At 38.7% G+C, this 72089-nt stretch overlaps 1 protein-coding gene and 1 long non-coding RNA gene across 11 annotated transcripts; one reads left to right on the forward strand and one right to left on the reverse strand.

Moving 5' to 3' along the window:
* Positions 1–35923: 35923 nt before the first annotated feature.
* Positions 35924–54845, forward strand: LOC104112628 (uncharacterized). 10 transcript variants are annotated; one of them, XM_070187561.1, is made up of 16 exons: positions 35924–36165; positions 36254–36282; positions 36353–36455; positions 36884–37055; positions 37628–37807; positions 38233–38390; positions 38536–38812; positions 38952–39166; positions 39282–39380; positions 39486–40006; positions 40295–41058; positions 41387–41585; positions 42314–42575; positions 44611–44725; positions 49528–49662; positions 54433–54845. In XM_070187561.1, exons 1-13 carry the CDS (start codon positions 35994–35996, stop codon positions 42482–42484), a joined length of 3060 nt encoding a protein of 1019 aa, XP_070043662.1. In that variant the 5' UTR covers positions 35924–35993; the 3' UTR covers positions 42485–42575; positions 44611–44725; positions 49528–49662; positions 54433–54845. The 10 variants fall into 10 exon arrangements, with proteins under 10 accessions (XP_070043662.1, XP_070043666.1, XP_070043664.1 ...); XM_070187565.1 differs by lacking the exon at positions 49528–49662 and adding an exon at positions 53792–53992; XM_070187563.1 differs by lacking the exon at positions 49528–49662.
* On the reverse strand, positions 49545–52378 carry LOC138900547 (uncharacterized). Its single transcript, XR_011411627.1, has 2 exons — positions 52305–52378; positions 49545–49702 (listed from the first exon to the last, which is right to left on the reverse strand). It is a non-coding gene; the product is annotated as an uncharacterized lncRNA (long non-coding RNA).
* Positions 54846–72089: the final 17244 nt, after the last annotated feature.

Genomic DNA, 72089 nt, shown 5'->3' on the forward strand with positions numbered 1-72089 from the left:
CAAAGGTCATGGAAGCCAATTTCTATTGGCCAACTTTTTACAAAGATGAATGGGTGTATGTAGCTGCATATGACATGTGTCAAAGGGTAGGTAACATTATCAAGAGGGATGAGAAGCCATTAAACTACATTCTGGTATATGAAATTTTTTATGTTTGGGCCATTGACATCATGGAGTTGTAATCAATGATGCTCGAGTGGTGTGTGAGTTCTTACGGAAGAACATCCTTACCTGCTTTGGGACACCTCGAGTGATTTTCAGTGAAAATAGGTCGCACTTTGTAAACAAGCAGTTTGTTGCATTGTTGTCCAAGTATGGGGTCACACATAAACCTGAAACCCCGTACCATGTCCAAACTAGTAGGCAAGTTGAAGTGGTTAACCATAAGCTTAAATGAATTCTTGAAATGACGGTTAGTGCTTCTCGTAAGGATTGGTCTGTGAAGTTAGATGAAGCACTATAGGCATACAGAACTGCGTTCAAAACAACAATAGGGACTTCACCTTTCAAATTAGTGTATGGAAAATCGTTTCACCTACCTGTTGAGATTTAACATAAAGCTTATTGGAAAATTAAGTTGTTTAATCTTGATCTTAGTCTTGTAGGTGAATATAGGTTATCGCAGATGAATGAGTTGGAAGAGTTTAGACTAGACGCGTATAAAAATGCACGAAATTGTAAGAAAAAGACAAAGAGGTGGCGTGATCATCTGATTAAGCCAAAATATTTTCATGAAGTGGACAAAGTCTTGCTATACAATAGTAGATTTAGGTTGTTCCCCAAAAAATTCAAGTCAAGATGGACGGGTTAGTATGTGGTGAAACATGTGTCGCGGTATGGCGCCATTGAAATTCAATATGAGGAAGGGACGAAGAGCTTCAAAGTGAATGGGCACAGATTGAAATCATACTTTATTGAAGGATTTTACAGGCAATCCTCTAGCATAATGATCAAATGAGCCTAAGCAACGGAGTCAAGCTAACGACTATAACTCAGAATTAGTTCTAACCTTTTTTCTTGATTTTGTAGTGTATTTTAATTGGTTGTAGATTAGAACTAATGGTGTTTAGGAGTTTGTTTATTGGTAGGTATAGGTTTTGGCATAAATTGGATGAGCAAAAAAGTGCAAAATGGAGCCGGGGAGCAATCTAGTGGCAAAAAAGCAAAAAAAAAAAAAAGAGACTCTGAGAAAATTACACCAGCGTGCCGCATGGAGCACCGCATGGCGTGGTGCACTAGGTATAACATAGATGTCTGACCAAAAAGAAAGGTATCTGAAAAAGTCCAGTATAACAGCGCGCGGGACGCCGCACTCCGCGGCACGATAGTGCAAAATTCGGCAAGTTTGAGAACAAAAAAAAAAGGAAAGTTTTTTTTGTATAAAGTAAACGCCCCAAATGCCAGACCTCTTTTCTATATCACTCGACCCCTTATCCCCTATTTTTCCTCGTTCTCTTATTCTCTCCTCTCTAACTTACCCCAAAATTCCCAATTCTTCTTCAAAGTCTTTCACCTTCAAATCCTCCCATCTCTTTCCCACTTTAAGATAAGTTTTATTCTCTCATATTTCTATTTATTTTAGTAATTATTTACAGTACCTAGTTACTGTAGTACATCTTCTCTCAACCCTAGGTAGTTATAGTTTGTAGTTTTAGCTTTTAATTTTAGCTGAATTTATGATGGATTAATATGGGATTTGCTTTGCTTGTATGCTTGTGGTGAATATGTTTTTGTGTATTTGTGATATTGAAATTTGTTTTGATGAATTTTGGGTTGGTGTGCCTTTATGGCCAAATATTTAGTGGGTGTTTGGTGTCAATTTGGAACACTTTTGTTCTATTGCTAAGAAGTGGTGGTGTTGTGATTGTTGTGGGTGGTGTTATTGGTTTATATGTGTGGTGGTTCTAGCCTACTTAAGTTGAAATTATACGTTGAAACTAGTGCCTATTATGTGCTTGATAAAATATTCCAATGACATTAAGTGTGTAATTTGTTTCTAATTTGAATGGTAATTAATTTGTAATAAAGTTGAGTGTGGAGTGGGCGGTCATGTTCTAATTTTGTGAAATTGTGAAGTGTTGGCCCCGGGTGCTAATCGATTGGTCCACCTCATGCTATTATGTTACTAGATGCAATTTAAGTTGTCCAATTCATACCAGTTACTTATTTAGTTTTGTAGTATAACTTCTTCTTTTTAGTAGTAGTCCATTAGTATAACTTCGTGATTTTTCCTTTCTTAGTTACTAGTTTAGCTTCGTAGTTATGTACTTTAGCATAGTGTAGTGTAGTCATTTTTTTGTCATTATTGTAATGTTATTTAGGTGGTTGGGCGGTGATGGTATGTTAGGAACTCACTTTTTGTTATATTTCACACTCTAATTTCTGCATTTTCATCATGTTTGAGCATAATTGTTAGTACTTTGTACTTACTACGTGTGTTATGCTGTGTAAGATGTTATTTCGAGTTGAGAAATAAGTTTAGAGCTAAAATAAATGAATTGAATATTTGAAGTCTGAGTAGAAGCCTAAGGGATTAAACCGGGATTGCTTTCGGGGGTCGAGTACCAAGTCTGGATGTCAAAAATTGAGAAATATTCCAACTCTGAGAAAAATGCACTACCGCGCCGCGGGGCGTGGAAAACCCCATGTGTGCGGCGCATGGGGCAGCGTGCTAGTACAAAATAAGTGCCCAACTTTTTCCACTTCGGCTCAGAGAGGGTAGTTTCGTCCGAGCGCGTTGCTACTTGGTATAATTATGCTAGAAACACATTTTTGAAGGGACTTATGACCTACAAAGGATTTGAGAAGTAACTAAGGCAAGAAGATACAAGATTTCATCAAGATTTCAACCAACAATCGGTGCAATATGGGAGTTTGTATCGAATCATTAACGTTGATATTTTCTATGTCTTTAAATATTTTTTAGATGACTTTTTCCATTGCTATTGTGATGACCCAAAAGGGTAATCTTATGTTTTAGAACTCGAATCTGCGCTCTTAAGCCTTAAAAATCTCTTAGACCTTGAAGTCTCCGTCTATCTTTTATGTCCTACTGTTTTCTTTCATTCAGACAGTTGTATTTTTTTCAGGCTATTACTTGTAGTAAATTCTAGAATGCTCATGAATTGTGACTCCAGATCCGGGCGGTAGTAGTTAATACAGTTTTATAATATTCCGCACTTATTATATTTCATCTTAGTTAATTATTGTTATTTACTGAATGGAAATAAGGAATTGGTTTAATGATTTTCTAACATTGGCTTGCCTAGCAAGCGAAATGTTAGGCACCATCATGGTCCCGTCGGTGGGAAATTTTGGGTCGTGACAGTTGGTATCAGAGCACTAGGTTGCCTAGGTCTTACGATTCACGAGCAAGCATAGTAGAGTCTGTAGGATCGGCACGGAGACGTTTGTGCTTATCTTCCAGAGGCTATGAAGTTTAGGAACAAGTTTCACTTTTATTCTTCTCTGTCGTGCGATTTTGCTTTCTCAATACTGATTGAACTCGTCTACTCTTATTCTCTCGCAGATGATGAGAACACGTACCGCTTCCTCAGCTGAGCAACAGCCAGAGCCTCCAGTGACAGCTCCTACGCGGGGAAGAGGTGGAGACCGAGGCCGTGCCAGAGGCCGAGGCAGAGGCAGGGCTCAGCCTAGGGCCCGAGCAGCAGCCCCAGCAGTGGAGCCTCAGATAGAGCGTGATGAGGAGGTTCCAGCCCAGACTGTTCCTGCCGGACCAGCTCAGGTTCTGGAGGGGTTCATTGCTACCCCAGTGCTTCAGGACGCTTTGGTCCGTTTGGTGGAACTTATGGAGAGAGTGGCCTAGACTGGCACATTTCCCATGGCACCAGCAGTCTCTCAGGCTGGAGGAGGAGCCCAGACTCCTACCACTCCCGCTCTAGAGCAGATAGCTCCCCAGTATCAGGCTCCAACATCTCAGCCAGTCAGATTAGTTCAGCCGGTTATTGCAGCACAGGTCGAAGATGGGCTAGCTATGTCTTCTGAGGCTTTATGGAGATTGGACAGGTTTATCAAGCTCTTTCATGTTCACTTCAGTGGTGCTCCTTCAGAGAATCCCCAGGAGTATCTTGACAGTTGTCACGAAGTTTTACGGAACATGGGTATAGTGGAGACCAATAGGGTCGATTTTGCTGCATTTCAGATGACTGGTTCCGCCAAGAAATAGTGGAGAGATTACTTGTTGACCAGACCAGCTGGGTCGCCTGCTCTTACTTGGGACTAGTTCTCTCATCTCTTCATAGAGAAGTTTCTTCCTATCATATTGAGAGAGGAGCGTCACCATCAGTTTGAGCGTCTCCAGTAAGGCAGTATGACTGTTAGTCAGTATGAGACTCGTTTTGTGGATTTAGCCCGTCATGCTATTCTTCTGCTTCCTACCGAGAGAGAGAGGGTGAGGAGGTTTATTGATGGACTTGCTCAGCCTATAAGATTGCAGATGGCTAAGGAGACTGGGAGTGAGATTTCTTTTTAGGCGGCTACTAATGTCGCCAGATAAGTCAAAATGGTTCTTACTCAGGGAGGTCAGGGGTTTGACAAGAGACCTCGTCATACCGGTGAGTTCAGCGGTGCCTCACCTAGAGGCAGGAGTACTTTTGGTAGAGGCTATCCTCCCACGCCATTTCATTCAGCGCTCCAGGCATCCCACGGTGCCTCAGGTGGTCGTGGCTCTCAGATGCATTATTCCGACCAGCTAGCCTACAATGCACCACCAGCTCCTATTAGTGCACCTCTATTCTAGAGTTATCAGGGTAGTTATTCAGGTCGACAGGGTCAGTTTCAGGGTCAGCAGGCACATCAGCTGAGGTTATGTTATACTTGTGGTGATCCGCGGCACATTGCTAGATTTTGCCCTCAAGCAACGGGCAGCTCACAGCATCAGAGTTCCCGTGCCATAGTCCCGGCACCAGTTGCTGCACCACCTGCTCAGCCAGCCAGAGGTAGGGGTCAGGCAGCCAGAGGTAGAGGCCAGACTGTTAGAGGTGGAGGTCAGGCTGTTAGAGGTGGAGACCAGCCAGTTAGAGGTTGTCCCAGGGACGTAGCTCAGGATGGTGGGGCCCATCCCCGGTGTTATGCTTTCCCAGCCAGGCCTGAGGCTGAGTCATCTGACGCTGTTATCACAGGTACTATTTCAATTCGCAATAGAGATGCTTCAGTTCTATTTGATCCGGGATCTACTTACTCCTATGTGTCATCCTATTTTGCTTCCTATTTGGTTGTGCCCCGTGATTCTTTAAGTGCTCATGTGTATGTGTCCACACTAGTGGGAGACGCTATTGTTGTAGATCGTGTTTATCATTCGTGTGTGGTCACCATTGGGAGTCTTGAGACTCGTGTAGATCTTCTACTTCTCGACATGGTTGATTTTGATGTTATACTGGGTATGGATTGGCTGTCACCTTATCATGCTATATTATATTGTCACGCAAATATGGTGATCTTAGCCTTGAAGGGGTTGCCTCGATTAGAGTAGAGAGGGAATCTTGGCCATTCTGCCAGCAGGGTTATCTCTTATGTGAAAGCTCGGCTTATGGTCGAGAAGGGGTGTCTAGCTTATTTGGCTTATGTCCGCGATTTTAGTGGGGAGGTTCCTTCCATAGATTCAGTGCCAGTTGTTCGTGAGTTCCAGAGGTGTTTCCTGCAGACCTATCGGGGATGCCACCCGACAGGGATATTGATTTCTGCATAGATTTGGCTCCGGGCACTCAGCCTATTTCCATTCTGCCATATTGCATGGCCCCGCCAGAGTTGAAAGAGTTGAAGGAGTAGTTGCAAGATTTTCTTGATAAGGGCTTCATTAGACCTAGTGTCTCGCCCTGGGGTGCACCTGTGTTGTTTGTGAAGAAGAAAGATGGATCGATGAGGATGTGTATAGATTATCGGCAGTTGAACAAAGTCACCATCAAGAACAAGTATCCATTATCGAGGATTGACGATTTATTTGATCAGCTTCAGGGTGCCAAGGTGTTTTCAAAGATTAATTTGAGATCTGGCTACCATCAGTTGAGTCTTAGGGCATCCGATTTTCCTAAGATAGCTTTTCGGACTTGGTATGGGCATTATGAGTTTCTAGTGATGTCATTTGGGCTGACAAATGCCCCAACAACATTCATGGATTTGATGAACCGGGTGTTCAAACCCTACTTGGATTCCTTTGTGGTTGTGTTTATTGATGATATCTTGATCTACTCCCACAGTCGAGAGGAGCATGAGCAGCACCTTCAGATCGTTCTTCAGACTCTGAAAGACAGCCAGTTATATGCTAAGGTCTCAAAATGCGAGTTTTGGTGGAGTTCAGTTGCTTTCTTAGGTCATGTTGTATCAGCAGAGGGTATTCAGGTGGATCCTAAGAAGGTTGAGGCAGTTCAGAACTGGCCCAGACCCACATCAGCTACAGAGATCCGTAGTTTCCTGGGTTTGAGGGGCTATTACCGTCGATTTATGGAGGGGTTTTCATCCATAGCAGCCCCGTTGACCAGATTGACCCAGAAGGGTGCCCCGTTCAGGCGGTCAGACGAGTGTGAAGCGAGCTTTCAGAAGCTCAAGACTGTTTTGACCATGGCACCGGTATTGGTGTTACCCACAGGTTCAGGATCTTATACAGTATATTGTGACGCATCTCGTATTGGTCTGGGTGCGGTATTGATACAGGGAAGAAAGGTTATTGTATATGCTTCGCGGCAGCTGAAGGTTCACGAGAAGAATTACCATGTTCATGATCTAGAGCTGGCAGCCATTGTTCACGCGCTGAAAATTTGGAGGCACTATCTTTACGGCATGCCATGTGAGGTATTCACTGATCATCGGAGCTTGCAGTATTTGTTCAAGCAGAAGGAACTCAATTTGAGGCGGAGGAGGTGGCTGGATCTATTGAAACACTATGATGTCACCATATTGTATCATCCCGGGAAGGCCAATGTGGTGGCCGATGCTTTGAGTAGAAAGTCAATCAGTATGAGTAGCCTTGCAAATATTCTAGTTGGTGAGAGACCGCTTGCGTTGGATGTTCAGGCCTTAGCCAACCAGTTCGTGAGGTTGGATGTTTCTGAGCCCAGCCGTATCCTAGCTTGTACAGTTGCTCGGTCTTCTTTGTTTGAGTGCATCAGAGATCGGCATGATGACGATCCTCATTTACTTGTCCTTAGAGACACAGTGCAGCACGGTGGTGCCAAGTAGGTTACTATTGGAGATGACGGATTTTTGAGGACACGGGTTCGTATTTGTATGCCTAATGTGGATGGGCTTCGTGAGTTGATCCTTGAGGAGGCTCACAGTTTTTGGTATTCTATTCACCCGGGCGCTGCCAAGATGTACTAGGACCTGCGGCAGCATTATTGGTGGAGGAGGATGAAGAAAGACATGGTTGCCTATGTAGCTCGGTGCCTAAATTGCCAGCAAGTAAAGTGTGAGCATCAGAGACCTGGTGGTTTACTTCAGAGGTTAGAGATTCCTGAGTGGAAGTGGGAGCGTATCACTATGGATTTTGTTGTTGGACTCCCACGGTCTCAGAGGAAGTTCGATGCAGTTTGGGTCATTGTAGACAGGCTGACTAAGTCAGCGCATTTCATTCCTGTGGCAGTTACCAATTCCTCGGAGCTGTTGGCAGAAATTTACATCCGGGAGATCGTCCGTCTTCACGGTGTGCCCGTGTCCATTATATCTTACCGAGGTAGACAGTTCACCTCGCACTTCTGTAGGGCAGTACAGCGTGAGTTGGGTACGCGGATTGAGTTGAGCACCGTATTCCATCCTCAGACAGATGGGCAGTCAGAGCGCACTATTTAGATATTGGAGGATATGCTTCGCGCTTGTGTTATAGACTTTGGAGGTTCTTAGGATCATTTCTTGCCATATGAGGAGTTTGCTTATAATAATAGTTACCAGTCGAGCATTCAGATGGCTCCATATGAGGCATTATATGGAAGGCGATGCCGTTCGCCAATTAGGTGGTTCGAGCCGGGAGAGGCTCGGTTGTTGGGCACATACTTAGTACAAGATGTCTTGGATAAGGTCAAGATTATTCAGGATCGACTTCGCACAGCTCAGTCCAGGTTATGCCGACTGTAGAGTTCATGATGTTGCATTCATGGTCGGAGAGAGAGTGTTACTTTGGGTATCACCCATGAAGGGTGTGATGAGGTTCGGAAAGAAGGGCAAGTTGAGCCCTAGGTATATTGGACCTTTTGAGATTCTGGAGAGAGTAGGAGAGGTGGCTTATAGGCTTACGTTGCCACCTAGTTAAGCAATTGTTTATCCGGTATTCCATGTGTCCATGCTTCGAAAGTATCACGGCGATCCGTCCCATATGTTAGATTTCAGCTATGTCCAGTTGGACAAGGATATGACTTACGAGGAGGAGCCGGTGGCAATTCTAGCCCGGCAAGTTTGCTAGTTGAGATCAAAGAGTTACCCTTCAGTTCGAGTGCAATGGAGAAGTCAGCCTATTGAGGCAGCTACTTGGGAGTCCGAGTCCGATATGCAGAGTAGATATCCCCACCTTTTCACCAGCCCAGGTACTTTTCTATGTCCGTTCGAGGACGAATGGTTGTTTTAGAGGTGAAGAATGTGATGACCCAAAAGGGTCATCTTATGTTTTAGAACTCGAATATGCGCTCTTAAGCTTTAAAAATCTCATTTTAACCCTCTTCAATTTGCATGCGCAGTCCGGACAGATTTTCGAAAAGCTTTTATGTTAAAAACTAATGAAAATAAGAATTTTTACCTTAAAAGTTGATTTTAGTTGACTTCGGTCAATATTTTTGGTAAACAGGCCCGGATCCATGCTTTGACGGTCCTGGTAGGTCCGTATCAAATTATGGGACCTGGGCGTATGCCCGGAATCGAATTCGGAGGTCCCTAGCTTGAGTTATGATTTTTTGATGAAAATTAAAAGTTTGGAAATTATTTATTTTTAAGAATTGATTGATATTTGGCATTGTTAGTATCGGATCCGTATTTGGTTCCGTAGCCCGTTACAGGTTCATTATGATATTTAAGACTTATCTATGAAATTTGGTGAGAAACGGAGTTGATTTGACGTGATTCGGACGTCCAGTTGAGAAAATAGAAATTTTAAAGTGTTCTTGAGAATTTCATTTGATTTGGTGCTAAATTCATAGTTCTAGGTGTTATTTTGGCGATTTGATTGCGCGGGCAAGTCTGTATGATATTTTTACACTTACGTGCATGCTTAGTTTGGAGCCCCGAGGGCTCGGGTGGCATTCGGGCGATGTGTGAGTTGAGTTCAAACGTCAACAAGGCTGCTGGTGCACCAAATCTGGTGTGTCTGCACCTGCGAGCCTTTGGTCGCAGGTGCGAGCGATAGCCCCGCAGGTGCGACCCAGGCCTGGAATTCATTTTTCCGCAGGAGCGGGACCGCAGAAGCAGAACCCTGTCCGCAGGTGCGCCCCCAGTTGGACTATTCCTTTTCCGTAGAAGCGCACGTCCTGTCCGCACGTACGGATGCGCAGGTGCGACCAAAGCACCGCAGGTGCGAAGGTAGCTAGGTAGTGAGTTCATTTAATTCGGACTCCAACCATTTTTTTCTTCTCGTTTCAAAATGATAGGAAGCCTAGGGCGGGCGATTTTTCAAAGACATTTGCTTCCCCAAATCATAGGTAAGTATTCCTTAACTCGTGTCTTTCAATCTTTTACTTCATTTTACAAGAATTCAACCTAAAATCTAGAGTTTTCATGATAGAATTAGGGGTTAGGGTAGAAACTAGGGATTTCGGGAATTTGGGGATTTAGACCTCGATTTGAGATCGGATTCCAAAACCAATTACATATTCGGGCTCGGGGGTGAATAGGTAAATGAATTTTGGTCCGAACCTCGGGTTTTGACCAAGCGGGCCCGGGGTCGATTTTTGACTTTTTGGAGGAAAATTTGGAAAATCTGTAATTATTAATTAAAGCTGATTCTTTAGCAATGTTTGATATTATTGAGTCATTTTGAATAGATACGAGTGGTTTGGAGGTGAATCCCAAAGGAAAAGTTGTGATTGAGAATTTAGTGGCCTTCGGAGCGAGGTAAGTGTCGTGTCTAACTTTGGCTTGAGGGAATAGGTATTATGTGTTCATTTGCTACGTGTTTGGTTGTTAAATATGATGTATAGGTGAGGTGACGAGCATCTATGCGTCGTTGTCGAGTCATAGGATGCGAGTGAAATTCTATTCTTGTCTATTTTGTAGCCTTAAATTCTACTATCCATGCTTAGCGGGTTATTTGAAATGTTAGGTGACTCATATCTGGTTTCACTAAGATTTGGTAACTTTCGAATATTGATTCAAGGTTGAGATTACATTGTGCTATTAATTATGGGTAAAGTACTGGTTTCTTTGTGATACTCTTATCTATCCGTTGTTATTAATTCTGTGATTAGTGAGGAGGAGTGTAAAGCACGAAGGGTGATATCATGCATGCATAATTTATATTGTGAGGAAGAGCGTAAAGCACGAAGGGTGATGTCGTGTATACTATGAGAGGTTTAAAGCACGAAGGGTGATGCCGTGTATATTATGAGAGGTTTAATGCACGAAGGGTGATGCCGTGCCGTTTTATTTATTTATTTGGTGAGGTTGAGAGTAAAAGTACGAAGGGTGATGCCGTGCAGTTTTCCTTGTTGTTTTAATTTCTCAATTCATTTAAGAATTTTCGGTTTAATTCTCTCTTTTCATTATTTTCACTCTTTATGTTGTATTCCCCCACTGTATGTTTCCTTCCCATTATTTCTATGTTATTTCTTTATTTACTGTTGTTGCCACTAGCATGATTATATTGTTTAGGTTATATGTGGGTGTCTTGTCCTAGCCTCGTCACTACTTCACCAAGGTTAGGTTCCAGTACATGGGGTCGGTTGTACTGATACTGCACTCTGCACTTTCTGTGCAAATTTTGATACCGACTCAGGTTGATCGAGATTTGCTACTGGTCCGCTGTCCGGAGACTCAAGGTAGATTTGTCGACATTCACAGACCTTGAAGTCCCCATCTATCTTTTATGTCCTATTGTTTTCTTTCATTCAGGCAGTTTTATTTCTTTCACGCTATTACTTGTAGTAAATTCTAGAATGCTCGAGAATTGTGACTCCAGATCCGGGTGATAGTAGTTAATACGATTTTTTGATATTCTGCACTTATTATATTTCATCTTAGTTAATTATTGTTATTTACTGAATAGAAATAAGGAATTGGTTTAACGATTTTCTAATGTTGGCTTGCCTAGCAAGCGAAATGTTAGGCGCCATCACGGCCCCGTCGGTGGGAAATTTCGGGTCGTGACAGCTATGGAGTAGTTTTCCCTTAGGGTGTTGACATACATGGTGTACTGATAATTTGATTAGGGATTCGATTCTTGACAATTGCTTGACATAATTGATGGAGTTTTGAATTATATTGCGAAGTTTTTCATTATTTTGCTTAATTGAAAGAGGAGTTTTATAATAAATTTCTTTACATCTTATGATCTTGTTTAAATTCATGATTCAACTAGGTAATCGAAAGAGCCTCTTGAATTATTAATTGAACTAGAAAATAGGGAAATATTCGTGAGAAGTTACCCTTTAAACTAAAACCATCATTATATTCATTGCATTTGTTCACCGTACTTCAATTGGATTATTTCCAGAAATTAACATTTAATCGAAAGAGGAACCTTAACTTCAAGTGTAATCTAATTATCTTATGAATTTGTGAGAATCAATAGTATTATAGAGTGAACTAATTCATGAATTAGATCACGAGTCAATTATCTTGCACCTGTGTTACCCTTATTTCTCTTACTAATATTTCTGGGCTGCTCTACTCTTGTCTTCCGTGATCGATTGATAGTCGCTTTAATTTTAGTAGTTAATTATAGTTGATAATCATTCCAATCAAGTGTTACTTCTCCTGTATAGCAATTAACTAGAGACTATTCGAACATTGTTTCAATCCAATCCATTTGGAGATGATAATTAAAATATACTATCTTTAACTAGCGAGCATTAATTTTGTATTGTATTTTGCGCTCGTCAAGTAGGTTGGTGACGACTTATGAATTGCTTATGATGGGGTAGTCTGAGTCACTGGTATATATTGTACTTGTGAACATGCCAATGACATAAGTGTGGGGTGGTTACCCATGTGGTCTTGCATTTTATTCTACGTGTTGTGGCTAATTATGTTCGTCTTATGTAGGTACAATGTCTCGTCGTCCGAGTAAGTGTGCCAAAACTGGTTCTTTTGCAGTGGCCTCGAGTAGTAAGAGAGGAGGCAGGCAGGCAGAACCCATTGCCCCAGTATAAGAGAAGATGGAGCAAATTGATCCTGAGGCAGACATGGTACCTAAGTGCAGTTTTGGCATTTGGGCTGTCCCGGCACATGCTAGACATTGGTTTAGGACTTCTGTCCCCACTGTGAACCCGAATCCCGAGGTTGCAATTGATGATGGGAAGTTGTCCCAGAAGTACTCTGTGATCTACAACAATATTTGGTCCCTGGGCTTTGAGAGTTTGTTCCATCCAGGTGATGCAGTGAACGTGAACTTGGTCAAGGAATTCTATGCCAACTGACAGCCTGAAGCTAGTTTGGATGTTGTGTATCAGGTAGAGGTGCTAGGAAAAATGATCTCCTTTTTTTCTCGGATGATCAACCATGTTGTGGGATTCACAAAGCACTCTCACAGGCTGTTCCAAAAGTTTCTTGGTTGGCCTGACTATCCAGATACTCACCACCGGTTATGTGGGGCCAATTCTATTGCTACTTGGACGAGGGATACCAATGAATGTCATAAGGACATGAAGATGGGCACATTCCAACATTTTTCCAAGGTTCTTCTGTGTTTGATCAATGCAAAGATTATGTCGATTCAGAGTGAGACTGATATATTGAGGGTGAAGGTTTGTCTGATCTATGCTTTACCGACCAGAATAGAGTTTGACCTCGGGAAGATCATGCTAGAGCACATGGACAGAGTGTGACCTTTTGGGGCCCGCCTACTATTTTACCTGATTATGATTACTTGGATGCTGAGGATGCATCACGTGGATGAGGAGCCTCACTATGATTGGGTGATTCCGGTACCGCGACCTATTAAGGCCTTTGATGTTACGTCCGTGATTGACCCTCCTACTGGTGATGATACCATGGACCAGAGGATTGTTTGTGTTGAGGAGATATTACAGGTAATGTTCGCTGATATGCGCCTTCGCGCTGAGGGTGGGAGGTGGACTTGGCTGAGCTGCAGCAGGACCATCCCCTCTCTGTTATCGCACATCAATGATTGGGTCTGGCTAAGGGAGATGGGTTGCTACCTGGCGAGGATGTGAAATCTATGTCATCTAATGATGAGGAGTATATGTGCACCTTCGAGTGTGCTGATGATTAGGCCGAGGGCCTCAGGGAGTCACCTTGTTTCACTCTTGTACTCATTGTTTTGCATTGGGGACAATGCAATTTCTTAAGTGTGGGGTGGGGTGCTCTCATTTGTGTGTACTTGTTTGTTTTGACTTTGCCATTTGGTGTTGTTTTGATATATTTCTTTCTTTCATTAGACAATATTTGGCATGTAATAATCTTAACTCTAGTTTCTAGTTGGCATGTAATAGTTAGTAATTTTTAAACTTCGACTCTTCCCAATAATGTTTTTCCTTGACTGTCTTCTTGAGGGATTTGAAGTCGAGTGAAATAAAATGCGAAAAAACGTTTTAAAAATCCAAAAATATGTCTCTTATTTTATTTTTCTTAGATAGTGTAAAAATTCCCCCTTGATTTTTCTTTGTGCCGCGATTCTTTTTCAAGAGTTTTTGCTTAAATCAAGTGTAGTTAGTTTTTATTTTGATAGGAATAAAGAGGTCTTGTGCTATAATGCTAAGTGGAGATAACTTGTCTTGACTTTGTTGTGCCTTGAGAGCGGTGAGTGCCTTAGTGTGACGCTTAGGCTCATTTCTTGACTCGTGTGTAAGTGGCTTAAATTGTTTGATTCTGACTTTACTTAACTGCTTTGACTAGAGAGTCGGGATAGATCTGGTCCTCAGTGAGTTATGTGCCAATGTGTTTGTGAGGTTTTTGGGATATTATGTGCATGTCAGTTGATGTCTAGAACTTGTCCCGTGTGTTTGCAAAGCAAAATAGCAGTCTTGTTCAGTTTAGGAAGTGATAGAGGATTTTTTGTTGTTGAGCCAAATATATACTTATTACCCACCTAATTATATGTATCATAGTTATCCCCTTTGAGCATGTAATCCTATTTTCTTTGGCAACCACACTACAAGCCTGACCCATTTGTTTAAATTGACCATCTATTTGAATCTTTAACTCTCTTGAGCACTTGTAGTTGTTATGAGATTGTTAAAAGCTAAGTGGAGATATGGTTGGGTTTTTGAATGGAACTAGAAGAAAGGGGGAGAGGTGCATTGTTTTGAAAGAAAGAAAAAGTAAGAGCCAGTTGTAGGGAATTGAAGAAAAAAATTTAGAACTTAGAAAAAAAGTTGGTGTATGTATATATTATAAAGAAAATTATTACTTGCTAGTGGTAACACTTACTTATTTTGTGCTTAAAGAAATTGGGAGCTTGTTGTGTTTATGTTGTGAAGGTCGGGGTTTGCTTTAATACAAATGTGGGGTTGAAGGGTTATTGTTATGTATTCAAGTGCTTAGGGAAGTGTATATTATCCAAATTATATCATACTCGTCCCACATCCTACATTACAACCAAATAAAGTCCTACTTGATCCTTGACTGAATGAGATTAAATTAGTAGAGTATTAAACTATGGGCAAGCCTATGATACGTCTTCTGTGGCACATGAATTTTATTTCTAAAAGTGTGTGAATTCTTTCTATCTTGAGTTTCTAATTGTTCTTAAATTTTATTGTGTGGGGAACTACTCTCAATCTTTGGTGTGAGGGCATATGATTTGCGAAGAAAAGGTAATGTCTTTGGACTATGTGTTAAAGTAAGTGAGCAGATTTTAAAAAATACGTGGTGCTTGTGAGTTGAGTCTTGAGGCTGAGTGGTTATGGTATGGTGCTTAGTCTGCTTTAAATATTCTTGGCATGATGAGTTATGAATGTTGTTTGATGAAAAATTTATCTCTATGTGAAGTGTAGTTTGATTGCTCAAAGACGAGCAGTGGTGTAAGTGTGAGGTATTAATGGTAGGCTAGGAACCCATATTTTAGCCACATTTTGCACTTTAACTACTGCACTTCATTCGTGTTTGAGCTTAAATGATGATGATTTGCACTTATTATGTATTTTATGCCTTTTAGGAGATGATTTCGAGTTAAGAAGATATTTTGAAGCTAAATTAAATAATTTAGAGCTTTGAAGTCTGAGTAAAAGTCCAAGAAATTAAATTGGAATCGCGTTCAGGAGTTGAGGACCAAGTCTGGATATCAAAAAGTGAGAAAATATCCCAGTCTAAGAAAATTATACTACTGCGATGCATGGGGCGCCGGAGTGCGGCAGTGCATTTGGAGATCTCTGATAGAAGTAACCTCTCTGAACTTCCTCACTGACGCGGCGCATGGTGCTGCAGGACGCGCCGCACCTGTGCAATTCCATTGGAATTTTTTTTTACTTCAGCTTGGAAAGGATAGTTTCGTCCGGACACACTTATACATGGTATAAATACACCAAAAATATGATTTTGAAAGGACTTTTGACCTACGAAATATTGGAAAAACATTAGGAACTCGAAGGCACAAAAATTCATCATTCTTCCATCAACTCAATACCCGAGTTTGGATTGGATTCATGTTTTCTTACTTAAATTTATCTGTTATGATTTCTCCTACTGTTATGGAGTAGCTTTCCCTTAGGGTTTTTGACAGACAATGTGTATTGATGATTTGATTAGGGATTCGATTCTTGATAGTTGCTTGAATTTATTGATGGAGTTTGAACTATATTATGAAGTTGTTCATTATTTTGCTTAATCGAAAGAGGAGTTTGATATTGAATTTATTTGCATCTTATGCTCTAGTTTAAATTCGTGATTAATCTAGGTAATCGAAAGAGTCTTTTGAAATATTAAATAAATTAGAAAATAGGAAAATATTCGTGAGAAGTTACCCTTTAGACTTAAACCATCATCATATTCATAGCAGTTTTTCACAGTGATTCAATTGGATTATTTTTGGGATTTAAAGTTTAATCGCAAGAGGAACCTTAAATTCAAGTATAATCTAATTATCTGGTGAATTCGTGAGAATCAGTACTGTTTTAGAAGTGAATTAATTTAAGAATTGTATCCCGAGTTAATTGTCTTGCAGTTGTCTAGTTAATTACCTTATTTCTCCCACTAATTTTTTGTGTTGCTCAATTCTTGTCTTTCGTGATAAATTGATAATTGATTTAGTTTAAGTAGTTAATTGTAGTTATAATTATTCAAATCAAAGTGTTAATTCTCCTGGATAATAATTATCTATAGATTATTCGAACATTATTCAAATCCAATTTCTGTGGAGACGATAATTAAAATATACTATCTTTGACTGGCGAGTATTAATTCCGTGTGGTGTTTTACGCTCGTCATTGGCTATTGAAAGTGAGCACTGGACCTTGCCAAAATCATCACTACTTTCAGCCCGAGGTTAGGCTTGTTACTTATTAAGTATGTGGGGTCGATTCTACTAATACTATACTCTGCACTTTATGTGTAGTTCTAGGTGTTGCTGAGAGAGGAGATTGATAGAAAGTGGCATCGGTACCTCTTGGAGATTTCGAGGTAGCTGTTGTCCCGTCTGCAGGCCTTGAAGTCCCTTTTCTCTTAGTTCATGCTATTACTCTTTAGTCTTTCAGACAGTATTGTATATTGGTTCAGACTCTATATTTAAGTTTTGTAGAGCTCAAGTACTCGATGACACCAGATCGTGGGATGATTTTCAGTTATATTATTGTTATTGACTTCAGTTATTTATGTTATTCTGCTATTGAGACTATTTCATACTCTTATTGAAGTTTATTTCTGCTTATTCGTTGTTGGCTTGCGTAGCAAGTGATGTTAGGCGACATCACGACTCCGGTAGGATTTTGGGTCGTGATAATTCTTTACATAGGTGTTTCACTAGATGGATATGATCTACTAAGCTAGATTGGATTATTGAGGTATTATGATACACACTCTAATTTACACATTTGATGCTTCTCAACTATCAAGTGGAGTAATGCAAATTGCTCTCTCTAGTCGATAGAATTGCATTAAGTTTAGGCATTGTTATATCCAAGTCAAGAGATCCCTATCTCTAGTTCACTCTCTTTAATTTGGTCTAATCAAACTCTCAATCAGTCTAATTCCTTGTTAACCAAATTACCCAAATTCAACTCCACTTTCTCAAGTAAGAATCGAATCAAAAGGGAATGAATCAATGTTTGCAACTACTAATTCACAATTTAAGCATAAAAATAATTAAATAATAAATAACCCACTCTCAAACAAGCTTAATACTAAATACCCACACATGCGGGTTGCAATACAAACCAACTATAAGTCTAGCTACTCATTACTAAGAAAATAAAAACACACATAAATGAAAAATAAAAGAGAATTAAAGTGATCTTCTCCAAATTGTAACTTAAACTTGCTCAAAAAGATAAAATCTCCAAACCTCAATGGCTGCTACAATGAAAATACCCTAAAATTACTAAAAAAACTATTTAATTCTCGAAACTTGTTCAAACAATGCCCTTTACGTTGGATTGCGGCCACACTAGATGGATTGTGGTCTGCATCTTTCTTCATTTCTTCTACGGCATTGCTAGGTGAAGGATTACAGACGCATAGAAGATATTGTGGTTGTAGTGAAGATGTTGCATCCACAATTATCCCCTACGGTTCGCACTTAGAACATTGCGGCCGCATTGACTAGGTTTTAGAATCTTCAAAATGCCAACTTTGGATCTTTTGAGATTTAGCACGCGGAGTGACTTGTGGACCTGAGTGCAACTGCACATTATACATTGAGGTCCGTAATTAGGTTACTGCAGGTGTGTTTACCCGTAAAAATGGTACAGTTGAATTTATACGTGGTTTATAGACAAGTGAATTGATTTGATCCTATAATGATAAATGAATTAAACAAGAAAGTAAAACTTAGCGTTGAAATCAAGATAAGACAGCAGAGATCTTGATTCTGGGAGAAGAGCTTTCGGAGGCAGTAATAATATTAATAAGCAAGAAGGTAAAATATTATTAAGCTTTTGAACAGAGTATAGTATCATCTTTGTCAGAAAATTCATGTCCTTTACAATGGATGTAGAGCTCACTATTTATAGTTGCGCATAGGAAACAAGGTCCTAGGATAAAGCCCCTCTAAAATAATAATTATGAGGGCCATTGAAGAATATGTAACGGTAGGCAGTGGATGTCATATTCTCTGTAATGGATCGTGCACTTAATGCTATAGAATATTCTCCATTAAACGCTACCGGGTGACATGTTATTTAATTCGCATTTATGAATACCATTCTCTTTGAGATTGTTGTCTTCGGACCTGGCTGTCTTCTGTCATCGGCTCCACGTGTCACTTTCTCATGCTATCATTAAATATGAACATATTTTACCCTATACAGATAGTCCCACTACTTTTCGGTGACATAACTTTGTGTCACCAGGAAGTTGGTAAAGATACCTTTTTGGCGGAAAATTCACTGACCCCCTCTGAAAAGTTTCTGACGGCTGATTAGACGCACGTCTCGCCGCATTTAATGTCCCGAGCATGCGTCATCCCATGATTCAGTACCACTTTTGCCAGTTATCGAGGTAATTATGGCCACGATTTTAGCCGCCTATTCCTTTACTTATACGTATCAAACTTCTTCATTTACACTTCATAACTTTCCAAACTTTCTCAAACTCTCTTTACTCAACTTGTACTTGTCCTCAACATTCTCTAATCTTCTTCTTCAGAAAAAACCCTTTTCTTCCTTCTGATAACAATGGCCTCTTCTTCCAGAAATTCTAGTTCCTCAAAGAACAAAGGTAAAGCTAATGATGTTGCTCCTCCTACGGTGAGCACCATCATTCCAAGGAATCTTGTCACAACTAAAGACTTCGAAGAGAAGTATCATTTCCCTAACCCTAGCATGTGGGCTGTTGGTATGTATCCTTCTTCTATCCATCCTTCCAGTATTCCTGTTGTGAAGGAAGACTGCCATTTCCATGATTTAAATATCATCGCTCATGTCCTGGCAGAGCGAATAACCTTACCCAAGAAGGGTTTCACGTATTTTTATATGTATCCCTTCACTTTGGGACCGTTCTCTTTGAGCGAGGAGCTTGACTTTGTTATCGTGGAGTTCTGCATCCATTACCAAGTATGCCTAAAACAAGTAAGTCCTTTTGTGTGAAGGATAGTTGCTTGTCTTCGGCGTCAATGCCAGGAGACGGGAGAGGAGCTATCCCTGGCTGGATTAATGAACCTTTATTCCCCCAAGATTTTTTGCGAGGGAATGATAAATATGAGCAAATGTGGCCACCATGCTTTTCTAACCAACATGGATGATGACAAAGACTGTGGGTAGATGGAACGATTCATTGTAGTTGTCTATAATGACCCTGCCGGTCATTTTGAGAATTTAAGCTCTATTCGGCGGCATAAGGTCTTGAACAACTTCATATTATGTGTATTGACTTGCGTACGTGGTTGAATTCAGTTACCGGATGATCCAGAGTGATTTAGGACACTTAGTCCCTAAAACGGAAGCTTAAGTCTTAGGATTTTAACCGTAGTCGGAACTGTGTGAAGACGACTTCAGAATGGAGTTTCGTCAGTTCCGTTAGCTCCATTGGGTCATTTTGGGCATAGGAGCGTGTCCGGACTGTGAATTTGAGGTTTGTAGCTTATTTAGGCTTGAAATGGCAAAAGTCGAAATTTTGGGGGTTTTGACCGGAAGTGGACTTTTTGATATCGGGGTCGGAATGCGATTCCGAGAGTTGGAACATCTCCGTTATGTTATTTGAGACTTGCCTGCAAAATTTTACGTCATTCCGGGTTGGTTAGATTGGTTTCGGCACGAGTTTTCGAAGTTGGAAGTTTTGGAAGTTCATAAGTTCGATTCGTGGTGCGATTTGTATTTTCGGTGTTGTTTGATGTGATTTGAAACCTCGAGCGAGTCCGTGTTAGGTTATGAAACTTGTTAGTGTGTTTAGACGGGGTCTCGGGGGGCCTCGAGTGTGTTTCGGATGGGCTATGGGCCAATTTCTTCTATTTTTTTTTGGACTGCTGGTTTCTGCCATCTGGTTTCCTTAATCGCGTCCGTGTCACTTCTTCTGCGTTCGCGTAGTGCAATTTGGGGAGAATGAATTATTGTTCTTCACGTTCGCATGATTCCATTCGCGATGGCGAAGGTCTGCTTTCCCCTTCTTCGCATTCGCATCCCCTCCATCATGTTCACATAGTAGAAACCTGGCTTTGAGCACTGGTACTCGTTACTCTTCGCGCTCGCATGACCTTGTTCGTGATCGCCGAAGTCTGTCTTCTCCTTCTACGCGATTGCATCTTCTACTTCGCGATCACGAAGTGTGGTTTTGGGCACCAGATAATTCCTTCACAACGCGATCGCATAAGCCCTTCTGCGATCGCGTAGCACATTTTGGACAGTAACCATTTTCCTTCTACGCGATCACATCATTTCTTTCGCGATCGTGATGTACAAATACTTGGGCAGGTAGAATATATTCTCAAATCGAGGGTTAGACCATTTTCATCATATTTTGAGTTGTAGAGCTCAGTTTTGAGCGATTCTTTGTGGGTTTTTCAAGCAAATCGACTGGGTAAGTATTCTTCACCTAAAATTTTATATATTCCATGATTTTATCTTTGTTTTTGTCATTTAATTTATGTTTTGAGTTGAGGAAAATGGTAGTTTTTGAAGAAAATTTCCAAAACGAAAAATCATGATTTGAGGGACGAAATGGTATCGGAATTTGAAAATTTTTGTATGGTTGGACTCATATCGGAATAGGTGTTCGGGTTTTGTAAAATTGGTCGGGTTTCGAGGTGCGGGCCCGGGGGTCGACTTTTAGACCGATTTTTAGATTTTGATAAAGATTGAGACTTTATGATCCAGAATAGTCTCTTATGAGTTTTATTTATGCTTTGAAGTTATTGTGCTTAGATTTGAGCCGTCCGGAGGTCATTTCACCCGAGAAGTTCATTTTTGAGTATCGGTCTGTCTTCTTTGAGGTAAGTATCTTGCCTAACCTTGTGTGGGTGAGTTTCCCCTTAGGATTTGAGTCCTCTATGTTGACTGTAGTCCATGTACATGAGGTGACGAGTGTGTGCTCGGACTTATTTGTGAAAAGTTGGCCTTTTAGGATTCTTAAGTCCTTATATTCACCGAGCATGAAGTTTTTCTTGATATGATTAAGTTCCTATTTGCTAGTTTCATCTCTACATGCTTTAATTAGAATTAATTGCTTTCAGAATTCACTCTTATTGCATATTTGACTCTTATTTGACTTAACTGAAGATTTTTCCTCCTCTATTGTCATGCTATCTTTTCATAACTGCTTATCTTTATTTGGAATTATTATTATCTCATCCTATATTTATTCAGTCTTAATTGAGGTTATGATTATTTTTTCGCTGCTTATCCTTAATTGAATTGTTGAATATCCTACGTAATTCCTCAACCTTAAAAGAAGTTTAGATATCCTATATCTTAGTCGACTTATTTTATTTGGAATTATTTGACTCGTGTTAGCTTCCCTGTTATTGAAGTGTATATTGTGGGATCGTTGCTATACATTAGTTTTCCCTTGTCGAGCTGTTCTCTTTACGCCTAACATCCTTTACTGTGGTTATTCCTTGTGAATTGGTTCTACCATTTCTTTGTGATTTAAGGTTCTTGAGTTGATTTACTTGTCGTACTTTGTATTATTGTCATTGTTGTTGTTGTACTTGTTGTGGTGATGCACGAGGTTTCTGCCGTGCGGTTGTGGTTATTATGATGAACGAGGTTTCTGCCGTGCGGTTGTTGTTATGGAGTTGCATGAGGTTTCTGCCATGCTATTGCTACTATTGATATTTGCACATGTGGTGTGACAAGACGGGATATATATATATATATATATATACACGTGTGTGTGTGGGTTGCGCATGTGGCGAGACAAGGTGGGAACGTTATTATGCATGTGTGGCGAGACACGGCGGGCATTTACTTTACTTTGCACACGTGGCGAGACAAGGTGGGTTGTGTCAGGAATTGAATTGTGATGATTTGTGATGGCCTGGGGGCATTCTTGTTGTTGATATTTGTATAGTGGTACATTTACCTGTGTGAGCTTTATCTTGTGAAAGTTGTGAGAAAAATATTCTACGTGCTGTCCGTTCTATTTTTTTTTCCTTATGCTTATTTGCTGGTATGGACTATGTTAGGACACTTGCACAAGCATGCACGTAGTTAAGCACTCTTATCGGATAAGAGGTGTTCTTGATATTGTTGAGCATATATGCTCACCCTTGTTTACATGCCTTCTATGCGAGAATGGCTCTATTGGCACATGAGTCGTCAGTGCAGTTATGAGAGGTTATGAGGGCACATGATGCCAAGTGTTAGGGTTCAGGTATTGATACCCGTGAGTTGTGATTTGTTCGAGATTCGATACCTCGTGGAGTTGTTGACTAAAACCTAATGTAAAAGCGGTTGTAGTTGCTGAGTTATTACTTGTCCTTGTTGTATTTATGATTTCGAATTTAGGTTGTGTTCCATTCACTTTTTTGTGTCATTTTCATGATATTCCGCTAATACTTGTTGTTTCCTTCCTTATTGCCATTAATGTACTGTGAGCCATATTGCATAGTCTTTATGTAGACATCATTCTTCTGTTGTTCATGTACTTATACTTGTTTAGTTTATTAGACTAGTGGGTGTCTTGACTGTTCCTCGTCACTACTCCACCGAGGTTAGTCTTGATACTTACGGGGCTCTGCTGTGGTGTGCTCATTCTACACTTCTGCACATTTTTGTGCAGATCCAGGTACTTGTTCGTTAGCTAGCTATGTGGACTGTTGCTGCGAAGACTCAAGGTAAACCTGCTGCTGCGTTTGCAGGCTTCGGAGTCACCTTCAAGTTTTTGTTTTGCACTATTTATTCCTATTTCTGGACAGTTGTATTTAGAGGCTTTCTAGCAAACACTCTGTAGAGATTATGACTTGTACTAACGGTTTTGGGAATTGAAGAGATTCTATTTGAATAATGTTGTTATTTCAATTATTGCTAGGCTTACCTAGTCCATAAGACTAGGTGCCATCACGATACCCAAACGGAGAGAAAATTTGGGTCGTGACATTGCCACCAGGGACATCATTCCAGCCATGACTCCATCCTTTCTGGAATTGTGGAACTGTACTTGTAAGTTCACCGTTTGTCTTTTCTTCTAGTTAAATATCGCCCCATACTGTTACTAACCCTTCTTCTTTCACTTATTTCAGCAACTCGGTGGACACCACCAAGGGTTGAAGGCTTGGACTAGTGGATCCAGAAAATTTTGGATGTCACCACACCCGAGACCTGCACGTGGAAAGAACTGGCCCTTAAATATGGGTGGAAAGCCAAAAATCATGGTAAGTCGAACTCATCTTGTTTTTACCTTTCGTATAGGAAAATTGATTAATCTTTCTCTCTTGTTGAATTCAGGTCTACCCCAGGGCTCGGTTGTCGTCCCCAAGGAGGACGTTTTGGCTGATCTTGCTGACGCGGCGAGGCTACTGCATGAGGCTTTCACCCAAACAGGTGTCTCCGGGCCTACTTATGGTGCAAGTGCTTCTTCTCGGAGTCCCTAGTTAGAGAACAAGCAACAAAAAAGGAACTAGAAGGTGATGATGTTGAAGGCCAAAATAGTGAAGGCCAAGATATTGAGCCGGTGGCGGATCCACCCACTTCTCCTAGGGTGCAGATGCTTCTCTTCCTCCAGGTTTTAGGGATGCAGTAGCTTAGTGTTTGTTTTCTTTTCTTTCCCATATCTTTGTACTTGTGTCTTATGTCATGTTTATTGTAAATAGAAGCATCTTTTCGTTTAAGTATCGTGCAAAATTTTCTCTTTGCGTACTTTCTATTTAAGTATTGCACAAGTTTTTCTTTTTGCGTTCTCTTTATTTAAGTATTCTCACAAGTTTTCCACGCCGAGATATGCGAGGCTTCGGGTGTATTTTTCCCCGATAGTATTTGGATTCCGGGCATAAGTTCTTCCGAAATCAACCCTTTAATGTGAGGGTTTCATTAGAGAGGGACCTCTTATGTTTACGGTGCTCTTGAAGAGGACGTCTCATGTTCATTACGACACTAGCATTTGAAGTACTTGTTTAACTTTTAAATGATAAAATTATTTCATCGGTAGGACAAGAAACAAGATAAAAATAAAAATAAAAGGACTTTACTTTATTCCTTCCACTTTCAAAAGTACATAAGCATTCGTTGTGCTAAAAAGAAATTGCCATTACTTGTGGCTAACTTGTACAACTTGTTTCTACGGGGCTGGCCGCGTAGTCCCCCGTCCCGATGATACAACTTTGTTTCTAGGTATTGTGTTCCCGGTCGACGTAGCAGTCATTATTGTCGTATCCTCATATCATTCCACCCCAATGCTCGAACGCGAAGAATGCTAGTTTGAACACTGGAAGGCTTGCACTTGTGAATGGTCGGGTAATCTTTGCTCGATAGCAAACCTTACTTCCCGGTAGGAACTTTGCTACCGAGCAAAAGATTATCTAACCGCTCTGTAGTGGCTCGTTGCTTGCATGCCTTGTCATTTAAAGGTCTTATTTATACTGCTGAAGCTTCCTTCGTAGTATGCTTTCCGTTGCTGCCTCGTTAAAAACCTTGCCAGAAAAACACAATTGGGACAAAAACTGGACGAAGGGAAAAAGATTGTAGCACATACTTTCAGTACAGGCGAGACTAATCAGCAATAGTATCTTTTGAGGTGTGCCACATTCCAGTTGCTCGGCAACTTTACTCCGTCTTGATTTTCCAATTCGTATGACCCTTTCCTGGTGACAGCTGAAACCCGGTAAGGGCCTTCCCATGTTGGACCTAGTTTTCCTGCATTGAGCTCCCGGGTGTTCCAAGTTACTTTTCTCAAAACCAAGTCTCCTACTTTGAAATAATAGAGGTTGGCTCTTCGATTGTAATATCTTTCCATTCTTTGCTTTAGGGCTGCCATCCTTATATGTGCCAAGTCCCTACGTTCGTCAAGTAACTCCAATTTGACCAACATTGCTTCATTGTTAGTTTCTTCGTCCGCCCGAAAATATCTCAGTGTAGGTTCTCCTACTTCCACCAGGATTAGGGCTTCTGCTCCGTACACAAGAGAGAAAGGAGTCTCCCCCGTGCTTGATTTGGCCATTGTTCGATATGCCCATAGTATTCATGGCAACTCTTCGGTCCATTTTCCTTTGGCTGCTTCCAATCTTTTTTTGAGATTTAGGAAAATCACCTTGTTTGTTGATTCTGCTTGACCGTTTTCTCTCGGGTGATATGGTGATGATGTGATTCTTTTGATTTTTAAGTCTTCAAGGAACTTTGTGACCTTTCTGACTATAAATTGTGGCATGTTGTCGTAGGCTATCTCTTTTGGTATCCCAAATATGCAAATTATATTCAACCACAAGAAGTCTACCACTTCGCGTTCGCTGATTTTCTGATAAGGACCTACTTCAACCCACTTAGAAAAATAGTTAGTTAAAATAAAAAAATATCTTACCTTACCGAGGGCCGGGGGCAACAGACCGACTATATCCATCCCCCACTTCATGAATGGCCATGGCGACAAAACTGAGTGTAGTGGTTCTGCTGGTTGGTGTACCAACGATGCGTGGCGTTGACACTTATCACATTTTTGAACATAAGCCTTGGCGTCTTGTTCCATCTGGGGTCAGTAGTATCCTGCCCTTATTAATTTTAACACTAAGAAATTTGCGCCTGAGTGATTTTCACAGATCCCTTCGTGGACTTCTCGCATAACATAGTTAGCTTCGGAAGCTCCCAAACATCGGGCCAACGGGCCTTGGAAAGATCTTCTATACAATTGTCCTCCCTTGAAGCTGTATCGAGCTGCTTTAGTGCGCATCGCCCGAGATGCCTTAGGATCTTCAGGCAATTTTCTGTGCTCCAGATAGTTAATGATCTCATTTCTCCAGTCCCAGACCAAATTGGTCGCGTTTACCTAGTAATAGCTATCTGCGTGCAATGCCGAATGCATAAGTTGTACGACCGTACCGGAGTCTGATCCCTTCATTTTTGTGGATGATCCAAGATTGTCTAGTGCATCTTCTTCGGCATTCTCTTCCCTCGAGATGTGCGTAATTGACCATTCCCTAAACCGAGCGAGCAGAGGCTGGACTTTCACTACATATTGTTGCATGTGCTACTTTTTGGCTTCAAAGATCCCGTAGACCTGATTTACTACCAATTGGGAGTCGCATTTGACTTCTATGACTTCAGAGTCTAGTCCCCAGGCTAGCTTGAGTCCTGCAATCAAAGCTTCATACTCTGCTTCATTATTAGTCTGAGGAACGGTTCTTATGGCCTGCCTTAGGGTTTCTCCCGAGGGCGTGGTTAACACTATGCTGAGCCCGTACCCCTTCACATTGGAAGTTTCATCCTTGAACAAGGTCCAAACTCCTAATGTTGATTCTGACACCATCATTGCTTTTTTGGTAGCTAAAGGTAACAGTCCCATACTAAAATTGTCGGCCAAAACTTGTGACTTAATCGCAGTCCTAGGTTTATATTCTACGTCGAATTCACTCATTTTGACTGCCCACTTGGCCAGCCTACCTGAAAGTTCAGGTTTGTGAAGCATATTCCACAGGGGAAAAGTGGTCACCACAACTATCGGGTGACATTGAAAATAAGGCCTTAGTTTTCAAGCAGTGACTACGAGGGCTAAGGCCAATTTTTTCAGATGTGGGTAGCGAGTTTCTGCTCCCGTTAAAATTTTACTAACATAATAGATAGGATATTGCGTACCTTCATCCTCACGAACTAGAACGGCACTTACCGCTACCTCCGAGACCGCTAAGTAGATCAACAGTTGCTCGCTTTCCTCCGATTTTGACAGTAATAGAGGACTTGACAAATACCTTTCCAAATCCTTCAAAGTATGCTGACATTTCGGGGTCCATTCGAAGTTCTTCTTCTTTTAGAGTAGTACAGAGAAATGATGGCATTTCTCAGAATACCATGAAATGAACCTGCTCAAAGCAGACAGTCTCCCTATCAAACTTTGGACCTCTTTCACGCTTGATAACTGGTCTGGGATGTCTTCGATGGCTTTAATCTTATCGGGGTTAACTTTGATCCCCCTTTATGATACCAGGAATCCCAAGAACTTACCGGAGCTAACCCCGAATGCACACTTCTCAGGGTTAAGCTTCATGTTGTGTTTTCTTAGGATGTCAAAGGTCTCTTGCAAGTGTTTAAGATGGTCACTTGCATTTAAAGACTTTACTAGCATATCATCTATGTAAACTTCCATGGTTTTCCTTATTTGCTTCTCGAACATTTTGTTTACGAGTCGTTGATAAATGGCACCGGCGTTCTTTAGCCCAAAAGGCATCACATTATAGTAATATGTGCCGAAGTTCATTATGAAGGAAGTTTTTTCCTGATCCTTTAGGTTCATCTTGATTTGGTTGTAACCGGAGTACGCATCAAGGAAACTTATTAGCTCGTGTCCGGCCGTCGCATCGATCATTTGATCAATGTTTGGCAATGGGAACGAGTCTTTTGGGCATGTCTTATTTAAGCCCTTATAGTCTACGCGCATGCGAAATTTATTATTCTTCTTTGGAACTACTACTATGTAGCTAGGAAGTCAGGGTACTTTACCTCTCAGATTGAACCGATATCAAGTAAGCGAGTTACCTCTTCTTTGACAAATTTGTTTCTGACCTCAGCTATAGGACGTTTTTTCTGTCTTACCGGAGGGATGTTGGGATCCAGGCTTAGTTCGGCCACTTCTGGCGGGATACCTATCATTTCCGCATGCGACCACGCAAAACAATCAATATTAAATTTAAAAAATTTGATAAATCCATACCTGAGCTCGGGGTTTAGTCCTGTCCCCAAGTGGAACTTCCTCTCCAAAAACTTTTCGAACAATACGACTTGTTCAAGTTCTCCCGTCGTGGATTTTGGTGCGTCCGTTTCTTCTGGTACCTGGAAATATCGTGGTACTAGGTAGGATTCTGACGTACCCTCTCCCTGGTTGACTTTACTCTACTCGGGAGCAGGTGTGCAGTTCCTGTAATTTCTATGTTGCATGCTCTTTTCCTTTGCTACCGGAAATTGAGATTACATTCATCTCCCTTGCCGTCGGCTGGTCTCCTCTTATTTGTTTAATTCCATCGGGAGTCGAGAACTTTAGCAATTGATGATATGTTGACGGCACGACCTTCATCTCATGAAACCATGGTCTCCCCAGGATAATATTGTAGCACATATCATCGTCTACTACCTCGAAATGAATTGTCTATATCACCCCCTCGGCATTCGTGTGCAACAAGATCACTCCCCAGGTTGTCACGCTTGCCTGATTGAACCCGACGAAGTGTTTTATGGCTGGAATGATACTTCCGATTAGCTTGGCTCGTTCCAGCACTCTCCACTAGATAATATTGGCCGAACTTCCTGGGTCCACCAAAACACGTTTAATTTTAAAATCCAAGACATTTAAAATGATTACCAAGCCGTCGTTGTGCGACAACAATAGTCCATCTGCGTCTTCCTCCGTGATAGTAATGTCGTCCTTAGAGATTTCCCAGAGTCTCTTACCGTGGGTTACTGATACCTTTGTCTTCTTTGCCACCAAAAAAGTTACACCATTAATCTCGTTTCCCCCCAAAATCATGTTGATCGTCAAACGTGGAGGATCTTCTCCTGCCTTCGAAGGTTCCATGTTATCACGGTTGCGGTCGTAGTTGTTTTTAGCTCAGTCGCTTAAGAATTCTCTGAGATGGCCATTTTTTAACAACGTCGCCACCTCCTCGCGCAGATGCCGGCAGTCCCCTGTTGGTGGCCGTTGGTCCCATGGTATTCGCACCACAAATTAGGATCCCTTTGGCTAGGATCGTGTCAACTGGCGCGACCGACGCTCAACCGAGAGAACCCGGCCAAGCAAGCCTGTTAGATTACCTTCTACCCAAACTCATCTATGAATAAAGAAGAAATGCACTCCATTAATCAAACACTGAAAAGATTTTATTAACAACTTCTTTTTCATTCCCTTTAGCAGCTTCATTTATAATTTCCAAAATATTACGAGTTTATAGAATTAATGAAAAAACATGATTTCCAAATACCAACATTTCTAGTTCAATTCCCAACATCAACCACAACCCATAACCTGTCTACGGAGCCTCTAAGTACAATAGAAGAGTAATAGAGAAATGACGGCAATAAGCCCCCGGCTATACCTCAAAACACAGTGCGTGAGAAACAAAAGATACATGACCTCGAAATGAAGGGGGCTCACCAAGTCAGCTGAAGAAAGTGTACCGCTATCACATATCAATGCCGCCTGCTGTAGATCCACCGGTATCCATTAAAGATGCAGCGCCACCGATAAAAGGGACATTAGTACTGTCGAATAGTACTAGTATGTAAAGCTAAAAGTCCTCTTTCAAAATAGAATGATCATTTAATAAAAGACCACACCTAGAAACAATAAGTCACAATCAACAATATCCAAATGTCCAGTTAAAACATAATAATTTTCAAAATACGAACTTCATATACAATTTTGGTTGGGAGATCATTAGCATCGATATACCACCGTCTTTGTTAGCACGGAGTCCGATCACGCCCGATCGGCTAGGCCATCTCCCCACGAATAATATGGTTTGATGAGTGATGCGAAAGAAAGTTGTTACCAAGAGTAGTACCACCATGTGCGCAACATGGTGTCCGATCTCCACCCGATCAGCTAGGGTGCCTTCCCACATATGCGGTGTGGGTTGACTTTTTCAATCCACAATTATTACCAGTTTCCTCCCAATTAAGAGGAATAATATCATAATTTTCTCCAATATTCCAATTTTATCCCAAATAAGGGGAATAATCACAATTCACCCATATACCGACACGTTTAGTTACAGGTGGGGGCCTTATGACCCACCCTTCCTCGGTTTTGATATGATGCTCCCAAAAACATTTTTGATTTGATTTGCACACAAAGGTAACATAAATACAATTGTACTCACCTCAACATCTTTCACATTGTATAAATTCTTATTAGTATTTCCAAACACTCACAATAACAATATTTCCTTGGCTCATTTGGCCTTTCACAAGATTCTTTATTCCTGGCACGGTGGCTATATTTCATATTTCACACTTTGACCTCTTTCAATTTCAAAGATCACCATCAAATATCAATATATATAATATTTCAGCAATCATATAACTCAAATTTATTAGTAATGGGAACTTTAAACACAAAAGGCTTTTTCCCAAATAATGGGGCATGCCAACCAGCAATACAAGCACACATCAAACTCATAAGCAATCAATACACCATTTATTCTTGCAATACTCCTTCCCAGAAATGACAATATACAATTTCAACACCTGAGTATGTAAGAACTCAAATCACACTGGATATATTTATAAAGCAAAGCATTAGTTAAAGCAGCCACTTATGGGCAAGAATTGAGTACAAAAGCTTTTAGGCAATTATATTTTCGAAATCGTTTTTAAATAATTGAATCGAGGCTCATTTCATATTCTTTATCGCATTCTCTCAAATCATTTTTACTACCATCCATAATCATAACTTAAATTCTTGGCACGTTGGCCACACACTATATCCCCAATTCAATTATTTCATTTCCAGCCGCCTTTATAGGTTATCAACAATAAAACATTTCCAATCAAGACTTTAGGTACACATATGAGCAATTAAGAGTCTTAAGAATACTGAGATTTTCTCACACAATTTAGAATACTAGCTTTTATTTGAAATACGATTCAAAGCCATAACATTTTAATACGCAACCCATACTTTGAAACTTATAGGAACATTATAGAATTCGATTCTAAGAGAGAAAGTTTAGCCAACATACTTCAATTGAGCTTCCTTTAAACTCTAAAATGTTCTAGAAATCTTAGCAACTTCAATCTATTTTAGAAATATAACAAGTTAGACCAAAAATTAGGAAGATGGCCATGATTCTAGCTCATTTGAGCATATTATCAAACACTAGGTGTGCATCAATATTTTAAGGCCCTATTGTGGAAGATTCCATCATTCCCCAACCCATTCTCTATCATTTTTAGCTCACAACCTTCCTGCATACTTCAAGAATACATGCATGCAAGACAACAACCCACACACCTAAAAATTGTCTCTCTAGTTATCCCATTTTTTGTAAATTTTCGAAATTGAGAGCTAGGACATAGATTCTTACCTTTAGGATGAAGACTTCCTTTGTTAATCCTTACTGATTGAGCAAGAATTGATGGATAATAGGTTGAAGGTTACTCCCCCACTCTAAGAACTCTCTCTCACTCTAAAAATATCAGAAATGTGCTCAAAATGGGCTATGGCATATGTTTTAACGAAGAAGGGTCGGGTTTACAAACCCCTAAAATGAAGTCTCGGGACAGGATATGCGGCCGCATATTCGATCGCAGAATGGATATGCGGTCTGTATATCGGCCGCACAAATTGGGTGCCAAGACTGGAAAGAAACTGACTGAGTCTGCGGTCACTATGCAGCCCGCAGACCTATTCTGCGGTCGCATAATGCGCCGCAAAACCTCCATCCGCAAAACTCCAAGGCTGATTGTGTGACAAGAGTGTGGCCCGTAAAATGGTTATGCGGTCGCATAATGGGCCGCGAAAATGACATCAAAATGACCCAGAAAAATTGCCTCACTCTGCAGCTAAATATTTTTCTTTAACTCCCCAGCGCACTGTTCAATCCAAAAGTCTGAACGACGACTCGCAAGCTCACCGCGAAGAATTTCTACTATTATTAACCTCTACGCCTGCCCCGGCATCACAGAACCCCGATTTTTAGAAAAATTTTCACGGGGGCTTACAGATCAGATCTCATTAGCTTCGGGAACCGTGCTTCTTTAATATTCCTCATAGCCGGCACCAGCTCTACTATGCTGATGTCAAAGTTATATTTGGAAGGCCTGGGGCAGGAAGAATCTTGAGAACCTCATGTCTCTTTGTCCTGCAATGATCTATTATTCCTGTCGCGATCAGCTCTCCTATCGGTAGTGAATCTATCTGCGGACCTAAAACCTCTACCGTGTCCTTCGGCCCGTTCATAGGGCAAAAACTGACCCCTTGAAGACCGTCGATCTGTGTCGAAATCATCCTTTAATTTCTCTTTATTCTTCTCCCGGTCCCGACCTTTGGCCGACGCCGGGAAGCCGAGCTGATCATCCTCAATTCTTATCTTTGACTCGTACCGGTTGTGAACATCCGCCCATGTTGTTTCCTGGAACTCGAGCAGATTCTTTCAATTTTCGGGAAGCATCAGAACTTCTCTGATTCAGCCCTTTAGTAAATGCTTTTGCTGCCCATTCATCTGGTACGGCCGGAAGTAGCATCCTTTCTTTCTGGAATCGGGTCACGAATTCCCGTAATAATTCAGACTCTCTTTGTGCAATCCTGAATATGTTGGCCTTTCGGGTACCTTTCTGACCCCGGAATAGGCCTTGATTAAAGAGTCCACGAGCATCTCGAAGGAATCTATGGAGTGCTTGGGTAGGAGCGAATACCATGTCAGGGCCCCCTTCGTGAGGGTCTCCCTAAATTTCTTCAATTAGACTAACTCAATCTCATGCGGAGCTAAATCGTTTCCCTTCACCGCCATTGTATAGGTGGTTATATGCTCCTGAAGATCTGGAGTTCCATCAGATTTCGGCACATCTGGCATTTCGAACCGCTTCGGGATCAACTCTGGTGTCGCGCTTGGTTTGAACAGCAATTGGGTGTACTTCTTTGAGTCCGGTCCTTTCAACATTGGTGATGCGCTCGGAGTTTTGATATATTCGAGCATTTATTTCACTCGTAAATTGCATGAGTTCAGTTTTAAAGGGATCACACTCATTGTTGTTACCAGATCCGCTACCGTTCCCCCCGACCCTGTCAAAGCCGACTTCGCCCCTCAGGGTTTTTTATCGACCCTCTGCGTTGTTTGATTTGCGGGAGCACCAGGAGGAACTGGACCTCGTCCATTCGCGTTATTGGAAGCACCCGACAATACCTGCCTTAACTCTGTTATGACTTGATCATGCCGTGAGAGATGGCCCATAATGGCCTTTTGTTGCTCCCTCAGGATCCTTACTATTTCAACGATGTGCTCGTCTTCAGCGGCATCAGGAGTTTCCTCTAGAACATGTCGTAGATATTGCTCGCCATGAACCGGCGTGGCCTCATCCCCCTCATTGCGAGTATCGCTGATGGAATCTTCGTGCTGAGGCTGATTTCCTTGGGCTTCAACGTTTTGTGCGATGCTGACATCGTTATCTGCCATTTTTTTTATGATTTTTGCTAAGAACAAAGAATCAAACAAGTTAGTAATAGATGCAAGGATCAATTCAATTATACAACTGTGTAAGCTCTACGGTGGGTACCAAACTGTTTACCCCTAAAACGATACAGTTGAATTTATACGTGGTTTATAGACAAGTGAATTGATTTGATCCTATAATGATAAATAAATTAAATAAGAAATTAAAATATAGTGTTGAAATCGAGATAAGACAATAAAGATCTTGATTCCAGGAGCAGAGCTTCTGGAGGCAGTAATAATATTAATAAGAAAGAAGGTAAAATATTATTAAGCTTTTAAACAGAGTATAGTATAAGCTTTGTCAGAAAATTCGTGTCTTTTACAATGGCTGTAGAGCTCACTATTTATAGTTGCGCCTAGGGAACAAGGTCCTAGGATCAAGCCCCTCTTAAATGACAATTATGAGGGTCATTGAAGAATGTGTATTGGTAGGCAATGAATGCCATATTCTCTATAACAGACCATGCATTTAATGCTATAGAATATTCTCCATTAAATGCTACTGGGTGACAGGTTATTTAATTCGGCTTTATGAATACCATTCTCTTCGAGATTGTTGCCTTTGGACCTGCTTGTCTTCTGTCTTTGGCTCCACATCTCACTTTCTCATGCAATCATTTAATATGAACATATTTTATCCTATACAAGGTGTCTGCTATAGAAGGCATCAACTTCTCCACTTGCGGCCGGAATGGCTACTTTTGCGGGCTGCACGAGATGGATTACGAAGTACACTGTGGGACTATCGAGCGCACTGGTTTCTTCTCTCCTTTAGATTCCAATTTGAGTTATTTAATTCATGTTGTCCCTCAATCACTCACCATAAATGCGTTATAATTAGATATTATACTATAATATAGCAAACACGCATTACTATACGGCTAAAATTATCACTTACCAGAGACAAACCCTAGAATATAAGGATTTAGGGTGGAGCAGGACTAAGACATAATACTTAGAGTGCAAGTTTAGTAACATGACTCATGAAGATGAAGTGGAAGTGAGGCTTGATACACAAGTCATCCGTAAGAAAGGAAGTTTCAAGTATCTTCAGTCAATAATCCAAGGTAATGGGAAGATTGGCGAGGATGTCATACATCGTATTTGAGCAGGGGTGGATAAAATGAAGGCTCACAACCTGATGTCTTGTGTGATAAGAATGTATCACCAAGACTTAAAGGTAAGTTCTATAGAGTGGTTACTAGACCGACTATGTTGTGTGGGATGGAGTCTTTGCCAGTCAAGAACTCGCATATTCAAAAGTTAAAAGTAGCGGAAATAAGAATACTGAGATGGATATGTGGGATACCAAGAGAGATAAATTAGGAATAAGGATATTCGGGACAAGGTGAGAGTGGCTCATGTGGTGGATAAGATGTGGAAAGTGAGGCTGAGATGGTTCAGACATGTGAAGAGAAGGTTCCTAGATACCCAGTGAGAATGTGTGAGAGGTTGACCATAGTGGGTCTGATGAGAGGTAGATGTAGCCAAAGAAGTATTGTGGAGATGTGATAAGGCAGGACATGACATATTTGCAGCTTACCGAGGACATGACCCTTGATAGGAGATTATGTAGGTCGAGAATTAGGGTAAAGAGTTAGTAGGTAGTCGAGCTTTTTCCTTTTTTTATACCTGTAGTATCATTATTTTTCGCGAATTTTCTTACACTTAGATTTCTATTACTGCTAGTTATATATGTTGCTTTGGTTATCTTATTATTATGCCGTTGTTACTGCTTTTTGTTACTGTTTTTTTTTCATGGCTTCCTCGATACTATATTTCTTTTCAACTATGCTGTAACTATGCTTTTACTAAGTTGATGGTCTATCAGAAACAACCTCTCTACCTCCACAAGACAGAAGTAATGCCTGCATACACAAAATCCTCCCCAAAACCTATTTGTCGGATTATATTGGTTTGCCGTTGTTGTTGATAGAGACCAAAATGCTTATTTTTGACAAGTAGAGGATCAATACTGCTCAAGAGTATATTTAATGGACTGGTTTTAATCTACCTCCAAACGTGGGGGATCATTTTTGTTATTTCCCCTGCAAAGTTCTCATAATATATAGCCCGATTGACTTAAAAAATATGGCATTTTCAAAAAGCAATAAGTTGGTATTGTTGTAACTTATTGCTTTTGGTTTGTTTTAAACATACAAGAATGTGTTGCTCTAGTGGTAAGCACACTATACTTACAACTAAGAGTTTGTGAGTTCGAGTCACCCTATAAATAAAATGAATAGTTGTTGGAGGGCGGGAATGAAGTTTCTATCAGAAACAGTGTCGAGATTCTATTGGAATTAGTGGCTTGTTGTTGTTGGTTTGTTTTTAATTTATTTTAATCACTTTTGAACTTTGCCCGTAAACCAGCTTAAAGCCAATCGAAACAACCTCATAAAACCAAACCGGCAAAACTTCCGTAAAAAATAAAAGCGTTTCGTCAGCGTCAATGGAGAAGGAAGCAGAATCAAGGCGAAAGAGAGAGGTGGATATAACAGTGCTAGAGAAGGTTGGTCAGGTCACTGCCTCTATCAAAGATGCCAAACACGTCGACCAAGTCATTTGCGCTCTTCATTCCCTCGCCCTTCTTCTCTTCCCTCTCGACTCCCACTCCGTCGCAGGTGCGATTAAAAAAACTCATACCAGTACTAACGAGAAAATAAAGTTAATTATTGGGCAATAATCCTCTATTTTTGGGCAATTCTATAGGTAGTGTTAACGAGCAGTACAGGGAACAGGTACTACGCTGTACATGCTATTTTTTATTGGTTTCTTTTTCTTATAATGTTTTAATTGTTTTTACTAAAGTTAACAAGTTTGAGACTCCCGGCTACACACGAGAGAGATGAATGGTGGCAGATTTTCTACAAAGGCCCTGCATTTTCAACATTGGCCAGGGTTTTGTTATATGGTAAGTTTGATAGTCCTGGATAATTAGTCAAATGATAAGATCCCTTTCTTTATAACATGAATTGAAAATAACAGTGCCATACTTCTTAGCACTGTAGTTATAGCTTAATTCTTTAGTTTTTATGGGTCTGTTTTTGTGTATGGGATGAGAAAAACATTAAAACCTAGATTAAGAAGTAATTGTGAATGCAATTTTTACTTTCCTTGATACATGTTGCTCGTTGTGTTTGTTGTATTCAATTCTCTCTTTGCACAGTTAGATTTGTTTTTACTTTGACATATTATTGGAATAATCATTGTTGTAATGATGCTTTTGCGCAAATTGATATGCTTCCTTATACAGAGAGCGAGGCTCGCATTATCATTTTAATGTCTTAGCTCTCGCTTGGTTAGTTGTTTAATAACGTCACTAATATTTTTTTTTTGCAGATGTGGCTTTTGATTGGCTGGCATGTATCCCCATTTCTGTGAGGATGCACGTCTATGATGTGTTCTTTTTGAGAGGACAAGTCATTGAGGTTGTTCAAAAACTGGTTCCTTGTCTGCAATGGAGAAGTAGTAGTGATCATGGAACCTGTGCCGTCCACTCAAATGCTGAAAGGTAGCAAAACATCTTCCACTTTGTGTATGTGGTTCATAGAGTTGCTATTTTAGTACGTGTCATCTCTTTTTGCGTGGCGAATTCAGGCCAAACTGAGAATGCAGTCTTAACAATTTTCTGAACATGCCCATGGAATAATTTTTTCATTGTCATTTTTTTTGCAATATATTTCACTAAATCAGACCATGAAGAATAGAAGTCTAGAAATGTGTAGGTGCAAGACTGTTACGTCATGTAGGCAATTATCACTCCAGAAATAGTTCGGATCAAAACTGAACGTGTTTATTTAGTTATAGTCTCAAACTTGGTGGGCAGCTATACAAGATGTGATCGGTTTTATTGATGGTGTGAGTGTTAGGACATTGCTTTGTTCTGCCTAGCGCATGTTCTGCTCGTCTTGCCGGAATGCTTTTCTTGCTCATTTTGGTGCAATGTTTGAGTATTATCTTGATCGCCGATGTCTAATTCATACAAAGAATATGTAGACTTGTTTGATGGTGCAACACTCTCCCTCCTGAGATATGCTCACAAAGTAATGGCATAACTTCTCATATTTTGAGCTTTGCGTGCAGATTGCTTGTGCTTTGTTTGCTTGAAAATAAGGGAGTTACCCAGATTGCTCGAGAATTGTATACTTTCTCTCATGATCTTGCCCAAGAAGAGCTAAAGCAGATTATATCCCGGGTGGTCCAACTCCTTACGTCTATACCTGATAAAGCACAAGCGGGAACCCCTAATGCATTATCATCACAGTATCCTTTTTGTTTTCTTCTTTGGGGTAAATTTGCCTCTGACTAGGTTATTTGCTTTTATGCATTAAGTACTTGTTGAATCTATCGTGATTTTGAGTTGATCTCCGCAAAATGAGCTGGAAAATTTTCAATCGTCTTTTTGTTATGGGCGGAGAGAACTTAACGGCAGCTCTCTCTCTCTCTCTCTCTCTCTCCCCCCTTCCTCCTTCCCGCACTTGTGGGCTGTAACGGGTTTTTCACTCAACAATTGAATTTTATTTTCAATTCTTTTTCCCTCTAGTCTGGCTGTGGACACTACTTGTGTCAATTAGAGGTTTCTTTGAAAACTGCATGGTGGACTACATATTGTAGTTTGCTTCTCTTTGTTCTTTGTTCCATTTTTTACCCCTCTTGGTCTTGTTCCACTCTTCACCAGTGAATTTCAGCCTCTTCTTCAAGCATATCACTGCTCAACTTCTTGCTGGAGCACAGGAATGGGACGAGCTTTTAGATGGAGGAACTCATGTTGATAAAAACAAATTAGGTGGTGGCATCCTGTTAATGGGTGAAGCATTTGCTCGTATTATTCGGCGAGGATCAGCAGGTACATTTGATCAAGCACAAGCAAATTGTTCAAGGAATCTTATTTTTTTATTAGTACAAATAATTTGATATATGAGTTTATAAAGTGGAATCAATTTGTAATTTGATATATGAGTTTATAAAGTGGAATCATTTTGTGCAAGTAGATGTGCTGTTAAGTGTATTGGTTCCTGAGTTACTTAAACATGTGCGGGGCTCCTTGCCATTAAATTCGGATATCCCCGTTGGTGAAGCATTTGAATCAACACCTGGTTTGCGATTTTGGTTGAAGATGATAGAGTCAATCAAAGACCCTTACTCTGTAGAAAGAATGACTGAAGAGCTACTTAAACAATTAGCAGCTCAAAATACAGGAGATATTGAAGCTCACTTGATTTTGTGGATATTGTTTCATCAGATTTACCAGCAACAAGCCTCGATTAGGTTTGTGAATATTCACAATGCATTATTATGATAGAATGTGGATTCCGTTTTGATTGTCTTGAAAAGATTGTTAACTTTGAGGGGTACAATATCCTTTTTTATATTTTTGACCGGTCTTTTCTTCAATTTTCTCTTTCAGGTCCATGTTTCTTGAGAAATTTTTGTTGTGGAAAGTATTCCCTAGCAATTGCTTGAGATGGATTCTTCACTTTGCTGTTTTTCAGTGTTCCCCTGGAAATTCCTCATCTGTGAAAGCTTGTAACCTCCGTAGTCTCTCAGAGACTGTCCAGCATCTTGTCACGGCTTGGTCCAAACGAGAATTTGTGCAATCAACTTCTATTGAGCAGCAAGCCTGTATTCTTTTTCTTTTCTTTGAGTAGTAAAATTTACACCTTTAGTGAGGAAATTATAAGATCTGTAATTCTTTAGTCTACTCAACGATTTTGTGCTTCCTTAACTTAAGATCCAGATATAACTGCTGCATTAGGCCTTTGCCTAGAGAAGATGTCTAAAGAAGATTTAGATGCAACCAAGGATGCAATGCACTGTATTCTTGAAGGAGTTAGCTGTAAAATTTTGCTCTTACTGCTGTAAAATTTTACAATATAATCTTTCTATATGACTACTGACTAGTTAATGTAAATCTTCTTATATCTTTTGTGTTTGCTGACAGGTAGGTTAGAAGGTGCTGACCATTTGGTCCGTAAAATGGCTAGCAGTGTTGCTTTAGCATTTTCCAAAGTAATTGACCCCCAGAATCCTCTCTACCTTGATGATAGTTGCCGCGAGGAATCTATTGACTGGGAGTTTGGTTTATTAACCCCAGAAAAAAGATTATTGGCTAGGTCAACAAACATAGATGGAGATACTAAGAGCTGTTCAAGCACAGTAGTTGCAAAAGAATTAAATACCATAGCTGCTACCAGCACACATGATAACGTGATGGGCAAAAAGAAGAAATTGTTTGAATTTGAATCCGTTGATCCAGATGAGATTATTGATCCAGCATCCCTAAATAATGAGGTGGACTCAAGGGAAGATGATGAGGATAATGCAAGTGAAACCTCTGAGTCCTCGAATGACTCGTCTCTGCAGCCATATGACTTGTCAGATGATGATGCAGATCTGAAAAGAAGTTTCTCACAGTTAGTGGATGTGATTGGAGCACTAAGAAAATCTGATGATGCTGATGGAGTGAGTTCAAATTCTTAAATCACCCTATCAGACAATTCTGCAGAGTTTTAATTGTATCACTCTTCTAAGGATTGAACAAGCTTTGATACCATTTTTTTGCTCCGAAAGATCTGTACCAGTTTATAGTAGACCGAGAGTTGGTCAAGTGACTATTAGTTTGTAGTTACCAAGATTACTATAAAATAGTTTGATATCTAGTAAGACAAATTAGTAGCTCCGGCGCTATCACTGAAAAGTAGGTGAAAAAAGTTCCCCCTCTACCATTTTTGACGTCTTTCCTCTTAGCAGGTTGATAAGGCTATTGATGTTGCTGAGAAGCTTATACGAGCATCACCTGATGAGCTCAAGTTTGTAGCTTCTGATCTAGCCAGAAGTCTTCTACAAGCCCGCTGCTCTGATTCAACTATTGAAGGGGTGGAAGAGTCAGCTGAAGAGAAGAGACAAAAAGCACTTGTTGCTTTGATTGTCACATGTCCTCATGAATCGCTCAATACACTAAACAAATTGCTTTATTCACCAAATTTAGATGTCAGCCAGCGGTTAATGATACTTGATGTAATGACAGAGGCTGCACAGGAGCTTGCAAGTACAGGGATTTCAAGACTTAAGCAACGGCCTGGCGCTCTCATATCATCCATGTCCGATCAAGCATGGTTCATGCCAAAACCTATTGGTCCTCCAGGAACTGGTCCTTGGAAGGAGATCTCAACACCAGGAACTCCTTTGAATTGGTCTCACTCTTATGAGAGAGAACTTCCCCCTAAACCAGGTCAGATCAAGAAAGGAAAGACTCGCCGTTGGAGCCTTCATTCAGCTGTACCAGAAAATCACCTTGAATGGTCCCAGAATAAGTTTCCCCAGTATGCAGCGGCATTTATGCTTCCAGCCATGGAAGGATTTGATAAGAAAAGGCATGGTGTAGATTTGCTTGGCAGAGACTTTCTCGTTTTGGGGAAGCTTATTTACATGCTCGGTGTCTGTGTGAAGTGTTCAGCCATGCATCCAGAAGCATCTATTTTGGCATCTCCTCTTTTGGAATTGTTAAGATCAAGGTAATAACCCTTGTATATTATATCAGAGAATATACCTTCTTACATAACTACCGATCTAATCTTGCAAACGTATTGAAATAGAAGATGAGCTTACCGGAGAAAAAATGCGTATCTTCTTTTAACTTCTAAAATTAAATGTGTTTATCTTTTTTGGGACCGAGGCTTAGTTGTTGTTGTTTGTTGGTGGTAGAAGTGACCTGCTTCCATTTGTAATTTTTACTGTGGTATTGGACAATGCACTAGTCTGTCAGTGTGAATTCCTATCTTGTTTCAATTTTCTTGTTTACATTTAGATGCCCACTGAAGTTTTCACTCTCTATACTACCAGGGAGATATCTCATCATGTGGAAGCTTATGTTAGGAGATCTGTCCTGTTTACTTCTTCATGCATATTGATTTCTCTTCATCCCTCCTATGTGGCGGCTGCCTTGGTTGAGGGAAATTCTGAAATTTCAAAAGGACTTGAGTGGGTTCGCACCTGGGCACTTCATATTGCTGAATCTGACACCGACAGGGAGTGCTGCACAGTAAGTCAAACGAGCTGTATGCCCCTCTCAGACTTCATGCATATTCTGTTCTGTTTGTTTTATGTGCACCTATTACTCTGTAGATTGTTAGCTGACTGTCACAGACACAGCTAGTACCTTCCTCCTGTTCAAAGGTACGAATGTAAGTCCAAATAGAGACTAAAGTGTTCAATGGCACATTATAAGATTGCATAGTAGGATTTGTTTTTTCCGAAGGTGCTCATAGACGGAGAGAACTTGACTGTATGTTTAATGCTTTACAAAAAGGCAAGCAGAAGAAAAAGTAAGACCAAAATCCTGAAGTGTAAAAATTGTGTACATGAAGCCCTTTGAAGAAAGTCAGTAGAAATTTAACTGTTAAAACTTGCAATTTGTTTGTTCTAACTTCATGAGTTGTTAGCTACCAATCAAATTCTTTGCTTTATTTTGGGTTATATTGTGTGTCAGGCATGAACAGTTATCTAGTATTATTTCCAGGTTACTTGTTAGTGATTGCCCTTTGATTGTTCAGATAAATGTTTAATGTTATTGGTATCTGTTGCAACTAATATATCAAAGGCTAAGTTCTTATCACCATCAATTAGTCATTTTGAACAGACAATTAAACTGTTTGGTTTCGTTTTCTGATCTTTTAATCTTGATTTCCAGTTTTTATATTCTCGTATAATTCCATGTTTGGGTTTTCTTTTTGCTTTACATAGCCACCCTAATTACTTCTAATTTTGCAGCTGGCTATGACTTGCCTCCAACTCCATTCAGAGATGGCTCTTCAAACTTCTCGAGCACTTGAATCACCAGAAAGCTTACCTGGATCGAATAGCAGCAGTCTACCATCAAATGTATTGAGGGGGTTTATCAAAATCCCCAATTCAAGTGGTGGCATTCTGAATGCCCCTTAGATATTATTGACATGTTTATTCTCTGGCACGATCTGTATATTTCTGTAATATCCAACCTCGCCTTCCTATATGACATCCCTCAGCACGAAAGGTAAAATGATTCTGCCTTTGTTCTTGCCTGTATTTTTTGTTGTATGCCATGCAAATGGATTTACTTAATGATTTTTCATATTGTATCCCTCACCTTCATATTTGTATATTTTTGTATATAATAGGATGAAAAAATATGTAATAGCAATTATAGAGAATAGACATACAACGTAAGACATACATATGAAAAGTATTAAAAGAACAAAATCAAATGTATATGAATATACTAAATTAGCCAAGCATGTGAATAACACTGCATTTAAATTCTTAGAAACCCTTTTACATCTTGTTTTTTTTTATCATCCAAATAAAATAAAACAAAGAAACTTTAGTTTATTGTTATCCTTCCAAATTATGAAAAATTAAACAGTCGGTCTATCACTGTTGGCAGAACTAACCGCAATAATAACATGGAAGCCCCTTAGATTTGTTTGAAATTGCCAAAAAAAAAAACGTCATTCACATTGTTAAACGTAAAGTTATGTCGTTCAATTTCTGAAGCCTTAATCGAACCTCGGCTGTAGAATTGTTGTCCCTATGCATCAAGAAGAATGAAACTTTACTGTAATCCCATCCCATGGAATAAAATTAGCAATTTCAAAAATACAGAACGTCTTGCAGTTATATATAAAAATATGTGGTTAAAAAAGGATGAAAGGATACACCCTCTCATTTTAGGACACAACTTGTAGTTTAAAACTTCATTTTTTTAAAACTTCTAGTTTGAAACTTAATTTACTGATAATAGTTAAACAATTATCGAATATCTTCAAAATAAGATTAAGAATGCAGTTATCTGGAACAAGATGGGAGTAGCCCCAATGGAGGACAAGATGAAGAAAGCGAGGTTGAGATGGTTCGTACATGTGAAGAGGAGGGGTGCAGATGCCTCCGTGAGGAGGTGTGAGAGGTTAGCCTTGGTGTTCCGAAAAGAGATAGAGGTAGGCCTAAGAAGTATTGGGGAGAACTGATTAGGCAGGATATGACGCAACTTCAGTTTACTGAGGACATGACCCTTGATAGGAGGGTGTGAAGGTTGATAATTAGGGTAAGAGGTTAGTGGATAGTCGAGCTTATTTCTATGCCGTACCAGTAGATAGTAGTATTAGTCTTGTACTCTCGTATTCTTAGAGTTCTATTTTACCTGTTGTTTCTTTCGCTTCAGTTAACTTATTATCTTGTTGATATGTATGTTACTGATTGTTTATTTCTGCCCCCTTTTTTTGGCTTACCTTGAGCCATGGGTCTTCGGAAACAACCTCTCTATCTTCACAAGGTAGGGGTAAGGTATGCGTACACACTATCCTCCCCAGACCCCACTTGTGAGATTATACTCGGTATGTTGTTGTTATTGTTGTCCAATACAAAACCTCAAACCCAGTAAATGATGTTTCTTATTAACAATGAATTGAGCAAATTAAAACAATGGGACGGTTCAAGCTTGTGAATAATCTTAACTAAATTTCAGGAAAAAAAGTACATTAACTAAAAATTATCAGCAATCTTTTCATGCTCTTTTGTGAACATCCAAATCAAAGACAGTTACCGAATGCTTGTAGCAAAATACTGTTGTCTCCACTAAAACTCAACCTAGAGAATACAGTTTCTTGTCATTCAATAAAGTAGTCAAGAGTAAAGCATCCTAACTACCAAAAAATAATTACAGATATGGAAGAAAAAGCAGACAAAGTGTGATACGGCATACAACATCTCCCTGCTACAACTGATAATTGAATTTCTTGGCCAAAGAGAAGTCCCAAATCCCCTTGTCTATGTCCTCCTTTCTACACATATATAGATTTTATATTTACAACTTTAACCCTTCTTCTCACCGTAACTATCAACAAGTAGATTGAATACCAATTTCCAGCAAGCAAAAAAAAATTTATCCGTAAAAAGAAAGAATAATTCAATATACATATGAAGTGAAGCATTCTGAAGTGAAGCATCATAATTAACTTTTGATCAACGATATTTTTCTGTCAACAATATCTAAGGAAATCTAAGGAAGGCTTTTCGTTTTTATTCCGGTGCAGAGGCCATGACAGATCACACAAGATCAAGAACACAAATGGATCTATAAGAATTGCATTCACTTGTGCACAATTTGACGTGTGATATGGAGGATTGGTTGGTAGTCGACAACTGCAGGTATGATCCTTCTATCTTTACTAGTTCCTCGGCACGTGCGTTACACGTATATCTCGAGTCTGATTATTAATACAAAGCTTTGAATAAGTAACTTTACTTGAAAGAATAAACTACAAGTTATTATAATTAATGTGGTCTTTATATGGTGGATCGTTTGTCGAGATCGAGATGATTGGATATCTAACCTACGAGGATGAACAATCAAAGTTTAATTAGATACATGCTATTGTTATTACTTATTTTGATTTTATGAGGTACGTAATACTTCCTTATAGATGATATTCTTACTGTATGTTCCTTTCATCCGTTTCGGTCACTTTGTTATGACTCTCAAGAAGCACCTAGCTCAATTTTTTGTATATAAGACTATTAAGTTCAGTTCTACTCCCACACACCATCCTAGAAAGTTTGACTTGATCTTCCGTATAGACTTTTGCATTTTTTTTGTTACTCTTCTTCAATCCTCTTGCCATATTTTAACTTTAAGTATAAGAGATACTTCTTTGATTTCTCTTCTTATAGGTAATTTCTTATGAGGGCTAAGCGCAGCACATATAGAAGAAAGGGTGGTTGTTCTCTCGATACCAAAACCTTGATAGTAATAAAACACAGTTCCACCCCTAATTGAATTGCATTTTTGAAGTTTTTACAAAGGTATAAAATTTGAGTCTACGTCGGAAAGAGTGAATCCTCACTTAATAACCCCTTCCCACGAATGGACTTTGGGGGAAGGTGAACAGGAACCATAACAGAATTAGGAAAGTCTTACCACTCATCTTTGACCCTATTTCTTACACGTGAAAATTCTTTTTAATTAAATAATTATACATCCGGGGAGGCTGATCTCTAGTTATACATAACTTTTTTTAAACTCCGGTTATGCATACCTTGATATATATGATGTTGGTATTCTTAAAAAAAAATTGTTTGAACTCTTAAGGAAGTAAATAATAGTATATGTATTTCTCAAGCAAACTATGCTCATTTTTCATTTATGGACTATACTTGGAAACATTTATCCCTTTATACCATCTTACTTTTGTCACAATTCCTGTAAATATAGTAGTTGTACGTTACTCTTAAATGTATAATTATCTTTAATTATTTATTTCTTTTGTTAGTTTATTAATATTAATGAGGTGACTTTTGGAGTTTCAAAAATATCACATAAATCAGAAAAGGGAAAAAAGCAAAAGATCAAGGAAAAAAGATCGATAGATAGGAGTTTTAGCTTTAGAGAATGCCACAATCCTTCGGAAAAAAGTTAGAAATAGCCTGATTTACAACTGCTACTTGAAAATTAGCCACAGTTTCAAAAGTAATCGAAATTTTGCCACTTTTCATGTAAAAATAAAATCTGAACAAAAAAAAACAATTCTAGCATAATATGCCCGAGTTCGAATTTTTTACATATGAGATTCCAGCATAATGTGTTGGAGTTCCAACATAATATGATGGAAGTTTATATGCAGGAGCTCCATAATCCAGCATATTATGCTGGAACTTTTCGTATTTCAGCTAGGGTATTTTTGTCCAGATTTTATCTCCGCATAAAATAGTGGCTATTTTTCAATTACCAGCCCGAAAATTGCTTGGCCCATGCTATTTTGACCATTCCTTCATCGTGTGGTTCAATAATCGTTAAACTATCTTAATATCTCATTATGCTCGCATAGAAAGTTTCTCTTTTCTTCAATCTCGTGTAGCACAACTTCCACATATTCACATAAAGATAAATTAAGAGAATATGATACAATAAATACAAATATATAACTTAAGAATAATGTTAAGACATGCCTGAACAATAAACAAATTCATATGAACAACAGAGCAACACTAAGACCTTATTAGATATAATTTGGGGAAAAACTGAACTATATATAACATCTAATAGAAAACGCAGTTTGATACTTTCTTAACCATTAAAAAATATATGAATGAATAGAAACATGAGATTGTCCAGTGTTCCTCTCGGGGTTAGTGGCAAAGAAGACAATGTAGACTAAAACAAAGGTACCATTAAGTTCTTTTTGGACATGATTATTATTTTACCTGTGATGGAATCACGTGATATTTTTTCATGGAGGATTTTGCAATGCTTTAGTCTCTATTTGCAAATCATCTTTCTTAAGAGGACTTAGCGGTTTAAAGAGTAGAACAAACTTGGAAGTGATAAGAAGGAGGAAAGAAAATAGAGATTGAGACTGAAATTTGAGAGCTATATTCCATTTTTTTTTTTAATAAGACAAGAAGATTTAGTTTGAGATAAGTACAAATTTTTGGTCTTTCTAATTGAAGGATAATCTTTGTAATTCATTCCCACTTAATTATGATCATGAAAAGAGGATATACATTAAGCCAAGTATCTTATGAATTATGCTCCATGTTGAAAAAGTTATTATTAAAACCTTTAATACATTAAGCCAAGTATCTTATGAATTATGCTCCATGTTGAAAAAATTATTATTAAAACCTTTAATTCATACCAATGGATAACCTTTTCGGTGAGTTTCCTGTCGATCACCTTAAGTTTGTAGTCCTACTGGATCTAATTAGCTTTAAATATTAACAATGTATATACGAAAAATAAACAAATAATACAAGAGTCATCAACACAAACTTTCAGAGAAAAGATATCATACCCGATCACAGGATTCACTTTGACAATAATGTTATATATTGTCCCCTTAAAAAAAAATAGGGCTATATATTGTCGGCATATATAACTAATAAGCGTAGAGACTAATGAATACTTGCAAAAAGAGTAAAACTTGCGGCAACCAATAGGAGAACCATCAGATCTGGCTGTTGATGAATGAGTATAAGCATTGGCTTGGGGGTGTTATAGGTGTATTTTTTTCCCGCGAAGAGAGTTTTCTGCCAAAAGTGCATATAAAGCGTTGTCTTTTCTCTCTTTTTAAAGCGCTGGCCTTGTTTCTTTTTTGATTGAAGCGTTGGCTTATCTAGTTAATTTTATTTCATTAAGTAGTGTAAGGTTATTTAGAATAGTTATTGGGTGTTTAAGCAGGGGTATTATGGTATTTTAACTTTTTAATTTAGGGCTTCCCACTTTTAATATAGTATAGATTAGTGTTCACCTACGAGCAATATCCAATTTAGTTGGTATTTACCTTTGAGCAAAATCCAATTTAATAAGTTGTAAAATTATGTATGCGAATTTATGAGATACGGGAAGATAGAGGAGGTGAAAGGGTATATAATTGATATGAAATTATTGAAATCTTCAAGAGGTGTCTTTTGGGGAGAGAATTTAAGATGTGCATTTAAGAGGTGTCTTTTGGGGTTTTAAGAGGTGTATAGCACAAAATTGAAGAAAATAGTGGGAAAATCTAAAAAATTGAGATAAAAGATAAAAGGCTTTCTTGGCTATAGAGAGTGCCAAGTCACCTTTCCTATGTCCTTCCTTTATATAGATTTTCAAGCCTTGCTCAAGCCGTCTGATGCAGCTTATAGTTTGGTTTAAGAAGTTGAATGTCTTCGGATCAAAAGAATGAAGTATGTTTTATTTCTTTTTGTTTTCTTTTTACATTAAGTAGTAATTTCTTAAATCAAATGCAGCATAAAACTTCGCAATGCTTACTACAAGAGCTGGTGTGAGATGCTAGATTTTGACAATGAGGCATCTTCCAAAAAAACATAATATTGGCATGTCATCTGATGAGGTTTATCATCCAAAAGATTTTATTGCAGCCTTGAGTTTAAATGTGTTTCGACAGTATGCCTTCCTTTTCCCATACATGCACTCTGGAATTTCAATCATGCACGTACAAAATGTATGCCTCTAAATAGATTGCAAGTCCTTGGCCATGGAAACAAGACTTTGAGATCTAAAGCTCTATCCAAGGTAGCTTGTTAATAAGATCCCGACTAGCACGAAGATAATTACGAAACAATAGAGGGTCTCAACGCTGTTTCTTGTTGCTTTTGAAAAATTGGAGTTCTTGTGTTTTTTTCCTTTTCTAAGTCTGTATAGTAGGCTTTTCAAGAAGGGTTATCTGGTTTCCTTTTCTTGGGATGTAATAGATATAAATACTTGGTAGACTCGTTCTTGAGGAAAGACTTTGCATATTGTGATTCCAAAAATTGAACTTGGCAATTACTTTCAAGTTTGAGTTCTTGATGCCCGAATCGTGATGAGTGGTTTTTGAGTAGATAATAGTAATGTTATGACAAACGTTAGTTGACTTCTCGAAGCAAGGTATATTTCTTACTCAGTCGTACTTTTATAGTTTTTCTCTAACTCATGAGAGATGATATATGATTAGACAAGACGTCGAGCTGCCGTACTTAGACTGTGTCTTATTTGAGTTGCTTACCTAAAGGACATGTTGAGTCCATAGAGAAGTTTGTAAAGTTGGTCCTAAAAGCAATAACTGATAGCAATACCTATGTGTGGGCTACAATTCGTACAATTGGCCAATTCTACAAGAATTGGATCCTGCGGTTGTAAGAGGGGTTTCATGAGGATCTCTTCTCTCTTTTGGTAAAATTCTAGGATGATGTTGTCAATCCCAAGTAGCATTTCAACTATACTGCTCCTTAGTTGCAATTTCAGTTTAGATTTCTTGGAACGACACTTGAGCTAGATACCGAAGAAATTAATTGAGTTCCTAAATGAGTGACATTATTATGATGAAGGAAGCTGCTTTGCTTACTTTTGCCTCGTTACATGTAACTGAATCTATATTTGTGATACTACTACGAATCTCATTCTCCTTCTCGATCCTGATAGTGCATGATTACTTTGGATGGTGGAATAATACTATCCAATTATTATGCAGACCAGGCGACTCAAATCTTTTCATAGCCAAGTTATCTGAATGCAGGAGATCTAGCCAGGAACATTTTTTTGCAGGCATGAGCTAGACTTTGCGATAGCTTGGGATAGGCTCTTAAGTGCATTGGCTTGTAATGTGGTATGTCGCTTTGTAGCTAAGTTTCAGGGTAGACTCTATTCTTGGATTGATGAAGTTGTTAACACTTTAAGTTTTGATCTCACCTTTAAATTTGACCAAGAAGTAAAAATAGTTGCCATTTTGCCATACCTTTTTTTTTTTGATCGGTAAAGAGCAGTATTTTATATATAATAAAACCAGCAAGAAGAAGTTGCTGGATGGGTTACAAGAAAAAGAAACAACATTACAAATTGTGTAATGTGCTAATAAAGTCAATCATGGCACAAGGGTCATAAGCATGTACATCTGCCCATGTTACACCAAAAACTAAGCAAAACAATACAATTGTGTTTGATATCAATGACTGTTCTTCCTACTATCAAACAACCTATCATTTCTCTCTTTCCAGATGCACCACCAAATTGCAGCCGGGATACTATTCCAAATTTTGATAGAAGGTCGCTGAATATCTAATTTGTGCCACCCTTGCAACAACTGAAGAGTTGAAAAGGGCATACACCAAAAAATGCCCAAGATATTGAGGAAAAGGTCCCGAATTTGGGAGGTAAATTTACAGTGGAGGAAAAGATGGTTGACGTCCTCCAGCTGCTCTTCATATAACACACATCTGTTGACAAGTTGCATACCCCTTCTTTGTAGGTTGCTTTGTGTGAGACAAGCTTCTCTAGATACCAACTAGGAAAAACATTTAACCTTGGGAGGGGCCAGCCTCTTCCAGATGGGTTTCCAAGGCCAAGGAGTATTCAATGGGTTAGATTGTGTCAGAGTAGCATAACATGATTTCTCCGAGAATGTGCCTTTCCAATTCGTCGTCCAGATGAGGCAATCAGAGGTAGGAGAAGAAGAAGAAGATCTATGGAGAAAGTCCAAGAGACTCAGATACCTATCCACCTCCCAGTCGTTTAGGCTTCTCCTGAAATTGATGAGCCAACCATGATCCAATCTGAAGTCTGAAATGAGAGCATTTTTCGAGGAAGTGATTCTCTAAAGGTCTGGGAAGCTGTCTTTAATAGGAGAGTTGCTATGCCAAATATCTTGCCAGAATTTAGTCTTTCTACCATCCCCCACTTTTATTGAAGAGTGCAACATGAAGAAATCCCACAACATCCTGATATGTTTCCAGATACCAAGTCCTAAAGGAGGAGGAGTAGGTTTGGTGGTCTAGGGATCAAGAAGACCATACTTGGAGAAAATTACAGCCCTCCAGAGATAGTTTTCTTCTTGATTGAAACACCAGATCCACTTACACATTAGGCTACTGTTATGCGCCTTTAAATCCCTAATCCCCAGTTCTCCAAACTTCTTACTTCTGATGATTGTGTTCCACTTGACTAAGTTAAAAGATCTCCTATCTTTGTTACCTTGCCAAAAGAAGCCTCTGTGAATTTTATCCAATATTTTGGAGATACTTACAGGCATGGGAAAAAAAGCCATGGTGTAAGTGGATAAAGAATCCAAAACACTGTTGATCAAAACCACTCTCCCTCCCAGTGAGGGATATTGTCTTTTCCAAGTAGACAACTTTCTCTCGCATTTCTCTAACACATCACTCCAGATAGATATAGCATTAGATTGGGCCCCCAGAGGAAGGCCCAAATATTTTGCAGGAAGAGAACCGATGTTGCAACCCATAATATCAGCCAGAAGTTGCATATTAGGAACCAGATTGATAGCATACAAATGACTCTTTAGATAATTGATATGCAGAGCCGAAACTGCCTCGAAAACCAAAAGAATCACTCTAAGATAAAGAACTTGATCAACAGCAGCATTACATAGAATCAAAGTGTCATCCGCATATAAAATATGTGAGATGTCAAGAGTGGAAGGCCCATTTACACAAGTAGAGAATCCCCTAATCCAGTTGTTTTCCATTGCCAAGCCATCATCCTGCTTAAACCTTCCATTACCAAAAGAAAAAGAAAGGAAGAAAGAGAGTCTCCTTGCCTGAGGCCTCTTTTTGAGGGGAAGAAGCCCTGAGGAGATCCATTCATAAGTACTGAGAATCTGACAGTGGAAATGCACCAATAAATCCAATTGGTCCACTTGCTACCGAAACCCATATCCTTTAGAAGGTTTAAAAGGAAATTCCAGTGCACATGGTCAAAGGCTTTCTCAATATCCAATTTGCAAAGTATACCTGGGATACCCTGCCTCTTTCTTGTATCAATACATTCATTGGTAATTAAAGATGCATCCGTGATTTGCCTCCCTTTAATAAAAGCCAACTGCTGTTGAGAAACCAACTTGCTGATAACACACTTTAATCTTCCTGCAAGTAATTTGGATAGGACTTTATAGAAGCTACCAACCAAACTAATTGGCCTAAAGTCCCTCAAATCCTTGGCCCCATTCTTTTTAGAAACTAAAGCAATGAATGAGGCGTTGAGGCTCCTTTGGAAATGTTCATGATTGTATCTACGGTTAGAGTTTGCCATTTTGTGGAAGAAACTTGTGTTCCTGTCGCCTTCCTTAAGCCAAAGACAACGGGATTTCTGTCTCCAAAAAACCTCTTTCTGCTTGGCTATGTCTTCAAGTTCCATTTGGATTTAAACCCGCCATTTCTTTTGCATTTAGCTGTAGAGAAAGAGTTTTTTATAGTAGATCGTGTAAAAAGCCAGTTGGTCAAAAAGATTTTCAACCGCTTTTTTACACAATTTACTACAACAAACGCTTCCTCTACAACTGAATGCAATAGTAATGTCATGGCGGTAATGATATCCATTCTAACTTTTTGGTAAAATCTAAAGTGAGACAAACAATTAATGTATTATCAACCTCATCAATCCAGGAGTATAGCCCACCTTTTAATTTGGCCGTAAAGCGACATAGCACATTGCAAGCCGGGCCTTTTTCTTCCAAGTCAATAGTTCTTATCCGGATATCCTCAATAATGACTCCAATCATTTTTGTGTGCGACTCTTAAACTACTTTTGGAGGAATCACTCTGTTCCAAGGCAAGATCTCTGGATTGAACTCTCCTATTTCTTCAGGCGCTTTAGCTGATTTTAGAATAATAACATGACAATGTTCACGTAACTAAGAAAATTTGACCCCAAGCTATTGCAGAGTCTAGCCTATGCCAGCAACAAAACGCTCGTTCAATCTCCAGCATTTTAATGAGTGCTTGGCTATGAGAATGCTTGAGTGGCATGGTCAGCATAATGATTGGCGGGTAGTATTTTACCACCCAAACTAATCTTGCACTCCAAAGAGTCGAGAATTAGAATGAGACTTGTAATAGTATAAATTAAGGTTGTTAGGGTTTAGGGTTTAAGAAGATATCATTCCAAGAAATCTGAATTGTAACTAACGAGCAGTATAGTTGAAATAACTTGCTTTTGCAATTTGAGGTTGACAACATCATCTTAATAAATTTTACCAAAGCATAGAAGAGTTCTTAATGAAATACCTCTTGCATGTGTCCAAAACTTGGAGAATCAAATGAACGGTAGCTCACGACACCCTAGTATCATTATCATTAATTGCTTTTAGGACCAACTTTACCCGCTACCATATTGACCACATGCCTTTGGGCATACGATTGAATGCTTTGTCCAATCATAATTATCTCTAAAGAACAAAGTTATTTGAGTACAAGTGAGTTAGAATTATGTCTTGCTTTGATGTAGAAGTGAGTCTGCTAAAGGCTATCATAATATAACTATATCTACTCGGAAGCCACTTGATACGATTCAGATGTCAAGAACTCAATCTTAGAAGTAATTCCCAAGTTCAATACGAACATAAATTTGTTTATAATCACGACATGCAAAATCTTTCCTTCAAGAATGAATTACCTAGGTATTTATAGCTAGTACATCTCAAAAAAAGAGAAGATGTCCCTTTTTCCTGGAAAGAAATACTAAACCAATCTAAAAAATGGGAAAAAACACAAGTCCTATTTTTAGAAGGAAACAAAACAACGTTGAGACATCTATCTTCCACCACGAGCTTCGTGCTAGCCTTGCCATACATGATTGTATCACTTGCTTTACATGAATTCTGAATAAAGAAGCTTGTCTCACTTGTGCGTATCTCCAAAGGCAAGTGCTCTTTTTGTGGAAGACATTCAGAGAGCATCTGTCATTTGTTTTTGCACTACCAGATTACTATGCACTTGTTGCAGCTTTTCTTAAGTATGATTGGATTGCAACTATCATGCCAAATCAACAAATGATTTGCTGAGGTGCTAGCACAACATAGGCCTAAGGAAGAGGAAGCTACTGTGGTGGAATACATTTTCCTGCATATATTTGTGGTGGACTGTTTGGACTAAAAGGAATAGAAGATGTTTTGAAGATTTTGCTAGCTCCACCAGTTAGATAAGGTCTAATTTATATATTTTTTTTGCTGCTAATGGTGTAGGATGGAACATGTAAATGAGGCTGAAATAATTCTACAAACGTTAGAATCCCTACAAATGAGGAACTCTTTTGTTGTCTGATATTTGGCTACATTGTACAGGACCAGTAGCAAATTCTGTATGCTGTTCTAATTTATCTAATTGCTTAACCTTCTTTAAAAAATTGTATGCATCTCAAAGGTCTATATGCTTCCACAGAACAAAAATTTTCTACTGACCATGAAAAAAATCCTTCGGACCTTCTCGGTTTGGTTTGATTTCTATTGAAGTACTGAAATCGCGTTTCTTTGAATGTGAATTGTACTACCAATCAATTCCATGTCATGTTTTTGCCAGTGTCCTTATCAAGCTACAGGTTACTTTAGTTTTGCCTTCATTATTCATTAATTTCTTTTTGTTCGCAGATCTATATAACAAATTCAGCTATAGCAATACTTGCAAGAGCTAGAGAACAGTGTGCAATGATGCAAGCACCAAGTGATCTGCAAGCACAAGTTTAGACATAACCGTCAATATCTTAAAGGATACAAAACGCTCGGTGATTTTTTCCACGTGCAGAGATATCTGATACTTGTGTTGGTGGGATGCGTATCTAGTGGAATAGTGGAGGTGTGTGCTAGCTGGAGTAGAAAAAAAAGTATATACCATAGTGCTTCTGTCCCAACAATCGTGTGAATATTTCCAGGGTTAGGAATATACACAACAAAACCACAAAAGTTGAACTATGTTTCTGCTAAGTTTGAGTTTTGATACAGCAGTGTTGTCAAATGCTAATAGTGTTTGGCCATTTAATTGGTTTGAACCCATCACTTCATGATTTTCCAGCTGTTAATTTATCTAGTTAGCTAAGACTAGGGGTGGCAAACGGGCGAGTCATGTTAGATATAGGCGGGTCGGAAACTGCTAATGCAAAAACGAATAAAATATCCGATATGTTCATATTTAATACAAATAGACAATGGGTCAACCGGTGGATAATATGGATACCCATATTATCTAGAGAATCTTATAGAAATATGCCAAATAAGTCTCTTACCAACCTCTAGCCATTAATAATAGACTTGCCAAAATTAGCCAAGCACATATAAAAATTGAAAACCCAAATAAATAAAGTTCTTTCTCTCCGAGAATTACACCAAAGATCTCCTTCCATATTTTTAAGTGTGATCAACAACATTAGATGCAAGACGGAAAGCAAATTTCACGGATGAGGTAGCAAATAAGGTGATGAAATACAAAGAAATATATATACAAGATTTCAAAAATCTAAGCAAAAAATGACCTTTTTCAATGGGTATGGTCGAAATTCATTGAAAACATATAGATGAGTCAATATACAAAATTTGAGGAAGATTGAAGGTGATTTGGACTGATTTGGTGTCAAAATTCGTAGTTAAAATCGAGTTCAAAAAATTCTTCTGCGACACATGTATCAAACATGTATCGCACACACATGTATACATGAATATACATGTGTATACATGTAACACACATTTGATACAATTATGATACATATGTGATACACAAATGATACACAGTGTTGTACACGTATCATTTTTTATAATGTTCATCTTCTTCTTCAAATTTTCAATTCAAACCACCTCAAAACTTCACCAAATCATCCCAAAACTGAGATTTAAGCTCCTTAAGATGTACCAAATCTATTCTATTAACACTCATTCAAAAGAAAGCAAAAATTTGATATTTTTTGGCTACAATAGCTAATTGGCTAATATTAGTAATATTTTATGAATTGGTCAATTTTTGTAATGAGCTACTTATAAATGGACATAGCTGGTAATTTTTCTATTATCTATGACTTCTTGAATGTGATCATTTCTGGGAGTTCTAGGGTGTTTGGTATGAAGGATCAATTTTTCCATATTTGGTTGACTTAAATATTTTAGAAATTGATTTTTTCATGAACTTATTTTCCTCCGATTGGAGTAAAATGACTTCCCTACCAAAAGTAGGGAAGATAGTTTTCAAAATTATTTCTCAACATTCCCCACCTTATTCCTCGCTCCCACCCTTACCCACTCACTCCACCCCCAATCCCTACCCCACTCTCTGCCCTTGCCCCTTTTAACACCACCACTCTAGTCCCTAGACTCGACTTACCATCCTCTCCGCCCTTACTCATTTTGTCTCATATAATGTTTGCCTAAATTATATATATTTTTCTGCTACCTAATCAAATACCAAGAAGTAAGCAAGAAATTTACTTATTTTCCAAGCAAATATTTTTCGAGGAAACATTTTCCTTCATATCAAAACACACCCCTAGTCTCCCAAATTTGAGAATCTTCAATTTGAGTCTTTGACAATGTCAAAGTTAAAGCCATTGGTTATCTATTAAATATCCATTTTTAAAGTGGATAATATGGATCTTATCCAAATTTGACCCATTTTTAAAAATTCATTATCCAACTCATTCTTTAGTGAATAATATGGATGATTAATTGTTCTCGTTATCCATTTGGCCACCAATAGCTATGACATTCCTCAACTTCACAGGTTGGATAACATAATAATTTGTACAAATTTAGCACTATGTTTGATTACTGTAATTTCATTCGATATGTTTTTTCTGGAATACATTATTATACACGTGATTGTAATATTAACTTTCTACATTTGGAATTAATATAATCTTTTAGTCCACCGTGAATACTATATCCTTTAAATGTTGGAAAAATTAACCCCCACAAAAATAATATTCACGGTATACAACTGTAATTAATGCGGATTACTAAAATACAGTAACCAACGGCAATAATAAGAGAAACAAGAATACCGAAATTTTTAAGTGAAAAACCCTTCTAAATAAGGGATAAACCACGGCCTGAGAGGAGCAACTTTCACTATAACAAGAATTTTATAATTTGTGGTACTGAGTAAAATATCCCAAGACTACTAACACTCAAAAGAAATAACCCTCTTTTGATTTTTTCACCTCACTACAATACCGCTCAAACTCTATATTTTTCCTTACAGAGTATTTTTTTTCTTACTCTATCTGTTTGGTGTGTTTCACAAATGAAAGTAGAGGCACCTATTTATAGTTGCAGAACTCCCATGATGATGTACGTAATGACATCAATATTTACTGCAAAAGTTAGCTTCTACATGTGAAATCAAAGAACAATTGCTGCCCAATTTCTTTCTACTATTGATTTGGTTGGCTTGACATTTCAAAGCCAAAAGAAACATATCTTCTTTCACATGGGCCATAGGGTGGACCCAACAAATCTCCCCCTCTAGTCCCATGCATCTGAAAGAGGTGACTCCAGTTTTTCATATAGAGTTCATGCCGACAAGTTCCTTGCATAGTTCGAACTTGTCTCTCGGTATTACCTTGGTCGACATATTCGCAGTATTTTCACTCGTGTGAATCCTCTTGACCTTTAAAGATTCGTTCTCCACTTGCTCACGAATCCAATGATATCTTATATCGATATGTTTTGTTCTTGCATGGCACATGGAGTTTTTGCTCAAGTCTATTGTATTTTGACTGTCACAATAGACGACATACTCCTTTTGATACAATTCAAGCTCTTGAAGAAACCTCTTGAGCCATACCATCTCCTTGCAAGCTTATGTAGCGGCAATGTACTCTGCTTCAGTTATTGAAAGTGACTTCTACAATTTAGACTTCCATGATATAGCCCCCCCTGAAAAAGTAAATCAATATCTAATGTGGATTTTCTATTATTAGTATCACCGGTCATATCAATATCTGTATAGCCCTTTAGGACTGGATCTGATCTCCCAAAAACACAAGCATTCATTCGAGATTCCTTTTAGATACCTAAGTATCCACTTCACAGTTTCGTAATGTTCTTTTTCGGGATTATCAATAACCTGCTAACAATACCAACATCATGAGCAATATCAGGTCTGGTACATACCAATGCATGCACCAAACTCCCGACGGCAGAGGAATATGGGACTTTAGCCATACTTTCTTTATCTTCCTTGTTGTAGGACACATTGTCTTGTTCAACTTCATATGACCAGCAAGAGGCGTGCTAAATGGTTTAGCACTCATCATGTTGAAGCATTTAAGTACACGTTCAATATATTTTTGTTGTGACAGTAATAACTTTCTATTTGTTCTATCTCGGACAATCTCTATCCCTAGAATTTTTCGTGCTGGACCCAGGTCTTTCATGTCAAATGACTAGGACAAATATTCCTTTAACTTGGCAATCAACTTCTTGTCTTGTCCTACAATCAGCATGCCATCCACATATAACAACAAGATAATAAAGTTATTGTTAGAGAATTTCTTATAGTATACACATGGATCAGAAAAAGTCTTTGTGTACGTTTGACTTCTCATGAATGAGTCAAACTTCTTGTACCACTGCCTTGGCGCTTGTTTCAGCCCATAAAGACTCTTTTTCAACTTCACACCATGTGTTTCTTCACTTTTACTTCAAAACCTTCTGGTAGTTCCACATAGATCTCCTCTTCTAAATCTCCATGCAGAAATGTAGTTTTCATGTCCAACTGCTCCACTTCAAGATCTAGGCTAGCTGCCAAGCTCATGATTGTTCGAATAAAAGTCATTTGACAATAGGTGAGAAATTTTATCAAAATCAATACCTTTATTTTATTCGAAACCTTTTACCACCAATCGAGATTTGTATCTGACCAACTTGACATTTCCATCTTTCTTGAGCTTAAAGACTCACTTACACTTGAGTGGTCTTTTGCCTTTTGGAAGTTCAACCAGTTCGTATGTGCCATTCTTCTATAGAGAATTCATCTCTTCTTGCATGTCTTTCATCCACTGAATTTGTTCTGGATGATATAGTACCTCTTTGAACTTCTCTGGCTCCCCCTCATCAGTGATGAGGATATAATCTGAAGAGGGAAACCTCGTGGACTCTACCTTCTCTCTCTCAAAGTTTGTTGTCCTTCTTGTTGTTGTTGTTTCTCTTTTTCTTCCTCTTGTGGACTAGAGTTCTCCCCCTGCTCAGCAACCTCTTTACCTATGCCTTCCATATGCCATTCTTCACTTGTGGAATGATTACGTACATGTACAGTATGAGAAGTAACAAAGTTAGTGGCTGTTCCGTTATCATTTTTGGTCGTTGTTGATTGATCACCATCAATACTGACCACATCTTTTATGAAGATCACATCTCTGCTTCTGATGATCTTTTTCGTTTTAGGGTCTCACAATCTATAGCTGAACTCTTTATCTTCATAATCGATGAAAATGCAAGGAATAACTTTGTTATCTAGCTTCATTCTCTGCTCTTTTGGCATATGTGCAAAAGCTTTACATTCAAACACTTTCAGATGGGAGTGGGACACCTCTTTGTTGGTCCAGACGTTCTCTGGAATGTCAAACTCCAATGGAACTGATGGGTTTCTGTTAATCAAGTAACAGGCTGTGCGAGCTACTTCACCCCAAAAAGACTTAGATAGTTTTGCCATTTTGAGCATACTTCTCACTTTTTCGATAATGGTGCGATTTATCCTTTCAGCTACACCATTGTGTTCTGGGGTTCCAAGAGCTGTCTTCTCATGTCTGATTCCATGGCTTGAGCATTAGTCTTCAAACTCGTTTGAAGTATACTCTCCTCCATTGTCTGTCCTGTTTCAATTTTTGACCTGTCTCTCTTTTCACCAGAGCATGGAATTTCTGAAATGCTTGAAATACCTGGTCTTTTGTTCTCAAGAAGTAAACCTACAATTTCCGTGAAGTATCATCAATAAATGTGAGAAAATATTTGTTACCTCCCATTAATTCTACATCCATATGACCACAAATATCAGAATATACTAAATCAAGTATATTCGATTCTCTTCCATGAGCTGATTGAAATGATATCCTATGTTATTTTCGAAATAAACAATAATCACAAGAATTCACAATTGTACCTTTTCCAAAAGAGATGAGTGACTTATTCGATAGGATCTGCAGTCCTTTCTCACTCATATGGCCCAATCTCCGGTGCCATAAATCTACAGGCGTATCATCTACAGCCACATGTAATCCACCTTCACATATCTCAACGGTTGTCTTGTACAACGTATAAGGAGAATCTCCTTTAGCAATCACCAATGATCCATTGGCGAGTATCCACTTCCTATTGATGAAGTGATTTCGTACCCGTTTCGATCTAGAGCGATATATGAAATCGAATTCATTTGCAGATCTGGTATGTGCCGCACATCTTTTAGAACTAATGTGCATCCGACATTTGTCTTGATACAAATATCGCCAATTCTCATAATCTTTGAGTGATTGGAATTTCCCATCTTGACCATTCCAAAGTCTCATGCTTTGTACCTACAGAAGAATTCTCTTACCGATGTGGCATGGTACGATGATGCTGTGTCAACTACCCATTCTGACTCTTGGCTTGCTAAGTGCATGCATTCCTCCTCCTCGTGAACGAAGAGAACCACAGAATCATTGTTGTACACTGTAGCAGTTGTATTGTCATTATTCTTCTGGCCACTGCTCTCGCCTCGACCTTTCTTTGGGCAATCTATTTTGAAGTGATCGGGTTGACCACAACTGTAGCAATTTCTACCCTTTGACCGATTCCTGGACTTTCCACGAGCTTTGGATTTATCACGGCTACTCGATGCTCTATAAAAACTTCTTCCTCTGTTTTTCATGATAAGAGCCTGCCCTTGAGTTTCGGGCTTCTTCCTCATCTTATCATTGAGTAGGATGGCTGATGTGACCTCCTTTAACTCGATGACATATCTACCATGCATGATGGTTGTTGCCAAATTATCATCGGAAGATGGCAACGAGTTTAGAAGCATGATAGTCTTATCTACTTCAGTGATTGTTTTTCCGAGGTTTGTCAGCTGCGTGATTAATCCATTGAACATATTTAAATGGGACAAGAAATTTGTACCTTCACTCATATGGATGGCATAAAGTTTCTTTCTCAAAAATAACTTGTTTGTTAAGGATTTGGACATGTATAGACTTTCTAGTATTTTTCAAATACCACATGCACTATTTTCATCCCCGACATTATTGAGTATTTCATCAGACAAGTGGAGTCTGATTGCACTAGCCGCCTTCTTATCCATGTCTGCCTAATCCTCGGCTTTTATAGTTTCGGGCTTTACCTATTTTCCATCTAGTGTAATGTCTAACCCTTGTTGGTTGAGTAGGTCTTTCATCCTTCTTTGACATATTGAAAAACCGTCATTACCGTCGAATCGTGTTACTTTATATTGTACTCCTGACTTTTTTTTGTCACAAAGTATAATCGACTATAAATAATATTTCTGCGAATGAGCGGAACCTGTGCTCTGATACAAGTTGTTGGGAAAATTAACCACTACAGAAATAATATTTACAGTATAGGACTGTAATAAATACGGATTACTAAAATACAGTAACCAACGACAATAATAAGAGAACCAAGGACACTGAGATTTTTACGTTGAAAACCCTTCTGAATAAGAAAAAAACCACGGTCCGAAAGGATCAACTAATTTCACTATAGATAGGATTTTATAATTTGTGGTACCGAGTAAAATACTCCAAGACCACTAACACTCAAAAGAAATAACCCACTTTTAATTTTTTTATCTTACTACAATACCGCTCAAACTCTCTATATTTTTTCTCACAGAGTATTTTTTTTCTTACTCTGTGAATTCTCTCTTACTCTATCTGTTTGGTGTGTTTCATAAATGAAAGTAGAGTCACCTATTTATAGTTGCAGAACTCTCATGATGATGTATGTAATGGCATCAAAATTTACTGCAAAAGTCAGCTTTTACATGTGAAATCAAAGAACAATTGTTGCCAAAATCTTTTCTACTATTGATTTGGTTGGCTTGACATTTCAAAGCCAAAAGAAACTTATCTTCTTTCACATGGGTCATAGGATGAATCCAACATTATACATAATATTAGAAGTATTTATAGGCATTCTAGGAAAAAAACATAATTAGCCGTTCGACATAGATGATTCATAGCGGCATAACCGTAAAATCATATCCACTCTTTGTAGCCACATATATGAGCGAAAAGAGCAAAAAGCAAAAAAAAAAAAAAAAAAAAAGCAAACTAATAGAAAATCAGTTAATTCTAGCGGAAAGCTAGCACTAGTTTTAGGATATCAATTCCTCTATTGAAAGCCATTCATTCGACATTGAAGGTAAATAAATTAGGCTTTGGATCTGAAAACCCATCACCAGATCTAAAAACTTCATAATCCTTCTTTATCTTACCCAAAACTATCCTAAAATCACTGTATAACACAAAACGGAAGAAAAAGTAGATCCCTTTCTCTTTTTTTACTACTCATCAGATAAGTCTTGGCCAATCGAAAAAACTTCACTCCGATGACCCCCCTTCTCTACACTACTTATACACACTATAAACTGTGTATGTAGTTTATACATGATGTATAATTATTGTATAATTTGTGTATAATCAATGTTATAAACTATACATTAGTTATAAACATATTATACGCAGAATAGGCCTTCGCTAGAAAATTCATTGTTTAACCAAAAAATAATTTTTGTGATCAAAGCAAATAATAGAATAATTCAGGTTTCTAATAACCAATTTTACTTCAGTTTTCCAAATATAGATGAATAATAAATAATGGAAACAAAAATTTGAGAAAATAAGGAAAAATAAATCTTATTGATAATTACAGTTTTTTTCCAAGAAGAGAGAACAAGATTCTTCAAATAGCAAAGAATAAAATATAAGTGATTGACAGTATAATTTCGTGAATTCCTTGATAATCATACAAGATATGGTAAAGGAGGTTTATATAAGGGTACAATATGTAACTGTTTTGCCCTACTTAATTTTTGCCCATTACTAATATTTATTATATTGATTACTCGTTACATAGGTATTTGTAACAGTTATGGTAATAATAGCCAATCGCACAAAATTAGAGATTATATCGATTTCTTTTCATATTCATAGCTATTAATGAACCTTACTTCCTCATAGTCTTTAATTATCCATCTTGCAACTATCTCTTCTTTTTCAATTGTCAGGTACAATATTTTTGTCCGCAATCACGTGGGTGATTTATCTATGCTTTTCCTAACCTTCATTCTTCTTTATCACTTTGACTTCTATGCCAATTGTCAGCACATCATTAGTCTTCGTGGATAGTCTATTTTTCTATCTATACAGATAGTCTCCCCACTTTCGAGAAGTGGTAAGTTTATTTATGGCGGGAATGTCTTGCCGCCTTTTCCCGATATCATTATGATTTACTTTAGACTAGAAGAGACGTATGTCTCTTACATTTAATGCCCGATACACGTGCCTTATCGTGATTGGCTCTACAGTTTGCATCGGCTTTTTTGGGTTTTTGCGGCTGTGTCAGTTGGACGTGACGGTTCCATGATGAAGTTTATAATGATGATTATTCCTTATTAATCCGCATCATGCATCTTCCAAAACTTCTCCTACCCTCTTTCATTTTCTTCTAAGTCCGCAACTCTCCTTTTATCTTCGTGCTTTTGCTGTATTTAATAATGGCTTCACGATCTTCAAACTCTTCTTCATCGTCTGATCCCCGACGTGCTATTATAGTGGATAAACTTTCTCCTTCTATAGCTCCGGTCAGATGTAGGAATAGAGGTGGCAGACTTCGTAGCCTAGGATCTATATCGAGCCGGAGCACCACCTCTTCTCAGAAAAATCCTTCTAAATCTTCTTCTTCCTCTAAAGCTAAATCCAGATCCACCCCTAGATCTTCTTCCAAAGCTCGGGATCAAAACGAACCATTACCTGAACCTTTAGTTTCATGGATCGTTCCTCAAGAATTTTCTTTTAAATATGACTGTGAAGCATGAAAGAAAGAGGTTTCTTCCATAGCAACACTTAAACCTGCTGATCACTATCCTTCTCTTATCAACTTTTGTCTTCTCCTTCTACGTCGAGAATGTCATTGGAAACCTGACTTCCCAATCACATCCCCTAGTGCTGATGACCGAATAACCACTCACTATGAGGGTTATTCATTCGTCTACACTTATCCTTTCACTTTAGGATTCAAACCTCCTATTGACCAGTGATTATAGAGTTATGTCATTATTTTAACGTTTGCCTCAGGAAAATAGGCTCGATAATGTGGAAGGTAGTGTCTTTCCTTCATTACTTATCGGGTTTAGTTTCCGCCCCTTTCTCTTTTCGTCATCTCCTCCACTTGTATTCTCCAAAGCTTTTTTCGCGAGGGTATTTTCACACTTGCAGCAAGAAGCAAAAGACTCTTAGTCAGTCCTAAAGATGATCGTGACTGAGGTTGGTATGCTAGGTTCGTGGATGTCCCCACTCGTGCCTTAGTGGGAGAAGAGAATATTCCCTTTCCCGAGAAGTAGAACTTTGCACGTGAATATTTCCCTTTGCTTCTTCACTATGCTATTTTCCTTTAAAATAGTAACTTTCTTGCTCGTATTTTCTTATTTTTCAGCTATCATGGAAGTTTTCGGTGAACTTCCCGACTTTCGTGATTGGGTAGAAAGAATGTTGCCTGCCGCTCCTATAGAGAAAAGATCCTGGAAGTTTTTACCCCAAAAGTTTGGGGTGAAAAGTTAAAACCCATGGTATATTACTTTACTTTACCGTGAAATCTTCACTTCTTCCTTCTGATTTTGATATCTTTTGTAATTTTCAGGATTTGCAATCCGGGAAGTCCGTCCTGCTTTTGCTCCTGCAATTAGACTCGATGTCAACACCACTCAGGAGCAGATTTTTAATCTGTCCGCTTCGAAGAAGAAAAATAAAGAATCTCGTGCCTCTGATAAAGAGGAAGAAGATGAAGGCTCCTTAGTGAAGCAGCCTCGAGTCAGGAGGTACATTGTCTTGGATGATGAATCTAATACTCCTTAGAACCATCCTTCAGACTCCGTGCCTTTTCACCTAGTTGATGAGCCTGAAGATGCTCCTCTAGAAATTTCATAGGATGATAATGTTAATCCTGCCTTAAACCCCCCTTCAAGTCCTGTTGAGAGGCGTTTTGCTCAAGGATTTGAGGGTGAAGAAGAAGAGTTTGTCTTCGTTTCTGAAGAGCCACCTCTTGCGACCCTTCCCATGAGCCTCATTGCTCCTACTGCTGCTTCCGCTGCTACTCCCGCTGCCGTTCCTCGTGATGAAGCTGGACCTTCCATTGGGAGAGGTATGAAGCAGATTATGATCGAAGTCCCCGAGGGCATGAACTAACTAAAGAAATCTAACCGAGCTATAGTTTGGTTGAAACCTTTAATTGGCCCCCTCGAAAGAGCAAAACTTGAATCCCACTCCTCTATCACTCTGATGAATGATGTTATTCATTCTGCTCTAAGGGTATGTTTTTCCCCTCTTACATCTTTCAATTCTTCTTTCTTTAAGTTTATAACACTTTTTCTTGCATTTTTGAAGATCAACTTAACAGGCACGGAGCTGCTGAGGAGAGTGGCTTGGACTGAGCAGTAGGTTGCAGAGTTGAGCACGGAAGCTGACAATTGAAAAGAGCAATTTGAGTGCCTCCAGCTACAGAAGGATGTCTTGGCTGGTGAAAAGAAGTCTTTGGAGCAACAACTTAGGATCACTACTGCTGAATTAGCAGTAATGAAAGCTTCTGCCAATAAAGCTGAGAAGGAAAAAGATAAGATGCATGCCACCTTTGCTGAGCTACATTCAAGGGCCACCTTTTTTGAACCTTTGAAGGTTTTCTATGAAGTTGCGGAGGCTGAAAAAGAAGAACTGAGGGCTGAAGTTGAACAATTGAAGAAAGATTGTGAGGCTCTCGAGCATAAGCTAAATCTGGATGTGAGTTGGGCCTTCTTGAACTCGCATATTGAAACTTTGATTGAGGCTAGCCAAGAAGGCTTTGATCTCGAGGCTAAGATTGACCAAGGCTAAAGATACAATTGAAACTACTCAGCAACGTCAAAGTTTCTCTGCACCCGAGGACGAGAGTTTCAAGGGTGATTTAAGCAAAGTCGATTCAGAGGCTGATCCTGCTGATCCCCAGCTTTCATCTTCTAGTCCCCAAGTTAATCCTTTCGTTCCTTCTCAAGATTCTCCCTAATTTTCTCTTTCAGCAATGATTTTTGATGTTTCTTTGATATTTTTGTATGTTTTTTGATTTGTTGATTTGTTTTTTTTGGAAACTTTTATCAATGTTAACTTTTAGCATATTTTATGTATGCTTTTGCTCTTTAATTTCTGAGCTTTTTTTTTGCATTATCTAAGTAGGATAAATGCTTTAATATGCCGCGATTACATACACACAGTCTTAATTATAAAAGAGGGTCCTTTTATATAAACGACACTGATCAAGATGATGTCTCATATTCATATTGATGAAAAAAATATGAAATATGAAGCAATTTGAAGAAGTTTTATTTGAACTTTCAAAACAAATATTCATGTACATCATTTTCATAACTACTTTCTTTATTACAGGTTTCCAAATACGAGTATAGTTATCCCGTGACTATATTTGTAGCTTAACCTAATAGCTCTTGGGAGTTTTCTGTTGAATCTTAAATTTTCTATTGATTCTTCAGCTCTTCACTTCCCATTCAATCTTTGAGCTTGAAAATTCGAAACTTTCTTCAAGGTTTTTTCTTTGGCCATTGAGCTATGCTTTTGCGCTTTACTTCTTCTATATGCATAGTCCCCCTAGTGTTTGAGCTTTAAAGTATAAAAACTTGAACACTGGATCAGCTTCCCTCTATGGTCCTTTCCCTTAAAAAAGAAATACATACGGGACTCGGGGGTAATATTTTAGATGATGACTGCTTAATCTTTCCCATCAGAGTTGTTGTAACCTAGACTGAGAATAATTAAGTATTTTGCATGTCTTTTGGGTCTAGTTTCATCATCTAGTTCGGGCTAGCTTTTTGCCCATTTTCTAAAACGGTTAGTAAAATTTAAATTAACAAATAAGTAATGAACTTTGAGATACTTGACCATGAATACTTTCTTAAAAGCAGCATTTCTTCAAGTGTACTGCATTCCAGTTGGAATCTAATACATTCCCGTCCATGATCTCCAACTTATATGCTCCTTTTTCAGTAATGCCTTGAACTCGACATGGTCCTTCCCAATTCGGACTTAATTTCCCTGCATTTACTGCTTATGTTGATTGAAATACCTTCTTAAGGACAAAGTCACCAATCTTGAAATATCGAAGATTCGCCTTTTTGTTATAATATCGCTCAATCCTTTACTTTTGTGCTGCCATCCGTATCAAATCTGCTTCCCTTCGTTCTTCTATCAAATCCAAATTTGTACAAAATTCTTCCTCATTGGATACTTCATTTGTATGTTCAAACCTTAGGCTTGGTTCTTCTATTTCCATTAGAATTAGTACCTAAGTACCATAAACAAGTGAAAAGGGAGTTTCTCCCGTACTTATTTTTGTCGTTGTCCTGCAGGCCCGTAATACTCCAGGTAGCACTTCAGGCCACCTGCCTTTTGATTCTTCCAAACGTTTATTTATATTGTTGACAATAGTTTTATTTGTCGACTATGCTTGTCCATTAGCTATGGGATGATACGGTGCTGAAGTAATCCGTTAAATTTTCCATCCTTTAAAAAAGTCAGTGACCGTTGCTTCCATGAATTGTGGCCCATTATCGCGTATAATTTCCCTTATAACCCCAAATATACATATTATATTTATCCAAATTAAGTCGATAACTTTCTTTTCTCGTACCTGTTTGAAGGCACCTGCCTCCACTCACTTAAAAAATTAATCAGTTAAAATTAATAAAAATTGTACCTTTCCTGGTGCTTGTGATAGAGGACCTACGATATCCATTCCCCACTTCATAAACGGCCGTGATGCGACAACCGAATGAAGCAACTCTGCTGGTTGATGCATATTATTTGCGTATAGTTGGCATTTATCATGCCTTTTTATGAAGTTTTCTGCCTCCTCTTCCATATTTGGCTAATAATGCCCTGCTCTTATTAGCTTTTTTACTAGTGACCTTCCACCAGCATGATTTCCACAATATCCTTCATATACCTCTCGCATCAAGTATTCAGTTTGTGAGGGTCCAAGGCACCGATCTAAAGGTCAACCAAATATCTTTCGATACAAACTGCCTTCTACCAAGCAATATCGAGCTGCTTTTAGTCGCAACAATTGGGATTGCTTTTTATCCTCAGGTAATATTCCATATTGCAGATAATTCACAAAATTATTTCTCCAATCTCATGTTAAATTATTGAAATTTACCTCATTTTTGGTTTGATCAAGCGCTGAGTGAAATAGGTGCACCATGATTACATTTTCCGTATTTGACACATCAACCACTGATCCAGATATGCTAATGCATCAGCCTCCGCATTCTCTTCTCTTGGTTTTTGTATACCTTTCCATACTCGGAATTGATGTAATAATTCTCGCACTTTTTTCAAATATTGTTGCATTCATATTTATCTAGCCACGTAATTCCCTTGCATTTGATTTACCACGAGTTGTGAGTCGTTTTTGATTTCAATTTGATCAATCTCCATCTTTTTTGCAAGTTCCAAACCTGCAGTCACTCCCTCATATTCGGCTTTATTATTAGTTATTGGGTAATATTTTATTGGTTGCCTAATAATTTCTCCTAAAGGCAAAATTAAGACAATACCCAAATCTGCCCCTTTTACATTTGAGGATCCATTAGTATATAATGCCCAAATCTTCCCTGATCTAACGAATTCTCCATTGTGATGGATATTTGATAACCTGATGTAATGTTGACGGCACGGCATCTATGTCATGGATCCACGACCTTCCTAATATTATGTTGTAAGCCATGTATGCATCCACCACCTGGAATTTGGTGTCTTTCACGACACCCTCGGCGAATGTTGATAACATAATTTCTCCCTTTGTTATAACACTTGAATTGTCGGATCCGGACAAAGATCGAGCCTTAGGTCACACGATCAGTCCCTTGCTCTTAATTATATGATATTCACAGAGCTTCCTGGATTAATCAAAACTCGCTTGACATTAGTATCATAAACAAGTAAAGATATTACCAGTGCATCATTATGAGGGATGAACAAGCCATCTGTATCCTCATCGTCAAATGTTATGCTGTCTCCTTACAAGACTTGTCGAATCCGCTTTTTGTGGGTCACTAAGATCTTGGCTATTCTTTTTGCTGCCGTGTATGTAACTCCATTAACCTCCTCACCCTCGCTTATTATATTCACCATCCTTTTTGGAGATGGGGGCTTTGGTGGTTCTTGCCTATTTTCATATAAGACTGCTTTCCTTTCTCACTAATATATCAATGAGATAACCTCTTTTCAGTAAATAATCAACATCTGCTTATAGGAGCCTGCAATCTGCTGTTCTGTGACGATGATCATTATGGAATTCACACCAGAATTCTTGACTTTTTTTGTTGGGATCCGATCTCATTTCTTTTGGCCATCACACCTTATCACCCATACCTCTTGTTCCGCTCGCAGGTCTCGGAGTCACCCTCTTTCATATTTATTTCTACTGTTTATGTCTTTCAAACAGTGATGTACGCTTTGAGACTTGTTATGTATTCCTTGTCGAGCTTATGACTCAGTATTATCGGGTTTTGAAAAGTTACTTATTGTATCCACGTGTGGTAGGTTTTATCATATTACGAGTTTTGTTAAATTTAAAGTTGTTATATTCTGTTAATATTGTTATGTAATAGGCTTACCTATAGAGACTAGGTGTCATCATGACCACTATGGTGGGATTTTGGATCGTGACAAGTATCAAGACTAGCCTCAGTGAAGTAGTGACAAGGTTTAAGTCATGAGATATCTATTAATCAAATAAATATATACAATTATACACAACAAGACTATGAAAGGAGATTAGAAGGTATAAATAGTTTCGACATTGTCAATGTTCAAAATATAAACTATTACGTTATGTACATTTATTTCTTTTTCTTGTTCGTGATGATAGCCAAATCAAAATTTTCACTTTGAGTTCCGGATCTCAGCATCCGATAATCCACCACTTTACTTTTACCATTCTTCTTTCTAGCTTTTATTTTTTTTAAATTCGTTGTTTTTATCTTAAATGAATAATTTATTGTTTAGAAAGAAATTTTTTTGCTAGCGTACAAATTTTATAAAATAAATTTAAGGGCCTCTCAATATGATTTCGCCTTAAGCCACGTGATCCATTGAGCCGCACCGGAAAGCATATACACATCTGACCTGGATAACAGCCGTTAGGCGTGGCCATTAATCTAGACATGTATAGTGCACGTCTGGCATGCGTTAGAGGTGGAATCATTTTTATTTTTATTTTTGCATAGTATTTTAGTTTATTTTAGAGATTTTACACGTTATTTTAGTTCTAGACACTATTTTTTACTGAGTAAGTTGTTGAGGTCCCTATCTATGATAACGTGAGGAATCTATATTAGCTTGCTTCACCCAATTATAGGGGCGCTATTAAATACACACGACATGGAAATGATTGATAGTATGTGCATTCATGGTCACTAGGAGGTTTTGTTCTGTGGAAGCATGTACTAGATCTTTAAGAAGCATGATTTTTGTACGTACAAAGGAAGGCATACCTTCGAAATGCTTTTTTTTTTTAATGGTTCTTATTTTTAATAGTTTTGTGACCGTGACTAATTCAAATTCGAGTCTGAAATTCACTTTTGGGGAAAAAACGCTCCTTACTAAAGCGCTAGGGCTCGAAATGCAATAAACTCAAGTCTGCGCTGTAATCTTTTCCTACTCTACCTTCATACATTAGCCAATAGCTATTTCCAAATTAAAAAGAAAATAAAATCTCCCATCAATGTACTCTATATTCTATATTCAAACTTTTGGCTGCAAAAAAGATTAGCAAAATTTGTGAAGTACTTACTAACCGAATAAAAGTAATTGACCTGTATGTTCCTCGAAACTAATTAGCTTCACCAAATAAAATGTCATGGTATATTAGGGCAACAAGAAAGCACAAAATACATTATCAAGAATGGCCTACATTTGAAAAAGAGGAAACTGCAAATATAAAATTTTAGACTACCGCATATATAGAAATAATCAGAGGTTTCAATTTATCACAATGTCCATCTCACGAATTTTTCTTCTTTTTTCTTTCTGCTTCTGTGTACGGGTAAAATCGGGGGATGAAGCTATCCCCGATTTTCCGATAAAGAAACGAGAGGACAACGCGATCCGATATGATCTCGGGTAAAGCCGAAGGCTTCCATAGATCAGACCCCGGGGAGGATGAATGATGCGCCAAGAACCGGACGCGGCCAAATATGGGAAGAATCAAGTTCGAGCAAAATAAAGAATCAAGTTCGAGCAAAATAAAGAATCAAGACTAAAAGAAAGACGGTTGGAAAGAACAAATGAGGGGCCGAAATACCCGCCATTGACCGGATATTACGGTACAAATCTTGCCCGGTATAAACGGCATATCACGGTTTATTAGAAGAAATTTTTTTTAACTTTATTTAGACTTGTACTAGGATTGAAACTCTCCTACTATATAAAGGGGAAAACTTTTTTATTTTGAAGACCAATATTGGCACGCATATCAAAGCAATAAAGTCAATATTTATTCTCTAATTACTGTTCAAAGTATTCTTCAGCTGCTTATTTGTTTAGTTGCAACCGAGCCCGTTTCGAGGGCTTAATCGGAACAAACTTGCGGTGTGCATCATAAAGTTAGGCTTAATCATCCATCGTGTTTGGTTTGGTCGTTTTGTTTTTCTTCAATTCAATTATTTATTGTTCTTAGATCATTCGTGTTAAATTAATCACATATGTTTTAAACCACGTATAAATTCAATTGTTACTCATTTTAAGGGTAAATAATTTGGCACCCACCGTGGGACAAAGGATAATAGTGGTGATTTAATATCAATCTCCATAACACACCCTATTTTACACTTGCTCTTTGCAGTTTGATTTCAGGTCTATTTAAAATGTCAAATTCTCAGTCTGCTCACTTGAACGTTGACGCCAAGTCAGGCTACCACGGTGAAAAAAATAACGTGGTACCAAGAAATGACGTATCTCTTGTTGATCCTAATGGTGTCTCAATCGCTGACCCAGTCGATGCCA

The sequence above is a fragment of the Nicotiana tomentosiformis genome, chromosome 10 (genome assembly GCF_000390325.3).
Source record: "Nicotiana tomentosiformis chromosome 10, ASM39032v3, whole genome shotgun sequence".
In the NCBI taxonomy this organism is placed as follows: Eukaryota; Viridiplantae; Streptophyta; class Magnoliopsida; order Solanales; family Solanaceae; genus Nicotiana; species Nicotiana tomentosiformis.

What these genes read in the sequence shown, in the direction of transcription:
- LOC104112628 (XM_070187561.1), top strand. Translation starts at nt 35,994, where the DNA reads ATGGAGAAGGAAGCAGAATCAAGGCGAAAGAGAGAGGTGGATATAACA. An exon ending in ACGAGCAGTACAGGGAACAG is followed by an intron (nt 36,283 to 36,352) that starts GTACTACGCTGT and finishes TTTTTACTAAAG; the next exon opens with TTAACAAGTTTGAGACTCCC. An exon ending in TATTCGGCGAGGATCAGCAG is followed by an intron (nt 38,391 to 38,535) that starts GTACATTTGATC and finishes TTGTGCAAGTAG; the next exon opens with ATGTGCTGTTAAGTGTATTG.